Below are 72,089 nucleotides of genomic sequence, written 5' to 3'. Positions count from 1 at the left end.
GACGAGCGGGACAACCTTGTGGACCATACCTCTACCTTTCAACCCTTTTTCTTCTTTCTCTTTCCTTTTCTCCACCTTACGATTAAAGCTCATTATCAGAATTTATTTGACCTATATACACTCTACTTGTAAACAATATGTATAGTAGGTATAAATCATTTAAATACCTACAAAAGTAACTAAGGAAATGATATATATCTTTAATTTAGGTTTACGTGAACCCAATGTTTAATATTTGAAATTTCATGATATTTACCTATATAAACCCTACTGTAAAACAATGAGCTTACTTTATAGATCCTTGTAAACTTACTTTATGTATCTTTATAACATTGTATACTCAATAAACTTCTTTTGACAAGGAAAACACATCTGATCTCAATGGGGAAATGTATCATGCTGGATATCTATATGATATGGACTGTGTAATGTTTTAGGAACGAAAGGATGCCACATCTTTTGATGAAAATGAAAATTATCAACCCACAGAGGGCTGAATTCAAAGACACCCTAAAAATCAAAGTGAAAAAAATGATAGAGCAGGCTAGTCCATTTTGCTGAAATTTCATTGCAGCAACTCAAAGTGTTACTCAGTAGTTTGTATGACCCCCACATGCTTGTATGCATGCCTGACAACATCGGGGCATGCTCCTGATAAACAAAAAGATGGTATTCTGGGGTATTTCCTCTCAGATCTGGACTAGGGCATCACTGAGCTCCTGCACAGACTGAGGTGCAACCTGGCGGCGTCAGATGGACCGAAACATAATGTCCCAGAGGTGTTCTATTGGATTTAGGTCAGGCGAGCGTGGGGGGGGGGGGCATTCAATGGTATCAATTCCTTCATCCTCCAGAAACTGGCTGCATGCTCTTGCTACATGAGGCCGGGCATTTTCGTGCACCGGAAGGAACCCAGGACCACTGCACTAGCGTAGGGTCTGACAGTGGGTCCAAGAATTTCATCCTGATACTTAATGGCAATCAGGGTGTCATTGTCTAGCCTGTAGAGGTCTGTGTGTCCCTCCATGGATATGCCTCCCCAGACCATCACTGACCCACCACCAAACCGATCATGCTGAACGATGTTACAGGCAACATAACATTTTCCACAGCTTCTCCAGACCCTTTCACGTCTGTCAAATGCTCAGGGTGAACCTGCTTTCATCTGTGAAAAGCACAGGGCACCAGTGGTAGACCTGCCAATTCTGGTGTTCAATAGCAAATGCCAATCGAGCTCCATGGTGCTGGGCAGTGAGCACAGGGCCCACTAGAGGACGTCGGACCCACCCTCATGAAGTCGGTTTTCTGATTGTTTCGTCAGAGACATTCACACCAGTGGCCTGCTGGAGGTCATTTTTTAGGGCTCAGGCAGTGCTCACCCTGTTCCTCCTTGCACAAAGAAGCAGATACCGGTCCTGCTGATGGGTTAAGGACCTTCTACGGCCCTGTCCAGCTCTCCTAGAGTAACTGCCTGTCTACTGGAATCTCCTCCATGCCATTGACACTGTGCTGGGAGACGCAGCAAACCTTATGGCAATGACACGTATTGATTTGCCATCCTGGAGGAGTTGGACTTCCTGTGCAAATCGGTTCAGGTATTGCCTCATGCTACCAGTAGTGGCACTGACCCTAACCAAATGCAAAACTAGTGAAAAACAGTGAGAAAAGATGAGGTATTTTCAGGGGTGCCTTTGAATTCAGCTCACTATAGGTTGTTCATTTCCATCAAACGATGTGGCAAATTCTATCGTTCCTAACACATTACACAGTCCATATCAGTATAGATATCCAGCATGATATTTTTCCCCAGAGATCTGATGTGTTTTCAAAGTGTTCCTTTCATTTTTTTGAGCAGCGTATACATATATATTAGTCCAAAAGAGAGAGTCTTAACAGATGAACGCACAGTTAAGATTTTTTTTAAACGAGGTACAAGTTTTTCTTGCTCAATACATCCCGAGAAAGACAAGCTTGTACCTCTGCAAAACGTCAAAATAAAATCTTCACATGTCCGTTCACCTCTCATGACCCATGAGCGCCACTCTCTCTTTTGAACTCTATGTACTACAGGCTTTGCTGTGCAACCAGGCCCATTTTTTCTCTGATATGTGTCCAGTGACAACTAATGGATTATATACAGTGCCTTGAAAAAGTATTCATACCCCTTGAAATTTTCCACATTGTCATCTTACAACCAAAAACTTTCAAACTGTTGGTCTACAAGTGAATCCGCCTATACCTAATATCCCACCACTGCGCTCCAGGAAATAAAAAAAGACAATTCTATAGCTGCCACTTAAAAAAGGAAACGTACACTGAATTCAAACCTCTAATAAGTATAAGAATGAATAGTGGCGCTAATGTGCAAATGATAAGTGATGAGTGAAACAAATATATATGGAAATATTGCTGGTAATGTGACACTTGGCATCAACACCACAATGAATAAAAGCAAAGAATAAAAAACTGTCTAAATACATACAGAATGTAAAGAACATGACTGAGCAAATGATTAACACCCTGTGACAAGTGTGAAATGGATGTGTCACTTCTCAAAAAAATATTATAAAAATATATATATTAATTGTTAGAGTGCATGAAAACAGTCCATATTAAATATGAACAAAAGTCCAAAGAGTGATAAGATCTCCGGTATGAGAAACAGTGTGATTCTTGTAATCATCCACCACACCTCAGTGACGTGATTCCACTCCCCTCTAAAAAAAAAAAAAAAAAAAAAAAAAAAAAAAAAAAAAAAAACGCACTCACCAGCTGCTATAGCCTCACACTCTCGTGTTTGGCCAGAATCGCCTCAACCCACTCACATGGGGGTAAAAATCAGACCTCCAATATCCAACGGTAGTATGTCAAGCACTCTCCCTGAAGTAGTGGCTGTTGCGATGGCAAGACGGATAAAGGCCAAGGAAGAATGTGTGCAAAACTGCAAATATGTGAAAAGGGATGTCAAATAAGGCAATCCCAGTGTAGAATCAATAGCTTGCAGCAGTAGCGAGAACTGTCCCTTGTGAAGTGAGAGAGAAAAAAGAAAAAAAACAAAAAGTTTTATTTCTCTCTCACTTCACAAGAGACAGTTCTCGCTACTGCTGCAAGCTATTGATTCTACACAGGGATTACCGTATTTGACATCCCCACATGATGCTGCCACCACCATGTTTCACGGTGGGGATGGTGTGTTCAGGGTGATGTGCAGTGTTTGTTTTCTGCCACACATAGCGTTTTTCTTTTAGGCCAAAAAGTTCAATTTTGGTCTCATTTGACCAGAGCACCGTCTTCCACATGTTTGCTGTGTCCGCCACATGGCTTCTCGCAAACTGCAAATGGGACTTCTTATGGCTTTCTTTTAACAATGGCTCTCTTCTTGCCACTCTTCCATAAAGGCCAGATTTGTGGAATGCACGACTAATAGTTAGGGATGCACCGAAATTTCGCCCGAAACATATCGGCAGAAAATGGCCTTTTCGGCAATTTGCTGAAAGAGAAAAAAGGCTGATAATGGAGCTGAAAATGGGGCGGGTGGGGGAGGTGCTCTGTCCCCCGTGCCTGGTGCCGCCCATTACGGGGGTGTCGTATAGCGCAGAAGAGGACAGCCACTGCCACCTGGTTGATTAGAGCAGTGGTCATCAACCCTGTCCTCAGGGCCCACTAACAGGCCAGGTTTGCAAGATAACTGAAATACATCACAGGTGATATAATTTGCTGCTCAGTGATTGCAGAATTCTAGTCTGCATCTCCACAAGGTAATACATAAAACCTGGCCTGTTAGTGGGCCCTGAGGACAGGGTTGATGACCAATGGATTAGAGCGCCAGGAACATCACAGCTTTCATTTCAATAGCTGTGTGTTCCCCGCCGCACGCCGTCACATACAGCCCCTACCCAATCCTGGGATGGGTGATCTGTCTATCAAAGTTCCCCGTACAAGGGGAAGGGGCTGTATGTGACGGCACGCGGCGGGGAACACACAGCTATTGAAATGAAAGCTGTGATGTTCCCAGCACTCTAATCAACATGGCTCTCCTCTCTTCCCCTGCACAGGTAGGCTGCACTGGGGACACGCAGGCAAGGCTGCACTGGGGACACGCAGGCAAGGCTGCACTGAGGAAACACAGGCAAGGCTGCACTGAGGAAACACAGGCAAGGCTGCACTGAGGAAACACAGGCAAGGCTGCACTGAGGAAACACAGGCAAGGCTGCACTGAGGAAACACAGGCAAGGCTGCACTGAGGAAACACAGGCAAGGCTGCACTGAGGAAACACAGGCAAGGCTGCACTGAGGAAACACAGGCAAGGCTGCACTGAGGACACACAGGCAAGGCTGCACTGAGGACACACAGGCAAGGCTGCACTGAGGACACACAGGCAAGGCTGCACTGAGGACACACAGGCAAGGCTGCACTGAGGACACACAGGCAAGGCTGCACTGAGGACACACAGGCAAGGCTGCACTGAGGAAACACAGGCAAGGCTGCACTGAGGAAACACAGGCAAGGCTGCACTGAGGAAACACAGGCAAGGCTGCACTGAGGAAACACAGGCAAGGCTGCACTGAGGACACACAGGCAAGGCTGCACTGAGGACACACAGGCAAGGCTGCACTGAGGACACACAGGCAAGGCTGCACTGAGGACACACAGGCAAGGCTGCATCTGACGGGCACTGGTGAGGCTGCATTGATCTCTTATATCATGTCTGCAGTCTCTGACCTTCTCCTGTGCCATGTCAGCAGTCTGACCATCTCCTGTACCATGTCCCCAGTCTCTGACCATCTCCTGTATCATGTCCCAGTCTGACCATCTCCTGTACCATGTCCCCAGTCTGACCATCTCCTGTACCATGTCCCCAGTCTCTGACCATCTCCTGTACCATGTCCCCAGTCTCTGACCATCTCCTGTACCATGTCCCCAGTCTGACCATCTCCTGTACCATGTCCCCAGTCTCTGACCATCTCCTGTACCATGTCCCCAGTCTCTGACCATCTCCTGTACCATGTCCCCAGTCTCTGACCATCTCCTGTACCATGTCCCCAGTCTCTGACCATCTCCTGTACCATGTCCCCAGTCTCTGACCATCTCCTGTACTATGTCTGCAGTCTCTGACCATCTCCTGTACCATGTCCCCAGTCTCTGACCATCTCCTGTACTATGTCTGCAGTCTCTGACCATCTCCTGTACTATGTCTGCAGTCTCTGACCATCTCCTGTACCATGTCTGCAGTCTCTGACCATCTCCTGTACCATGTCCCAAGCCTCTGACCATCTCCTGTACCATGTCTGCAGTCCCTGACCATCTTCTGTACCATTTCTGCAGTCTGACCATCTCCTGTACCATGTCCCCAGTCTCTGACCATCTCCTGTACCATGTCCCCAGTCTCTGACCATCTCCTGTACCATGTCCCCAGTCTCTGACCATCTCCTGTACCATGTCCCCAGTCTCTGACCATCTCCTGTACCATGTCCCCAGTCTCTGACCATCTCCTGTACCATGTCCCCAGTCTCTGACCATCTCCTGTACCATGTCCCCAGTCTCTGACCATCTCCTGTACTATGTCTGCAGTCTCTGATCATCTCTTATATCATGTCTGCAGTCTCTGACCATCTCCTGTACCATGTCTGCAGTCTCTGACCATCTCCTGTACCATGTCCCAAGCCTCTGACCATCTTCTGTACCATGTCTGCAGTCCCTGACCATCTCCTGTACCATTTCTGCAGTCTGACCATCTCCTGTACCGTGTCCCCAGTTTCTGACCATCTCCTGTATAAAAATATTTTTTAAAAACAGTCATTTTCGGTATCGGTCATTTTTGGGTATCGGTTTTGGTTTTTGGTCTAGTGTATTTTTCATTGTCATTGTCGGTATCGTTTCGGCACCAAAAAACCAATTCGGTGCACCCGTACTAATAGTTGTCCTGTGGACAGATTCTCCCACCTGAGCTGTGGATCTCTGCAGCTCCTCCAGAGTTACCATGGGCCTCTTGACTGCTTCTCTGAATAATGCTCTCCTTACCCGTCCTGTCAGTTTAGGAGGACGGCCATGTCTTGGTAGGTTTGCAGTTGTGCCATACTCTTTCCATTTTTTGGATGATGGATTGAACAGTGCTCCGTGAGATGTTCAAAGCTTGGGATTTTTTTTTTTTTTTATAACCTAACCCTGCTTTAAACTTTTCCACAACTTTATCCCTGACTTGTCTGATGTGTTCCTTGGCCTTCAGTGATGCAGTTTGTTCACTAAGGTTCTCTAACAAACCTCTGAGGGCTTCACAGAACAGCTGTATTTATACTGAGATTAAATAAACACACAGGTGGACTCCAAGTGTAAAAAATTTGGAAAACCATTTATCATTTTTGCTTCCACTTCACAATTATGTGCCACCTTGTGTTGGTCTATCACATAAAATCCCAATAAAATACATTAACATTTTTGGATGTAATATGACAAAATATATAAAAATTTCAAGGGGTGTGAATACTTTTTCAAGGAGAAAAAAAAAAAAAAATATATATATATATATATATATATATATATATATATATACACACACACACACACACACACACACACACATACAGTTGTGCTGTTTTGTGTTGGCGCCAAACAGAGAGAGCAGCGTGGTGTGCCCCCCTCACTGAGACAGACAGAGAGGCTGCGGGCACGGAGAGCAGGGACAGACGCGGGTGTCGGGACCGAGGAGCGGGAGTGACTGAGGACCTTGCCACTCCAGTATCTCCAACAGAGGAGGTGGACCGGGAGACCGAGGGAAGCAGGAGAGGCAGCAGCGTGTACGGGACCTGAGGGGGAGGGCGTCAGGTAAACCTGGGAAGCGGAGGCAGTAATGACAGGCAGGCTGACCAATGGAGACTGAATGCTGACAGATTGTAGGGGAGGCTAAGCAGGAACAGAGATGACACAAAGCGGCAAAGCTAATAGAAGACTGGCTGACTGTGTGTGTGACTAACTGTGTGTAGGGGGACGCTGTCTGAGGAGGGTGTAGTGTGAGGAACTAAGTATCGCTGAATATTGTGGGTAACTATATGTGGTATCATTGAGAAACTGAGTATTGTGGTATAACTGAGTAGTGAGCACTGTTGGTTAACTGAGTATTGTGAGTGTTGGGAGTACCTGAGTGTGTAAGTACGTGTGTTGTGAGTACCTGAGTGTTGTGTGTATCTGAGTAGTGTGTGTGTGTATTGTTAGTGCCTGAGTATTGTGTGTAACTGTATATTGTGAGCACACATGGGCAGTGAGTACACAAGTGCTGCGAGGGCATGTGGACTGTATGTCACGTGGGCTGCGAGTACACATGGACTGTGAGTACCCATGTATTGTATTGTTGAGTACCTGTGTTTTGTTGAGTATTAGTGTTAGGAAGCTAGTTGTTAGTTAATTTGGACAGGGTATAATCCCCAATCCTCATTAAATTAGTAGGTACAATGCCTGGCGGAGGTGGAGATGTGACTCGGTGTAAATCTTGTGACATGTATGCGTTCCTTGATCATCCGATCGAGGACAAATACTGCTGTGCAAAAAAGTAAGCACATTCCTTTCTCAGGAAGCCCTGGTTCTGAATTTAGGAAAGCAACTGTCAGCACTGAGAAGACCCTCCATACTGAAGGAGAGCTGGGAACGTATCCGGCAGGGGAAAGCACAGAGGCAGGTGGAGACAAAGAGGTGCAGGCACTAGAAAAGAGTAGATGGGTGACAGTCAGGAAGGGTAGAGGGGAAAGTGCCAGGGAGGCCAATCCTGGGCTAGAACATCCCAATAAGTACGCCCTGTTGAGTGACATTGGCGAAACCAGTCAGGGATAGACATGTGCATTCGTTTTCGTCCGAATGCATTTTCATCCGAATTTTGGGTATATTCGTTATCATTTTAACAAACGATAACGAACGTGCAGAGTCCGAAAACCAAAAGATCCGACATAAACAAATGCTTTATTTTAGTTTTCAATGTGACAACAGTTTGATGTAGATAGGAGATTCGACATGATGCTGACAATAGCGATCTGTGTCCATCTAACCTGTGGTTGAATGTGCCTAACCTTAGCTCTATTAGTTCAAGATTATTCCACATAGAGAGAAAAGATTTGACTATAGAGACAATAACAAAAAAGGTCGAATGTGCCTAACCTAACTATTAGTCCAAGATTATTCGACATAGAGAAAAGATTTGACATGAAGATTCGACGAAGCAGTCGCCGCGAACTGACATTTATGGTCAAATGCTCCGCCCATAGGCTATAGAATAATTCTAATGTTGGTTGATTAGTAATAATAATTAATAAATATAATTATTACTAGTGTCTTACAACATTAGAATTCTACTATAGCTTGTAGGCGGAACATGTCTGATTGCGGCGTCGTACAGTTTAGCTGCTCCGTCAAATCTTAGAACATTCGACAGACACCATCAGCCTTTAATGACAGATTCGACCTCAATTATTTAGGATTTTTGGACGACTGCATTTTTTAACGAAACAAAATAAATGAAAACGAATTTCGGGAGGAACTAGATAAATTTATTTTTCGGACAAAAACGACATTCTGAAACAAAATATTTCAGTGTGCACATGTCTAGTCAGGAACCAGAACTGCTGGAGCTGAGCGACTCCCCTAGCTGCCAGGGGAAGAACTCCTCCAGTGAGAGTGGGGGAGTAGCGAAGGGAAAGGAAAGACAGATTCTGGTGGTAGGGGGCTCAATTCTTAGAAGGACAGAGAGGGCAATCTGTGACAAAGTCGGGTTCGGCACATCACAGATCTGGTGGACAGATTACTGGGATGGGCTGGGGAAGACCCGGCTGTCATTGTGCATGTTGGCACCAATGGCAAAGTCAAAGGAAGATGGAGTGTCCTAAAGAACGATTTTAGGGGCTTAGGAGCTAAATTGAGCAAAAGGACCTCCAATGTAGTATTCCCAGAAATACTACCAGTACCTCGAGCCACACCAGAAAAGCAGAGGGAAATTAGAGAAGTAAACAAGTGGCTGAGGAGCTGGTGTAGAAAGGAGGGGTTTGGGTTCCTGGAGAACTGGGCCGACTTTTCAGTCGGTCACCAGTTCTATAGAAGGGATGGACTGCACCTAAATGAGGAGGTGCAGCTCTGCTAGGAGTGAAGATGGCCAAAAACTTAGAGGGGCTTTTAAACTAAGCGACGGGGGGGGCGAGAGGTAGAGATAGTCAGCACGGAACATATTCCAGACGGTAGTATTGGGGCATTAGTGGTAGGTTGACTAAAGCACATAAACCCGAGGTAAGTATTGTAACAAGCTCTATTTGCAACCTCAGAACACCCAATTAGAAGACAGTATGCGACCGGTCTAAACTACGTGGCATGTTCACCAATGTCAGGAGCCTGGCGGACAAGATGGGAGAACTAAAAGGTACTGTTGTACATGGAGGATTTAGATTTTGTGGGAATTTCAGAGACTTGGTTCAACAGCTCTCATGATTGGCTGGCAACCATTCAAGGGTATTCCCTTTATCGGAGGGATAGAGAGGGTAAAAAAAGGGGGAGGGGTGTGCCTGTATATCAAGAATAATGTACAAGTGAATGTGAGAGATGACATCACTAAGGGAGCTAGGGAGGAGCTGGAATCCTTATGGGTAGAGCTCCAAAGGGATGAAATTAATACTGGGAGTATGTTATAGGCCCCCTAACCTGGGGGAGGAGGGGAAGATGGACCTCCTATCACAATTTGGATTAGCAGCAAGGATGGGAAGTGTCATCACAATGGGGGATTTATATTATCCAGACATAGACTGGGCGGAAGGAACCGCACATTCGTCTAAGGCTCACCAGTTCCTAAATGTCTTGCAGGACAATTTCATGGGTCAGATGGTAGACGCGCCAACTAGAAACAAAGCGTTACTAGACCTACTGATTACCAACAATAGAGACCTGATCACGAATGTGGAATTATGGGGCAATTTAGGAAACAGCGATCACAGGTCAATTAGCTTCAGTATAAATCACACAAAATAGAAAACATAAGGGGAACACAAAGACACTGAATTTCAAAAGAGCCAACTTCCCTAAACTACGAACCTTGCTAGAACATATTAATTGGAATAAAATCTTAGGAACAAAGAACACAGAGGAGAGATGGGTTTGCTTTAAGGGCATATTAAATAAGGGCATTAGCCAGTGCATCCCATTGGGATATAAATTTAAAAGAGCGAACAAAAGTCCTGGATGGCTTAATTCCAACGTAAAAATGCATATATAAAAGCAAAGGAGAAGTCCTTCAAAAAAGGACAAGGCTGAGGGATCATCATCAGCATTCAAACTTTACAAAGAATGCAAAAAGAAATGTAAGGGTGCAATTAGGGCGGCTAAGATAGAACACGAAAGACATAGCGGAAAAATCCCAAGAAATTATTTAAAGCAGGGTTCCACCCAAATTTTGAACAATATCTGTATGTATTCTCTTCCTTGCCTAGATGCTGGCATGGCGTTTAAAAAAATTTAAATCGCCGTAATTACCTTTTATTTTTCTATTCTTCTTTGCACTTCCTGGTTCTCCTCCCGTGGGAGTAGGCGTGTTTCTAGCCTCTCCCAGACTCCTGGGAGCTAGTCTCAGGCTTCCCAGGATGCCATTGAGCATGTGCGGGAACGAGCGGTGAATGCTGGGAGCACAGCATTCACCACATCCAGGAAATAAATGCTTGTGGGCTTCAAATGCCCACAATGAAGATGGAAACCGCCTGCAGTTAATAATATAAGTTATTCTTTCCGACGAAATCTGACACAGGCGGACATATTACACACAATATGTGAGTATGTAATGCTGAGAAGAAAAGTTTGTGAATGAACTCAAAAAAAAAACCGATAGATAGGTGGACCCCTGCTTTAAGTATATAAACAGCAACAGAGGGAGGACAGACCATATTGGCCCCATGAAGAACGAGGTAGGGAATCTGGTTACAAAGGATAGTGAGATGGCGAAGGTATTGAATTTATTCTTCTCCTCAGTCTTCACAAGGGAATCGGGGGCTTCAGTAACTAAAACTGCAGTGTTTATCCCCATGACACATCATGAGAAGCACCATCATGGCTAACAGAAGACAGAATTAGGAATAGATTTGAAAAGCTTAACATTAATAAGTCACCAGGACCAGATAGCTTGCACCCGAGGGTCCTTAGGGAACTCAGTCAAGTAATTGCCAGACCATTGTTCCTAATTTTTACTGACAGTCTACTGACTGGAATTGTACCAGCTGATTGGAGAAAAGCCAATGTAGCACCAATTTTTAAAAAAGGGCCAAAATACATCCCTGGGAATTACAGACCAGTCAGCCTAACATCAATTGTATGCAAGCTCTTGGAGGGGATGATAAGGGACTATATACAAGGATTTAGTAATGAAAACGGTATCATTAGCAGTAGTAATCATGGATTCATGAAGAATTGTTCTTGCCAAACCAATCCATCTAGATAAAGGAAGGCCCATAGATGTGGTGTATCTGAATTTTGCAAAAGCATTTGACACAGTTCCCCATAAACGTTTACTGTACAAAGTAAGGTCCGTTGGCATGGACCGCAGGGTGAGTACATGGATTAAAAACTGGCTACAAGGGCGAGTTTAGAGGGTAGTGATAAATGGGGAGTACTCAGAATGGTCAGGGGTGGAAAGTGGGGTCCGCCAGGGTTCTGTCCTGGGACCAATCCTATTTAAATTGTCCATAAACAACCTGGAGGTGGCAAATGAGGTTTAATGTGGAAAAATGTAAAATAATGCATTTGGTTGGCAAAAATATGAATGCAATCTACTCACTGGGGGGGGGGGGGGGGGGGACGACCTCTGGGGAATCAAGGATGGAAAAGGACCTGGGTGTCCTAGTAGATGATAGGCTAAGCAATGGCATGCTATGCCAAGCTGCTGCTAACAAAGCGAAAAAAAAAAAAATTGGCATGCATTAAACAGGGGATTACCTCAAGAGATAAAGCGATAATTCTCCCACTCTACAAGACTCTGGTCTGGCCTCACCTGGAGTATACTATCCAGTTCTGGGCACCAGTTCTCAGGAAGGATGTGCTGGAAATAGAGCGAGTACAGAGAAGGGCAACAAACTTAATAAAGGGACTGGAGGACATTAGTTATGAGGAAAGGTTACAAGCACTGAACTTATTCTCTCTAGAGAAGACGCTTGAGAGGGGATATGATTTCAATTTACAAATACCATACTGGGGACCCCACAATAGGGATAAAACTTTCCCGCAAAAGGGAGTTTAATAAGACACGTGGCCACTCATTAAAATTAGAAGAAAAGAGGTTTTACCTTAAACTGCTTAGAGGGCTCTTTGCTGTAAGAGCGGCAAGGATGTAGAATTCCCTTCCACAGGCGGTGGTTTCAGTGGGGAGCATCGATAGTTTCAAAAAACTATTAGATAAGCACCTGAATGACCACAACATTCAGGGTTATACAATGTAATACTGACAGAAAAAAAAAATCACACACGAGTTGAAGATGGACTTTTTTCAACCTCACCTACTATGTAATTTATATTATATATACACACATACAGTATCTCACAAAAGTGAGTACACCCATCACATTTTTGTAAATATTTTATTATATCTTTTCATGTGAGAACACTGAAGAAATGACACTTTGCTACAATGTAAAGTAGTGAGTATACAGCTTGTATAACAGTGTAAATTTGCTGTCCCCTCAATATAACTCAGCACACAGCCATTAATGTCTAAACCTCTGGCAACATAAGTGAGTACACCCCTAAGTGAAAATGTCCAAACTGGGCCCAAAGTGTCAATATATTGTGTGGCCACCATTATTTTCCAGCACTGCATTAACCCTCTTGGGCATAGAGTTCACCAGAGCTTCACAGGTTGCCACTGGTGTCCTCTTCCACTCCTCTATGACGACATCACAGAGCTGGTGGATGTTGGAGATCTTGTGCTCCTCTACCTTCCATTTGAGGATTCCCCACAGATCAGGGCCGCTGATGGGGGGGGGGGGACCACCAGCCCTGATGTACAGGGCCCGATAACATAGGGTAGCCCTACACAGGGAGGGGGATTAGTGACAAACGACAATTGTGTTTCTTTTCCTCCAGTAGATGAAAGCTGCTCTCCTCCCCTTTCCCTGCTGCCAGTTTTTATCTGCTAAGAAAGAGACAGTCCTTCACTAATCCCCCTCCCTGTGTGGGCCCCCTCCTCTCAGCACTGGTTTTTAAGGTTATTTCTGCTCCTCAGTTTCTCTAACTTAGGCTCCATGCTCACTGATTTAAAATTCACTGCTTCTACAGGAGTTTTGTGTTCTGTCTGTAGAAGCAGCTCAATGTTATCCTATGTATCCATGCACATTAGGACGTTTACAGGTGTATTTTGAGCTCAGCGTTTGGAGGCAGGAAAAAAAAAAAACAAAAAAAAAAAAAACACCCTTCTGGTTTGCTTTTGGATTGGAGATTACTGGCAGAAAAAAAAAAAAAAAAAAAAAAAAAAAGTAAAAGTAAAAAAACTCGCCTAAACTTTGTACAAAAAAAGCTCTATGAGTATTTTTTTCTGCTAGGTGAATTTGAGTTTTTTTTTTAAGCCCAGTATGCATAGAGCCTAACTTTGTTTCCTGACAGGCTCCATGGCAGCATACGTGTGGGTTGACCCCGCCTCCATAACTACCCAATAGGACCCCTCCCTATAAATTTCAGCTGTGAGCTCTCAGCCGTGTTCCTTTTTTGTCCTCCTCCGTAGGACCTTATGTTTGGTTCTCCTACCTGAAGACAATGTCCTGCGATCGTATCGGCCGACCGATGTGATGTCTCATCCCTCCAATAAGCCTTGACTGTTAGCAGGGTATGGAGTGTATTGCAGAGTAAAGCGCTGAAGAGCTGGAGTCATTTTGAATGAAAAGCGCGCACAGGCCGATCACCTAGCAGTATGCAGGTGGCCATTATCTGCCAAAAAGCCCGGTGTGTGTATGGATGTTCCGGCCGAGACGATCGTAGGTGGTGGGGAGCATGTATCGCCTTCATGGCAGCAGTGTATATATTTGTTGTTGTTGTTTTTTCTCTCTGTGTGCCCTTTGTTAAAATTGCCTATGCAGCGGCTGGTTCCCTGTGCGTTCCAGCCGCCGCTCCCTCTACTTCCGGGTTCTGTCTGTGTTTTGTGCAGGCGCAGTCCCGGAACGAAAGCCTGGTTTCGCGCATGAGGACCGTGGGCCTGGCGCGGCCATGACGTCACGCGGCGCCAATTTTAAAAGCCTGGGGAGGCTTGCAGAGCTCGGGAATGATCGTGGGCATAGCGGCGACTTCCTTCCTGCAGAGCCTTCCCCAGGTAAGTGCAGTACAGATGAGTCTGTGCTTGCTGTTTTTTTTTTGCTTTCTGGATATCTGATTTGATCTGTGTTCACCTGCAGTGATTCCCAGCATCAGCCATGGACTCTTCACTGCCTCCTGGTGGCCAGTCCTCTCGCAGCAGGTAGGATTTGAAAGTATTTTCTTTACTTGCCTGCTGGGGGGAAGAGAGTGGAGTGTAGGGCATTATTCTGACTTTGTGCCTTTCTCTTTCTCTATTTCTGTCTTCCTTCTTTCCTTAGCCCTTCTAGGTCTGATCAAAGACAAAGTAGTTCCGCAGAAGGAGCGGGTCATCTAAATCACACCACCGGCATTCCTCCTCTGGCTCTAGACACCATGGTTCATCCTCTAAGTCTAAAGACCATAGTAGAGGCTCTCCTCACCCCCCCTCATCTCATAGGGGACCGGAGAAAATATGCTGGGGATGCAGGGCCCCAGTTCTTGCCAGCAAGTCTCTCTGTGACCGCTGTTTTTCTAAAGCAGCTAATGAGAGGGAAGGTGCAGACCAACACCTGGAAACAGTAATCAAGCGAGCCGTGAAAGAATCGCTGCAGGAGAGAGACGCTGCAAAGCCTCGTGATTCTCCTCAAGATCCACTGATTCCCCTGTCAGAGGAGGGTCCAGTCCATGAGACGTGGGAGTCTTCTCAACCTATTCACCAGTCAGCCCCCCCTTCAGATAGTGGGTCAGAAGCAGATGATCCTGGGATGGGCTTTGAATATGCCCTGGTTCCTTCTCTGGTGAAAGCTGTTAAAAAACGCTCTGGTTTGGGAAGACCCAGTTATTTCTCCCGCTAAACAGAGAAAGTTTTTCAAACAACTCAGCAAGGAGCGTCATTATTTTCCTTTCCTCACGGAAGTAGGAGCTATAATATTTGAAGAATGGGGCAAGATGGATAGAAAAAGCTCTATGCAATCTAAAGTCTCGAAACTATACCCTTTCAAGGAAGAAGAGGTTAAAACACCTTGAGCCAGCTCCCTTGGTAGATGCTGCATTAATGAGGCTTGTGAGGTATGTGACTCTGCCTCTTGAAAATACAGTCTCGTTTAAAGATCCGCTGGAGAGACGGATTGATGCCGACCTAAAAAGGATTTACCTGACAGCAGGCACAGTGTGCAAACCAGCGCTGGCCTTAGCAGCAGTCTCTAAAGCTTTAGAGGCATGGTCAGATAATGTGAATGATTCTCTTAGAGGTATCTCTGAAGAAGCGGCTAAGAGCTCCCCTATTCAAGAAATCAGGCTTGCCTCTGCCTTTCTGGGGGAGGTCTCTATTGACATTGTTCGCCTAGTGGCTCGGGTGATGTTGTCATCGGTCACCGCCCGTTGGGCCTTGTGGCTGCGACCTTGGTTGGCGGATCCAGCCTCTAAGCAGGCTTGGTGCCGTATTCCATTTGAGGGTTCATCCCTCTTCGGCAACAAACTTGATAGCGCCATTACCCGGGCTACGGGTGGTAAATCGGGGTTCCTCCCTCAAGACAGGCGTTTACAGAACCAAAAACGCACCTTTTCAAGATCGCAGAACACCAACCGTGCAAGGGAAGCACGTAGTTATAGGCCTGGCCGGGAATTTTCTAGATCCTGGAAATCCAGGCAGTCCTCTTTTAAAAAGCCCACGAAAGGGGCTTCTACTAGTAACCAGGACTCCACTAAGTCCTTTTGAAATTGGGCCCGCTCAAACATGTCAGGTGGGGGCTCGTCTGCTCCACTTCGGACATGTTTGGGCGGCCTCAATTCGGGATTTCTGGACGGTCAAAACAGTGTCCTCAGGCCACACCTGGGTCTTCAACAGCACTCCCAGACTAAGATTCATACCAACAAATCTTCCAAGTTCAGAGAAGAAACAAGTTCTTTTAGCTTACATAAGCTCTTTATTAGCTCAAAACGCAGCCATTCCTGTTCCAGATGGCGAACGAGGAGAAGGCATGTATTCCCCTCTGTTTCTGGTACAGAAGAAGAACGGCACATGGAGGCCTGTTATAGACCTGACTCATCTCAACCGGTTTATCCGAAAGGAAAAATTCAAGATGGAGTCACTATTAACGATTCAACAATCGGTTCACCTAGGAGACTGGTTGGTGTCAGTAGACTTGAAAGACGCCTACTTTCATGTCCCAGTGGTGGCAGACTTCCAAAAGTTTCTTCGCTTTGCTGTAGGCGATCAACACTTACAGTTTACCTGCCTTCCATTTGGTCTCACAACATCACCTCGGGTGTTTTCCAAGGTTCTGTTGGCTGTTGTTGCTCTGCTCCGAGTCAAAGGAGTTCGCCTTCACCACTATCTAGACGACCTCCTCCTTCTAGCCCAGGACAAGGGTCAGCTTCTAGAGCACAGGAGTCTAGTAATTGCCACTCTCCAAGAATTTGGGTGGCTCCTGAATTTGGAGAAAAGTCACCTGATTCCATCTCAGTCTCTCATATTTCTAGGTGCCCATTTCAACACACTAGAAGGCACCATCTCGCTACCCGAGGAGAAGATTGTGGTGATCCGGGACAGGATCCGTTCAACTCTTGCTTCATCTCACCTATCTGCTCTTCAATGTCTGAAGGTGATTGGCACAATGGCAGCCACCATTCCCATGGTGAAGTGGGCTCAATGGCACACTCGCCCATTCCAGAAAGGGTTTCTCCAACAGTGGGATTCTCCCAGCAAGAATCAGCGCATCCTCCTCACTCCATCCATGAGAGAGTCTCTCCTTTGGTGGCTCCAAGGGAAAAATCTCTACAATTGCCATTCGATTCTCCCCATCACATGGGTCCCAGTGACCTCAGATGCCAGCAATCGGGGCTGGGGGGCTCATTGCCTGTCAGAAGTGGCTCAGGGCAGATGGAACTCGCCATCTCAGAAGACTGTATCCAACATTCTGGAACTGCGAGCGGCCTTTCAGGCGCTCAGATCCTTCTACCATCTGATAAAGAACTCCTCAGTGATGCTCCGGTTGGACAATACAACCGCTGTGGCCTATATAAGGAAACAAGGTGGGACTCGCAGCTGGTCCCTCCTATGGGAAGTGGAGCCAATCATGAACTGGGCTCAGAAGAATCTGTCCAACATTTCGGCAGTCTACATTCCGGGGGTCCAGAATGTTCAGGCGGACTTTCTGTCCCGTGTTCATATGGACAACAACGAGTGGTCCCTGCACAAAGAGGTGTTCAAGTGGCTCCTGACACTGGGAGTGTTCCCAGAAGTGGACCTGTTTGCATCCCCATGCAATTACAAACTCACCAAGTATTACTCGAGGTTCCGGGATCCCCAAGCATATGGGATAGATGCCCTCACGGATCGGTGGAGGTTCAACAAGGCGTATGCCTTCCCTCCGTTACCTGTGATACTCCAGTTTCTCCGCAGGCTCAGAACAGAGGAAGTGGAAGTCATGGCAGTGATACCGTTTTGGCCCAACAGGCCATGGTTTCCCCTCTTAACTCTCCTCAGTTATCAGGAGTCAATCCCTCTGCCTCTCAGGGCGGATCTTCTGTCCCAAGGTTCTATCCTGCATCCATGCCCTGCTCATCTACATCACAGGGTTTGGTTTTTGAGAGGGGAAGGCTTGAAGCCTTAGGTTGTCCAGAAGAAGCCATCCCGACGCTTCTGAATGCCAGACGGAAGAGCACTAATAGAGTGTATGAACGTATCTGTTCCAAGTTCACAGAGCACATGGCCTCTAGACCTAATCCTTGTGGTTCTCCAAAAGTCCAGGATATCCTCAGCTTTCTGCAAACAGGGTTGGATTTGCCTCTAGCAGTAAGTTCCCTTCGTGTGCAAATATCAGCCATCTCGGCATTCACAGGAATTTCATGGGCTAACCACGCCCTGGTTCGCCAATTCTTCAAGGGTGCTATAAGGCTAAGACCTCAAAGGAAACAGAGATTCCCTAAATGGGATCTTCCTCTTGTTCTAGATTTTCTTTCCACGCTTGGAACAGATCCTGAAAATCCTCTATCAGTTAAAGACCTCACACTCAAGACCGTCTTCCTGGTGGCAGTAACTTCAGCCAAAAGAGTGTCTGAAATCAGGAACTTAGGTTCCAAAGAGCCTTTCCTGACCTTTTTTCCGGATAGAGCAGTATTAATTCCCATGTTGGGCTCAAACCCTAAAGTGACATCTATTTTTCACAAAAATCAGGAAATTGTGTTGCCTACCTTTAACACAACAGAAGGTCAAGAAGTCCATCCCCTTGATGTGGGACATACTTTGAGTCAATACTTGGAAGCTACGGAATCGTTTAGACAGACGGATTTCCTTTTCATTCTTCTACAGGGAAAAAATAGAGGAAAACGGGCCTCAATCAGATCCATCTCTGCTTGGATAGTACAGACCATTCAAAGGGCTTATAAAGCGAAGGGCTTGGCTCCTCCAGAGGCAGTGACTGCACACTCAACTCGGAGTATTTCAACCTCGAGGGCGGCTTCTCTTCATGTCGCACCCGAAGTTATGTAGAGCGGCTTCTTGGTCATCTATCAATACGTTTGTTTCCCACTATTGTGTTGAACCTGCCGCTTTGTCATCCATTAATTTTGGTTTGAAAGTGCTGTCAGTGGACAGTGTTAAATAAATTTATTTTCTTGCTCAGCATTGTGCCCCCCCGGGTGTGTTTTGGCGAGTTATTTCCCACACGTATGCTGCCATGGAGCCTGTCAGGAAAACGGAAAATTTATATCAAATACTTACCGTAATTTTCCTTTCCTGATAGGCTCCATGGCAGCAGGAGTCCCTCCCAATGCTTGGAGTAGGCTAGTTACGAAACACGGCTGAGAGCCCACAGCTGAAATTTATAGGGAGGGGTCCTATTGGGTAGTTATGGAGGCAGGGTCAACCCACACGTATGCTGCCATGGAGCCTATCAGGAAAGGGAAATTACGGTAAGTATTTGATATAAATTTTCCGTTTTCTCTCCCTCTGATCCCTCAGCCTGTATATTTTTTTCATCTCGCCTTCATTTTTAATTATTAACCCAGTTTTATCTTTTAGATTTAGCAGGAATTCTATGAGTTATGCTGTATTTGTGTCTGCTAATAGTTTTATTGTATTTTTAGCGAATTATAGCTTTAATATTTTCTTGGGGGCCCTGTCAGGTAGTCTGTACGGGGCCCCGCAATTTCTATCAGCAGCCCTGCCACAGATGCTCAATAGGGTTTAGGTCTGGAGACATGCTTGGCTAGTCCATCACCTTTACCCTCAGCTTCTTTAGCAAGGCAGTGGTGGTCCTGGAGGTGTGTTTGGGGTCGTTATGTTGGAATACTGCACTGCGGCCCAGTCTCCGAAGGGAGGGGATCATGCTCTGCTTCAGTATGTCACAGTACATGTTGGCATTCATGGCTCCCTCAATGAACTGTAGCTCCCCAGTGCCAGCAGCACTCATGCAGCCCCAGACCATGACACCATCTGAACCAAATCAGTTTATCTTGGTCTCATCAGACCACAGGACATGGTTCCAACAATCCATGTCCTTAGTTTGCTTGTCTTCAGCAAACTGTTTGCAGGCTTTATTGTGCACCATCTTTAGAAGAGGCTTCCTTCTGGAATGACAGCCATGCAGACCAATTTGATGCAGTGTGCGGCATATGGTCTGAGCACTGACAGGATGACCCCCCACCCCTTCAGCCTCTGCAGCAATGCTGGAAGCACTCATAACTCTATTTCCCAAAGACAACCTCTGGTTATGACACTGAGCATGTGCACTCAACTTCCTTGGTCTACCATGGCAAGGCCTGTTCTGAGTGGAGCCTGTCCTGTTAAACCGCTGTATGGTCTTGGCCATCGCGCTGAACCTCAGTTTCAGGGTCTTGGCGATCTTCTTATAGCCTAGGCCATCTTTATGTAGAGCAACAATTCTTTTTTCAGATCCTCAGAGAGTTCTTTGCCATGAGGTGCCATGTTGATCTTCCAGTGACTAGTATCAGAGTGATAACACCAAATTTAATACACCTGCTCCCCATTCACACCTGAGACCTTGTAACACTAACGTGTCACATGACACCGGGGAGGGAAAATGGCTAATTGAGCCCAACTTTTCACTTAGGGGTGTACTCACTTATGTTGCCAGAGGTTTAGACATTAATGGCTGTGTGTTGAGTTATTTTGAGGGGACAGCAAATGTACACTTTTATACAAGCTGTACACTTATTACTTTACATTGTAGCAAAGTGTAATTTCTTCAGTGTTGTCACATGAAAAGATATAATAAAATATTTACAAAAATGTGAGGGGTGTACTCACTTTGGTGAGATACTATATATATATTTTAACATACCATCACCAGTGTCCCTAATCACAGCCGCATTATATTATCTTTAATCACTACCACACCAATTACAGTGTTCCTGATCACCATCACACCCGTCATTTTGTCTCTAATCACCACCACACCAGTCTTATAGTCCCTAATCACCACCACACCAGTTAAAATGTACCTGGTCAGTGCCAAACCAGTCCCAGTGTGGCTGCTTACAGCCACACCAGTTACAGTGTCCCTAATTTTAGTATACCTGTGAAGGATTTCTTTCCATGTGCGATGCTCTCTGAGGAGCCATCCATGTTCGGATCACTCTTTAGTGAGCATTTGACAGGCAGCGAGGAGGCATTGTATCACCTCCTCACCACCTTCTTTAACCCCTTGGACCCTGCACAAGCAACCCTATTCACTTGATTGGGTCACAATTGGGGGGCATACAGGAGTTATAATTCCTTCCACAGCTGTGAGGCAATGCGTCACAGCCATGCCAAGTGTACACCCACTGCCTCTGCAGCTGAAAGGGGTAGCGGTTGAGGGGTGGAAAAACCACGTCTCAACTACAAGTTTTACTGACCCCCAACTTTATGTGTGAGTAAACCCCTATAATGCAGCCAGTTACATTTCTCCGATCACCACCACACCAGCCACAGTGTCATCAGACCAGTGTAGCTAGAATCAGAATTTGCCTGTATATTCACCATGTTTCAGCCTGTTGCCTGGACTGATCCTTTGCCCTTATGCTGATCATGTCTCTACCTGTGCCATAACTGACCCATCTGCACCAACCATGTTCCTGCAAGACACCAGTCCCATCCATCCCCTGTGGACAACTGCACCCCTGGAACCACAGGAACTCTTTTGTTCTTCCTTTATTAGCCCCCTGCACTTCCTGGCCAGGGAACATGGCTTCCTTGGGGGCAGCCACATGGCAGTAAACACTAGGCTTGCTTGGCTTATAGGAATTGGGACTGCTATAGGTAACGCTATATTCCCTGACCACTCATATAGGGGCAACCATTGCAGTACATTGCTTTTGATACAATTTGTTGATTTGTGTTATACTCAAGATACAATGTCTGGTACATAATCAGTCCAGGCATATGGTATTGCCATACTCAGAAGGAATAGCAGAATGTGATTTGGGTTGTAAATATGCTCATGCTGTATATGAGAAATATCCTATTAAATTGACAACTTTAAAAAAAAAAAAATAATTTTCATTCTATATTTTCCAAAAATTTGTGACAAAAAAAAAAAAAAAAAAAAGAAGTCTTCAAAAGACTCACCATGCCTCTTAGAAAATACCTTGCTTTCCAAAATGTGTTAGTTTTATGGGTGTTTCTACTGTCCTGTTGCTCCAGGGCCTACAAAAATGTGATAGGTAGTCAGGAAATTAGATGCATGATTTATGCCCCCCAGAAAGCTTGAAGACACTCTTTGGATTTGGGCCCCTCTATGTGGGTAGGCTGTAAAAAAAGTCTTCCACATGTGGTATCCTTATAGTTAGGAGGAATAGCAGAATGGGTTTTGTAGTGTTATTCTAAGTATGCCTATGATATTTGTTAAAAATATCTTATTGACAACTTTGAGTCAAAAAAATACATTTTCATTTTCTTTCCTGCATTTTCCAAAAACTTGTGGCAAAAAAAAAAAAAAAAAACCAAAAAAAACACGACAATTTTCAATAGACTCATTATGCCTCTTAGAAAATACTTGCTTTCCAAAATGTAATTTAATGGTGACGCTGATGCTCAAGGGCCTCCAAAAATGTGATAGGTAGTCAGGAAATTAGATACGTAATTTAAGTGTAATTTATTCTCCTTGAAAGCCCAGGGGTAAAGGAATTTTGGGCTTCTCTATGCATCTAGGCTGTGAAACAGTCTCACACATGTGATATACTTGGAAGGCATAGCAGAATGTGTTTTGGAGTTTAATTATAAGTAAGCCTATGCTGTGTGTGAGAACTAACTTGTTTAACCTCCCTGGCGGTATGATTATTTCAGATTTTAGGTGCTGAAAGCGGTACCATTATTTTGCACAGAAATTTGGCGTTTTATATTGTAGGCCTGTAATTCTTAGGAATAGTTCACTTAAATCTGTCCAAACAAGAGTCTAGTAGACATCCCGGGTATGATAAAGTTTGAAAAACGAAATAAAAAATTATAATATAATAAATAACTATAAATAATTAAAACACATAATAATATAATAGTAATAAAAATTATATAATAATGTAATCAAATCAAAAACACTGAAATTTGCTCAGTTGCAGAATTTTAGCTTTTATTACTTTTAGTGTTTGATGACGGATCTCCCCACAAATCACTATCGCTCAATTCTGCAAGTGATTATAATTTATTATCGCTTTTTTCTAGCTGGTCTAAAACCACTTTTGATGTAAAGAGACAGTTTTGGTTGCTATGGACAATCTCCAGTTTCCTGGCAGAAAGAACAGTTTTATATATATAAAACTGCATGCAAGACACTGGGCAGACCACTAGGGACAAAGGGGATGTGTAGTTATTTGATACAGTACTGTAATCTGTAAGATTACAGTATGCTGTATCTATACTGTGTGTTTCACTTTTGAATTTACCGCCGAACTCCGTCCCCGTGCGTCGCAACGCTCGCAGGGAACGGAGCTCGGCACTGTGAATCGAGCGAGACACAGCGGCTCGCCGATCACAGCGGGGAGACATCGCAGGAACCAGGGGACAAGGCAAGTAAACTCTTCCTGGATCCTGCGATGCAAGCCCGAGTCTGGCTCGGGGATACCGCTTTTGGTATGTAAAATCCACCCTGAGCCAGACTCGGGAATACCGCCAGGGGGGTTAAAATGACAACTTTGTGGGGAAAAAAAAAAATAATTTTATTTAATTTCTTCATGTTTCCAAAAATTGTGACAAAAAAATTACGAATTCACAAAACCTCTTGCCTCTTGCTAAATATCCTGCGCTGTCTACTTTCCAAAAAAGGTCATTTGTACTGTCCTATCATTTTAGGGCCTCGTGAGATGAGACAGGCAGTCAGAACATCAGGACTGATCAATTTTCAAATATATAACCCATAGTTTGTAGACTCGCTAACTTTCACACAGACTAAATAATATACACTTATTTGGGTTATTTTTAACAAACAAATGTAACATAATACATTTTTGTCCTAAATGAATAGAGAGATTTTTTATTTGCAAAATTGTATAACAAAGTAAGAAAAAAAAAAAAAAAAAAAAGTGATTAACTACCGCCAAAAGAAAGTTCTGTCTCACAAAAGAAAAAAAAAAAAAAAAAAAAAAAATTTAATTTGGGTACTTTGTTGCATGATAAAATCCCACCAATACTTATTTCCAATAGATATTGTTCTAGAGCCCTAAAGGGAGATCTAACTTTACAGCTTTCACTTTCCTTTTATAACATCAGAATTGTAATAGCAATATAAACAAACAATGTTTTTTTTTGATTGTCCAATATAAACCAGCCATCTCTCAACAACTTCCTGAATTCCCTGCATGCTTTCAGGTGCCTTCGCAGCTGTGTCGTGTAGTTTACTTTTGTTTTCTTTTTCAAATTCTTTATAGAAATAAAGAATCTGACAAAGCAGTGCAGCACAAAACCGTATGTCTCACCAAAGGTAAAAGACATGCAAGTAGCATGAAAAAAAATGTCAAATGAATAACAGCTATATACTGTACATGTAAGTAAAAGAGGTCTTGTTAAATGTAAAGAGGCCCAACTAATGTTGATAGTATGCTATCAGTATGGAGTATAAGGTATGGAGATTTTACAAAAAAAAAAAAAAAAAAAAAACACACACACGGTTAAAAGCTGCATAGGCCAAAGGGAATGGAAAAATCTTTTGAAGGTCAAAGAGACAACTTGAGACGAAATGACAGGCCACAGTACTTACCTTGTCGGATACTCAAATTTTTTTGAAACGGGGAGCAGAGGGGGGTATGGAAAGCACAAGAAAGGTGGGTGTGGGGTGGGGTAGGTAAAGATGCTCCGCTGATGTGCTCGTGTTAGTTTGAAGGTCAGAAAGACGTCAATCCCCAGAACAGCAGGGCCTTGCCTTTTTCAGAGTAGACAAAGATGTTCCAATATGACCATGTTTATGTGTATTGTTCATGCCTGTTTTGGGCGGTTAGTACTAAATTCTCTAGCACGTTGATGCTCTCAACCTTTTTGCACCACATCGAGATGGAAGGAAGGTTTGGATCCTTCCAATTTAAAGTGATACAGGCCTTGGCAGCATCAACAATGTGACGGAGGTCTGATTCCTTTTAGATCTTGACAGAGATTTGTGAACATTGTAGCAGGAAGAAGGCAGGATCATCCAGGAGGGGAAAGTCAGTGAATTGCTGAGTGAGTCTTTGTACCTCTATCCAGTAATGATCTAATTTCAGGCAAGACTAAAAAATGTGCAGTAGCGTCTTTCTTTCCTCTCTGCATCTACAGCACCGATCCAAGGTCCCAGGAAAGTATTTAGGCAGAATTCTCGGGGTGCAATACCAGCGAGTGAGCAACTTGTAGTTAGTTTCCTGAATACGAGTACATATGGAGGATGTTAGTGCAAAAAGTATATCATATTCTGTTGCTGGTCGGGTGTAAAGGTCCGATTAAGGTCTAGTTCCCATTTATTGAGGCCGGGCAGAATAATGTTTTCCGAAGGGGGATTAGTAGCGAGTACATCTTAGAGAGGGTATAAGAAAGGGGATCACTGCCCATGCAGTAAGATTTGAACATAGTCAACGAACGTCGAAACCTCAGGGGAGGTCCTAAGGTACAAAGAGAACGATGGAGCTGTAGCGCCTGCCAAAAATCTAACATGTAACGTCCGTTTGGCTGCATCAATGTGGAGATCGAAGGCCAATCATCTGAGGCCAGAAAATAGGAAGCAACCGCTCTATACAAGCCCTCGAAACAGGCCTGCCTCCAGGCCCAGGGGAAAGTCTGGGTTTCCCAAGATGGGAAATAATGAAGATTGGCTAGAGGAAATTGTCATATTTTGGCCAGCCAGGGAGCAAATCTCCATGTCTGCACCAGTCGATCACCCTTCCCATATGGGCGGCCTGGAAATATTTAAGTGCGTCTGGTGCTGCTACCCCGCCATGTTGTAAAGTTGATGTTAGTAGGCGTCTACAAAGCCTGGATCGTTTATGAGCCTAAATAAACTTGGTAAACAGGGCGTTAATTTGGCGCAAAAAAGAAGAGGGGATGTGGATAGGTAGAGTCTGAAAGAGATACAAACCACAAGTGTAAACCTTGGAGCCACTTATCTAAGAGAGCCCTAACCCTACTGAGTAGGGGTGGAAAATTTACGCAAATGTGTCAGACAGATCCAGGGGAATGTAAGTCCAAATATCGCAAGACTGCGAACATAAAATCCCAATTCACCCTGTCAAAGGCTTTTTCAGCGTCAGTGCCCAGGAAAAAACAGGGGGTCCCAGTGCGATTAGCTAGATGGACCAAATTTAGGACTTTGATGGCATTATCTCTCACCTTGGAATGAATCCTACTTAATCCAGGTGGACCAACTTAGGTAAATGAGATTGAAGGCAGGAGGCCAGGAGCTTAGTAAAAAGTTTCTGATCAACATTAAGTAATGAGATTGGCTGATAGCTGCTACAGGAAGAGGAGTCCCTTCCCTCCTTAGGAATTACTGAAATGTGAGCCAATAGGGTCACCGGATGGAAGGAGGATGACTGTCCCAGTGCGTTAAACGTCTTGGTCATATGAGCACCTAACAACGGCAGCAGGGTCTTAAAATACTGAATGATGAAGCCATCTGGGCCCGACGATTTTCCCAGTTTGATGGCACTAACTGCTGCTTGCAATTCCGCCATCATTATAGGCGCTTCTAAATCTCGTCGTAGCAAAAAGGCAAGTCGACAAAGGCGTGCTGAGGAGAGATAGTCAGCAATGGATGAAGGGGACAGGGGGGTGGTTGAGAGATTGTATAAAGAAGAGTAGCATTCCCCAAATGCTAGAGCTTCGTCTTTTTTAGGTAAGGAAAGCTTGCGTCCATCCGCACTGGTAACATGGGGAATGTAAGATGCCATGCATTGTTCCTTTAAGGTCTTGGCCAGTAACCCGGACAAATTTATCGCCAGATTCGTAGTAGAGTTTTCTGAAGCACCGCCTTGGCTTTGTAGCATAGAAGATCTGATACTTGTCGACGGAAATGGGCTAGGTTAATCCCCAGTTTACTGTTGTTTCCTAACAAAATATCCCATGTGATATTGCTGCCTGAAAGCAAAAATTATGTCACGTTTGGGGCATTTCCTGTACTGACTGTGCCTCCCAAAACTCCTTTTCTTCAGCACTACTGGAGTATAGTTGTAATGCAGAAGGCATGCTCTGTGAAATGGTGACACAGCAATGCATACTCACAAGGAATATTGAATATGTTTCTGCATTAAAAGAAATAAAACCTGTAGTTTTATTCAAAAAGTGAGCTTACAGTTTTCATTCTGATTAATAGGAGTAGGTTAGAGCTAACTGAAATTCAATGTTAAAATTAAAATGTAATAAAAAGGGACATATAAGGGACACGGCTGCGAACCCTAATGTTTTGGTAAAACAAATATAAAATTAAATTGCTACACTACATTAAGAAAGAGGGTCGGGACTTTAAATGAGGTGTGTATATTGTAGCTAATCGAAGGAGTCAAAGTGAAAACATGAACAAGTATTTGTTTGCCATGATTGAGTAGGAACATAGAAGACAATACATGCAATAGTGGCACATAATATTACAAATCATGTATCCAAGTCATTTACATGTTAAAAGCATGAATAGAATATACAATAATATTGTCCTCAATAATAAAAAATCACTATAATATAACAGTTATAAGCCACAGTATTGCCTGGATCCAAAGACCATGTAAGTATGTGTGCGTTGCATCTAGGTTAAGCTCAACGAGTTTCATGGGATTTATCCAATCATCAGGGGCGGATGCATGACACATCTATAAGGAGAGGTAAGTATATCAAATTCAACCATTCATGGACAAAAATTGGAAAAAAAAAAAAGAATATATATACAGAGAGGATAAAGTAATCATCCCTGTAAGACTCACATATCTGCTTAGTGTGAAGCAAACACACCGCCAGGGTGCTAGGGCCGCAATGAATACCTGGTCTGGAAGCTGTGGTAATAGGGTCCAACAGGAACACAGGGAGCATGAATGTAGATGTAACCCAGAGTATCTGGAACAATAGGACAAATTGGCTCCATTCTGTGGATCAATAAAAATATGAAATACCAAATGGTACTTAAAATATAAAAATGTAAACTAATCAAAAAGAGAAACCCAAATAAAATGAGTATAAAGTAGATATCAAAACAGCACAAATCCCCAGAAATTGGTAAAGTCCTGGGATTAAAAAACCCACATATGAAATGAATGTCATAATGATAGTGGTAGTTACCTGGTGTTGCTGATATAGGAGTAAGGACCAGCGATGTCTGGTGCAGACTGCACAAGATGTGTATCAGTCAGAGAACTGACTGTGAATGAAAGAAGTGTGTTTAAATGCTCCCTATGTAATGAGCAGACCCTGCCCAGTGGGAGTAAACACCAGTAGTGACAGGTGCAGACTACACAAATTATGTGTCAGTGTAGGAACTGGCTGTAAATGAAAGAAATGACTGTTTAAATGCTCCCTGTGTAGCGAGCGGACCCTACCCAGTGTCACACAAGGCATGACATTTAGGATGGGCGCCAGAGTCAGGACGGAGGTCGCTCACTGAACCCCAGACGTCCATCCCACCGTCAGCCAAGATGGTGACACCTGCTTGGGTCAGCAGAAGGTGCCAAGGCATCGACTGCACAAGCGGCAGCGTGGTGCCGATGCCAAGGCAGAACAGCCCCGCCCACGTCCCCGCACCCAATGTGAATCGGGTAGGGGGGACAGGGGAGGGGCGCCAAGAAGGCATCGCAGCTTCCGGAGGGAATGAGGCAAAAACATTGGTCCAACACCCCAGCAGTGCGCATGTAGACACAGGCCACAGAGTGTTAGAAAAGAAAATGTGTTTTATGCATTTGTCTTAGAATGGTATATGGAAAAAGGACTGAAACATGATAGATAAACAAAAGAAAAATTATATCCAGTTGCGCTACTAAAAAAATAATAAAAGCAACAGCAGCCAGCATCAACAGTCTAGTAAACCGTGCAATAAAATACAAATAAATATAAATGCAGCGCTGAGTGTTATAGAGGACAGGGTGGTAAACTATCACCCTGTATATATTAAAAAACTACCCGTGGCAGTGATTATAAATCAAAACAGATAAGGTGAGGGAACAATCTCCAATAACTGGAGGAGGTGTCCATAATAAAATAAAAGTTCATCAATAAGTAAAGCGTGGTATTACTCGTGAAGAGAAAGGGAAACATATGTGGTGATGCTCTTAGATCAATAAGTGGTCTTCATGTATTCAGGGTCCATAGATAAGTAGAAGGGGTGAATACGCTTACCAGAGGGAGTGGACACACTCACCATACGGCGGTGTGTCATTCAGGCTTGTGGATCAATCGATCCTGGGGATGCTTGCTAGGAGGCACTGGTGGTGGATTCCAATGGTCCCATCTGGAACAGCCTTGAAATGGATGGTGGTGCTCAGATCCCAGGAGGATAGATGAATTCACCTTCACAGGGAGCAGACAGCTGGAGCATGCAAATTCCACCGCACAGAATATCAGATCATATGGAAAAAGAAAAAAGTCTCCACATAGTGCATGAATCCGGTATAAAAGGTTTATTAAAAAACGCCAGGAAGAAAAAATTTGTTACAAGCACCAAATATGGTGAATAATAGTAGTGATCACAAATAAATATAAAAATCGCGTGGTAACAGGGCACAAATGGCTCAGCAACCTGACATGTTTCAGACGATAGTCCTTCAACTGGGGCATACCTTGTGCCTGGCACCACGCTTACATACAGACACATTAAGATTACAAAACAGCAATCAGCTGTGTGTACCGCCGCTGGGCGGACACAATAGCCAATCAGGAATCATCAGTGTGCTTACAACCAGCATCACTGAGACATGTGATGCCAACATCCAATCCAAACTTCTAAAACAGAGTCACATGTTAGCATCATTGCGGATGATGTCATCGCGCACCGGCATATGCGCTCCAAGCCTCATTCTCGTTCCAGGAAGAGGCCAGTAAGGTTATACGACCAGGGGTGAGATAACCCCACCCACTCGCCATAGGTAAACGTCATTGCACGCCGAAACAATGCGCTCGTATCCTGGCAACTTCCTGTGTCTACGGAAGTGTATATAAGACGCTGTTAGAGCAATGGTAAAAGGAACCACAAAAAACTAAACCAAAAATATAGGGTTGCTGAGCCATTTGTGCCCTGTTACCACGCGATTTTTATATTTATTTGTGATCACTACTATTATTCACCATATTTGGTGCTTGTAATGTTTTCTTCCTGGCGTTTTTTAATAAACCTTTTATACCGGATTCATGCACTATGTGGAGACTTTTTTCTTTCTCCATATGATCTGATATTCTGTGCGGTGGAATTTGCATGCTCCAGCTGTCTGCTCCCTGTGAAGGTGAATTCATCTATCCACCTGGGATCTGAGCACCACCATCCATTTCAAGGCTGCTCCAGATGGGACCATTGGAATCCACCACCAATGCCTCCTAGCAAGCATCCCCAGGATCGACTGATCCACAAGCCTGAATGACACCCCGCCGTATGGCGAGTGTGTCCACCCCCTCTGGTAAGCGTATTCACCCCTTCTACTTATCTATGGACCCTGAATACATGAAGACCACTTATTGATCTAAGAGCATCACCCACATATGTTTCCCTTTCTCTTCACGAGTAATACCACGCTTTACTTATTGATGAACTTTTATTTTATTATGGACACCTCCTCCAGTTATTGGAGATTGTTCCTTCACCTTATCTGTTTTGATTTATAATCACTGCCACGGGTAATTTTTTAATATATACAGGGTGATAGTTTACCACCCTGTCCTCTATAACACTCAGCGCTGCATTTATATTTATTTGTATGATAGAAAAATGAACTGCCCATAAGGGAGATCGGTTATGATTAATAGGACATTGAGGGTCATGATCCAACGAAAAAAACTACACACTACACCTCCATCCCTAATCTGTTGCAATAGAGGGGATTTTTGAGACTTTGAATGAGAAGCATGATAACATGCATCTTCATCCCTAATCAGGTACATGAAGAAAAAGGGTCGGGACTTTAAATGAGGTGTGTATATTGTAGCTAATCGAAGGAGTCAAAGTGAAAACATGAACAAGTATTTATTTGTTTGCCATGATTGACTAAGTACACAGCAGACAATACATGCAATAGTGGCACATAATATAACAAATCATGTATCCAAGTCATTTACATGTTAAAAGCATTAATAGAATATACAATAATATTGTCCTCAATAACAAAAAATCACTATAATATAATAGTTATAATCCACAGTATTGCCTGGATCCAAAGACCATGTAAGTATGTGTGCGTTGCATCTAGGTTAAGCCCGACGTGTTTCATGGGATCTATCCCATCATCAGGGGCGGATGCATGACACATCTATAAGGAGAGGTAAGTATATCAATATCAACCATTCATGGACAAAAATTGGAAAAAAAAAGAATATACATACAGGGAGGATAAAATAGTCATCCCTGTAGGACTCACATATCTGCTTAGTGTGAAGCAAACACACCGCCAGGGTGCTAGGGCTGCAACGAATGCCTGGTCCATAAGCTGCGGTAATAGGGTCCAACAGGAACACAGGGAGTATGAATGTAGGTGTAACCCAGAGTATCTGGAACAACAGGACAAATGGGCTCCATTCTGTGGATCAATGAAAATATGAAATACCAAATGGTACTGAAAATATAAAAATGTAAACTAATCAAAGAGAGGAGCACAAATAAAATGAGTATAAACTGATATCAAAACAGCACAAGTCCCCAGAAATTGGTAAAGTCCTGGGATTAAAAACCCACATATGAAATGAATGTCATAATGATAGTGGTAGTTACCTGGTGTTGCTGATATAGGAGTAAGGAGTTGCTGGTGCGGACTGCACAAGATGTGTTGCTACACTAAATTGCTACAGTAGAGGCAGCACTAAATCCAAAAAAAATAGTGATTTACACATACAGTATATCATGAAAAAACATAGCAGTTAATATATAAATGAAAAACAATCACACAGAATAGTAACACACATAAGATGTGCATGTGCCCTTAAATTAACACACTTGTGTATGTGCAAGTGCCCCCCCCCCTTTTTTTTTCTTCAGTGCAAAAAAAGTCCCAAGACTTCAATGCAATAGTGTTATCTAAAAATGGTGAAAACCCCCATGTTGCAGTATACACTCCTCCATCATTAAATTTTCCACCATTCCACCGGGCTCAAATAAGAGTAAACTCTTACCAAAACACCACGACCCTCCAAAAATGAGTGGTCATGGTCAGCATGTGCATACACCCCACAGCTCTTCTCCTCCTCTATAACCAGAGTTTCAATCAGCTCCGCTCCAAAGTGTTGGCAGGATGCATAGATACAAAAGACAAATATGCCCACAATAGTGTAAAAGCATTAAAACTGTGTTTATTAAAACTTGCAAATGCTCTCACATGTTAAAAGGATAATAATGCTGTGGAAATATCTTTGCCATATCCAGCATCAATCAAAATAATCCACTGTGAGGGTGCTCTATATGTACTTACATAGCATCAGAGAAAAAGGTGGGTCTATGCGATCCATTTAAAGGGGTTGTAAACCCTCGTGTTTTTTTACCTTAATGCATTAAGGTGAAAAGCCCTCTGTAGTGCAGCAGCCCCCCAGAGTCCCCATTTTACTTACCCAAACCTGATCTTTCCAGTGACAGGGACGAGCAGCTCCAGCCTCTGTCTCAGATCCTCGTTGGACAGATTGATAGCAGCAGGAACCATCAACTACCGCTGCTGTCAATCAAATCCAGTGACACAGGGGCAGGGGGCGGGGACGAGTCCTACTGTCTGTCAATGAACGCAGCAGCAGGACTCAGGAGCGCGCCTGCACGAGTGCCCCCTTGAAAAGGGGGTCTCCGAGGGGTCGCTTGATGCGGGGAGGAGCCAGGAGCAACGCTGGGGGACACCAGAAGAGGAGGATCGGGGCCACTCTGTGCAAAACCCTTGCACAGAGGAGGTAAGTATACCATGTTTGTTATAAACAATAAAAAAAAAGAACCTTTACAACCCCTTTAAAACCACTTACGGACCGCCTGCCTTCATATGGCAGTACTTTGAAGTGTTATACTGTTATTATGGCAGCAGCTAGCTGCCATAATCCCAGTATCCACTTCTTCAGTGGGCGGTTTGCTTTCAGATAAAAGTGGTCTCTGTGGCAGATTCGCCGCATGATCACTTTCACCGGTGGCAGGAGAGGGCCCCTCTCCCACCGCTCTCCAGCGCCCTCTGCCGCTTACCAGAGCCGCTGGCAGCGGTGGAGGCGATCGCGTCCTCTTCCGTGTTAGGTATGGAGCTGAGTGAGGGGAAGATGGACCCCGCTCGTTTCCATACAATTGCAGGGAAGAAGCGACGTCAAAACATCACTTCTGCCCATAGCTCTTAAAGGGACATTTTTTTTTTTTCCAAACAACTTTTTTTTTTTTAATTGCATTTTAGTGTAAATAATGGATCTGAGGTCTTTTTGACCCCAGATCTCATATTTAAGAGGTCCTATCATGTTTTTTTACTATTACAAGGGATGTTTACATCCCTTGTAATAGGAATAAAAGTGACACTTTTTTTTAAAAAGAACAGTGTAAAAATAAAAAGTAAAATAAATAAGAATTTTTTTTTTTTTTTTAACGCGCCCCGTCCTGCCGAGCTTGCGTGCAGAAGCGAACACATACATATGCGCCCACATATGAAAATGTTGTTCAAACCACACATGTGAGGTATCACCGCGATTGTTAGAGCAAGAGCAATAATTCTATCCCTAGACCTCCCTCTGTAACTCAAAACATGCAATCTGTAGAATTTTTTTAAACGTTGCATATGGAGATTTTTAAGGATAAATGTTTGTCGCCATTCCACGAACGGGTGCAATTTTGAAGCGTGACAACATGTTGGGTATCAATTTACTTGGCGTAACATCATCCTTCACAATATAAAAAAAAATTGGGCTAACTTTACTGTTGTCTTATTTTTTAATTAAAAAAAGTATATTTTTTCTAAAAAAAAAATGCGCTTGTAAGACTGCTGCACAAATACGGTGTGACAGAAAGTATTGCAACGATTGACATTTTATTCTCTAGGGTGTTAGAAAAAAATATATAATGTTTTGGGGTTCTGAGTAATTTTCTAGCAAAAAAAAAAAAAGATTTTAACAAGTCTGAAAAATAGGCCCAGTCTTAAAGTGGTTAACTGCAGGCACATCAAACAACCAGACTTAATAAAAACATGGTTACTACTAAATAGAGCCATCTTGTGGGAAAAAAGGATATTACACCAAAGCAAATTCATGTGTTATTTCAAAGCCCACAGTTCAATACATAAAGTGCAGAATGGGAACTGTTTTTTTTCTGAAAATATGCAGATAAACACAAAATCATAAAAATGATGCCACCCAACTGCTCCTATAAAATGACAATCATCATTTTGCAAATAAACATTAACCTATGGGGTGTGTCCAAGATGGCAACCTGAGAGGATGCAAAATCCAGAGCTCTGCTGGTTACACGGAATTTATCCTTACTCCTGACTGATCTTCTGCTACAAAAAATACCCTGATTTGCTCCAGATGTCCTACAGAACAAGGCACAGGGGGAAAAAGCTTTGTTTCCCGCTGAGTGCGTAGGATACAGCCCCGCGAGCGCCTTCAAACGTGGCAGACTCCCTGAGGCGAGCTAACAATATGACTTCGCAGACCGAGATGGAGGACCAGACGGCTGAGACTCGGCTTGGATTTTAGGAGGTAATGGCGGCAATTGCGTCCTGACAGGCAGCCCTGACCAACTAAATAGAGGCTGTGCAGCTGGATGTCGGTCTCATCCGGCAAGATCTCGACAAGCTCTGCTCGAGAGTGTCGGAGGTGGAGCAGCGCGTCGGGCAGACTGAGGACACCCTTGTGGAGCACACAACTTCTATCCACACCCTCCAGATCAAGGTCCGAGCCCTGGAATACAAGGTGGACGACGCCGAGAATAGGAACAGGAGGAACAGCCTCCGGATCGTGGGCATGCCTGAAGGAGTGGAGGGGAAGAACCCGACGGTGTTAGTGGAAGAGCTCCTGAGAGCCTTGCTACTGGCCACTCAGTTCTCTCCATATTTTACAGTAGAGCGCACCCACCAGATTCCTCCTGTCCCTGGACTGCCAGGCTCTAACCCCCGCACCTTGATCTTTCGGATGCTCAACTTCAGAGACCGTGACGAGATCCTCAGAGCAGCTCGCAGGGTGGGTGAGTTGAAATACCAGAATGCCAACCTGCTATTCTTTCCTGATTACTCCCTAGAGACACAAAAACTCTGCAGATCTTTTGATCAGGTTAAAGTGGGGCTGCGGGCACGGAACATCAAGTATAGCGTTCTTTTTCCCGCCAAGCTGAGGGTCCAGGACGGGGAGTTTTTTTACCTCGCCTCGGGACGCTGCTGCATGGCTGGAGTCGCTGCCTCCCCTCCGCTAACTGTCGGCTACCCATTTATCTCCAGTTCCTCTGTTCTTTCTGTCCTAGTTTAACTGTGGAACACTGTCTGGTGCACCATCCCATAACAGCCGGATCTAATTTTAAGCATCTCATGCATTATCTCAAGCTTACTTTGGAGTCCTTTTCTTTTTTGTTTTATCCAATCACAGCTGCTGCAATATACTGGTGTTTGGCTCTTCCCTGTATGTGATGTCAGGGTCCGTATAGTAACGGTCTCTATGGTTACCTACTGCCCCTTAACTCTATTAATGTCAACGGGGTCATGTTATTCATACTTTGCCACTGGGTCTGGCTATTCCGCATATGTTTGTGGTCTTCGCTGTGTAGAACTCCACAAATAGACTGTGACTCTGATTAAAACACCCATTGCTGCCCATGACCTTATTGCTTATTTTTATTTTTCTTCACCCATATTTACATGGTACCCCTTGCCTCTCACGTGTCATCAGAGTATGTCTGTTATGCTCCCAAGTCCTGGCTCATGACTTGCTGAGGGCAACCAAGTCTGCAAGGATATCGGAATGCCAGGCTGGGAGCCACTCTGAACCCACTTGATGCCAAAGGGCACTTTTTCAGGTCTATGACTCCCTCGTTACCAACCTGACTACTAGAAACATACTTCTACAGCACAGGAATGGGGTTGCTTTTGTTCCTGGATCCACAGAAGTGTGCAGGTTCTGCAGCAGGTTCACATGCTTGAGGCGCAAGGGAATGTTATACAGTTTATTTTTTATTTTTTTTATTATTCTTTATTTTATCAAAATGTATTATACACAAGAAGGTAAAAACATTTTCCCTACTCAATAGGGATATACATTAACAAATTTTGTTTCCATACCTTTATCTACCCTTACCCTCCCCCCCCCCACCTTCCACCCCATTCTCAGACCCTTCTTTCTCCTCTTCTCTAGGTAATATTAATCTCACTGTATTTATTTGTTAATTTAAACTTTTTCCACTTTTCCCATCTCTTAATGAATCCATCTCTAGTATCCTCATGCCTCTGTTATACAAATTCCATGTTATATATCTCTTCATTTTATCAAACCACTCTCTAAATTTTGGACTCTCTACTTCCTTCCATTTCCTCGGTATGAAGCTTTTTGCAGCGTTCATCATATGTACAATCATTGAGTTTCTATATTCTTTTGTCGCAAAATCTACCCCATGAAATAGACATGTCCATGGTTTCTCAGGTATATCTATGTTAATAATTTCCTTAATATAACTCAGTATTTCCTTCCAGTACGTTCTAATTTTAGGACACCCCCACCATATATGGGCCATGGTTCCCGTTTGTTTACAGCCCTGCCAACACTCCGTTTGTCCTATTTGATATTTCCCTAGTATTTCTGGGGTTCTATACCACCGGGTTACGCATTTATAATTAATTTCCACCATCGCATTATTTACTGATGATCCATGTACCAGTTTCAGAATTTTTCCTACTTCTTGATTCCTTCCTCGTTTCCAAAATTCCCTCTCCCATTTTTTTAGAAATGTTGGATATCCCAGATCTTCCCCTTCTATCAAGGATTTATATATCCTAGATATATTCCCACTTGTTTTTTCGATGGTACATAATCGCTCTATCACTGTAAGTGCTCCTCCTTCTCTTATTGGGTGAGGAAGTGCAGCTATGATGTGTTTGAGCTGAAAATACCTCCATTCATATACTGGAGATTATCCAGTATATCTTTTTTTATTTTTAATTCTTGTAAAGTGCAAATTTTCCCCCTTGTATTATATCACGTAGTTGTGCCTTTTCTTTTTTAATCCAGTTCCCCCCTATCAAACTTTTCCCCAGTGCAAATAAATTATTTTCCTTTAGTGTCATCAATGGTGAGTTATATTTCCATTTATTTTTCTTGTGTAGTGCATCCCAAATTTTTAATACCATACGTGTCAATATGTGTGTATTTTCTCCAAATGTCCTATTATGTGGTGGGATCCATATATCCCTTCCAAAATGCATATTAGCCATTATGTGTTCTATATTAACCCACCTTTTCTCATTGTTTGATTTAGCCCATTCCACCACACGTGTTAACAGAATCGCCTCGTAATATTTTTGAAAGTCAGGTACATTTAATCCCCCTTGGCTTTTTACTTTCTTCAAAATTGTCAGAGAAATTCTAGGTTTCTTTTAGTGCCATATTAATTTAGTGATTAAAATTCCTAAAGTTCTAAAATATGCTGGGGTATATATATGGGGAGCATCTGAAACTTGTACATGATCTTCGGCGTTAATCCGGCCCATCCATGATAGGGGGCGTGCTGCTATGCTTTTTATTTCTATTTTTATCTCCTGTAATATATTTCCTCTGACGATGCCGTTAGTTTGATCCCAAGATATTTTATTTCCGTCCTCCTCCAAGGGAATGGAAACTCTTGTTGTAAACTTTGTTCCGCTTTCAGTTTCATATTTATATTTAATATTTCAGATTTCAGGTTGATCTTAAAATTAGATAGATCTCCGTATTCCTTTAGTGCTTTCATAAGATTGGGCATTGTAATTCGGGGGTTTAATATATAGAATAATATATTGTCTGCGAATGCAGCTAATTTATGCTCCTCTTCTCCGACTTTGAAGCCCCCTATGTCTGCATCCCCCCGCACTGTCACCAGGAAAGGTTCCAGTGCCAGCACAAACAGTAGCGGAGACAGGGGGCATCCCTTTCTCATCCCGTTATTTATTCTAAAGGGGGGGTGACAATGTTCCATTTACTTTCACCATTGCTGTAGGACCTTTATATAATGCTTATATCCACTGCATCATCCTTGGGCCTATCCCCATGCTCTCTAGGGTGCTCTGCATTAATCCCTAGTCTACCCTGTCGAATGCTTTTTCGGCATCTATCGACAGGAGTAGACCGGGGACTCTCCCTTCTTTTATTTTTTGGAGTAACAGAAGTGTTCTTATCCCGTTGTCCCTCTCCTCTCTCCCTAGTACAAAGCCCACTTGATCGGGATGGACCAGCTCCGTCATTAAATCTTTCATCTTTGTTGCTAATATTTTCACGAACAATTTTGTGTCTGCGTTTAACAATGATATAGGTCTATAGTTTGAACACTTAGTACTATCTTTGCCTTCTTTTGCTATAATGGTAATTGATGACAATAAGGCCTCTTTACTCATCTCGTACCTGCTTCCCAATCCATTCATATATGTGCAAAGTTTTGGGGTCAGCATTTCTTTAAACCTTTTTAAGTATAACGTCGTATACCCATCTGGCCCTGGACTTTTTCCTGGTGCTGATTCTTTTAATGCCCGATTAATCTCCTCTACCGTTATTGGTATTTCTAAGGATATTGCTCTTTCCTGTTATATGGGGAATCCTAGCTTTTTTTTAGATATTCTTTTATACTTTCTTTTTTCCCCTCATCCCCCCCATTGTCCTTCCTGGTTTACTGAGTATTGTAATAGTTTTTCATAAAAGTCTCGGAATACCATCGCTATGTCCTTTGCATTATAGATCATTTCCCCTTTTTTATTTTGTATTTTTTCTATGAAGTTCATTGATTTTTTTTTCTTAACATCCTTGCTAGAGACTTACTATTTTATTCTCCCATTTATATCTTTCCTTTGAGATTTTATTGAAGGTTTTCCTTATTTCCTGCTGTAATAGTTCTTTTAATTCGTCTCTTTTTATTAATAGTTCTTGTGACAGTTCCTGATCTTGCCCTCTCCCTTTTTTGTGTCTTTGCTCCAATAGGTATATTTCTTCTATCAACTTTGCCCTCTTTTTTATTCTTTCCTTCTTTCTCCTAGTTCCCATTGAGATCAGGATTCCCCTTATGTAGGATTTATGAGCCTCCCACAGGGTATCGTCCGCAATATCACTGGTTCCGTTTAAGCTAAAATATTGCTCTAATTCTTTTTTTATTATCTCCTCCCCTTGTTTATCTAGAAGATCTTCATTTAGCCTCCACGAATACGCTTGTATCTGAGTTTCTGGTATCTTTATTTTTATGGTCATTGGCGCATGGTCAGATAGTGTAGTTATTTCTATATTGGTGGAGACTACCAAGTCTAGCATTCTATGTTCTATCAGCCAATAATCAATCCTAGTGAATGTCCTGTGTACAGGGGAGTAGAACGTATAATCTTGTGTCCTTGGATGTTGTATTCTCCATATATCTACTAACTGGTGTTGGTGTAATTTCTGTTACATACTATCTTGTTTTGGATCCATACAAAACTTCAGGTCCCCCGCCATGAACACTTTCCCTTTTTTAAATTCCGATAAATTTTTCCAGGGCTCCCCCCAATTATACAGTTGGGCCTTTATTAGGGCAATTAATTATAGCCAATGTGCATTCTATTCCCAACAGCTACCCCCTTAAGAAGAGAAATCTTTCCTCCAGGTCAGTTAATCTGTCCTCCAAGGAGAATCTAATTCCTTTACCTATTCCGATTGCAACCCCTTTTGCCTTTTTTGTCATTGAGTCGCCATGGTACCAAGTTGGGAGCTGATGGGAATACAACCTCACATTAATTTCATGGGACAGGTGTGTCTCCTGTAAGAAGACCACCCTGGCCCCATGATGCTCGATCTCTTTCAAGATTTTATGCCTTTTTGTTGGTGTATTCAACCCTCGCACATTGTAGGTCGAAAAATGAACTGTAGTCATGGTATAGTTATTTGCGACCTGTTTTCATAGAGATGGGTTATTTGCATCCTATTTTCATGTAGATGTAATCTATTTCTAAATTTACAATTATTCTTTAAGTTTTGCCCCCCCGCCTCTCTCCGGCACCTGACTCGCGCAAATGGAGTCCCTCTGCATTTCCCTCCTACGAGTCTCCAACCCTCGGCGTGTTACTCCAACCGTGTTACTCCAACCGTGGCGGCTGTTTTCCCGGGGGGGGGCAGCCCGCTCTTCCCCCGGGGAGCTCCAGGCTTCCCAACTGCTCAGGCCCCTTCTCCACTCCCATCTCCCCCCATCCCCCTCCTCCCCAAACCCCTCCCCCCCAGAATCCACTTGAATAGTCTATTCTTTTTTTTTTCCTTTCCTTTTTTCTCTGTTTTTTTAGTGCTTCTTGCTTTCTACAATTTCTGCTAATATCTTTTCCCTCCTCTTTCATGACTTCATCCTTCTGTCCATCCCGGTATATCCAACTTTGGAACACCTATTTCCTTACAGAAATCTTTTAATGCCCTGTACACACGACCGATTTTGCCGTCGGAATAAACTCTGAAGGTTTTTCCGACGGAATTCCGCTCAAGCTGTCTTGCATACACATGGTTACACCGTGTCCGACCGTCAAGAACGCGGTGACGTACAACACGTACGATGGGACTAGAAAAAGGAAGTTCAATAGCCAGTGCGCCACCCTTCGGGCTCCTTCTGCTAATCTTGTGTTTATCTCGTGTTAGTAGAAGTTTGGTGAGAGACAATTCGTGCAATTTGTGCTTTTCAGTCCGTTACTGCTCTTCAGTTTATGCTTGTGGGTTTGTATCTACTTTTAAGTGCGTGTAGTCAGTTTGCATCTGTTTTTCAGTGTGTTCTTGTCCGCTCGTTTCTGATTTTCAGCTCACTCTTCGCAGGCCTTGCTGTTCTTCAGTGCATTCTGTTAGTATGTTCTGACCAGCTGACCGTTTTGAAGCCATGTTGTGGGTATGTACTCGTCGTAGAGTTCGTACTCTGTGGGGGCTTGGTGTTGGGGTTTATACTTAGACCCAAGCCCAGTCCATGAACAGGGTGGGGAGGAGTTCATGGACCAAGAATTGGTTACTCCAGCGTGACCAATTCTCTCATATGCCTTTGCTTCGTGAGATCCAGGAGAATAATCCTGATGATTTCAGGAACTTTCTCAGGATGACGCACCCCGTTTTTCACCGTCTGTTGGCTTTGCTGACCCCTTATATTAGCAGGCAGGACACCTGCATGTGGCAAGCCATCACTCTGGAGCAGAGGCTAGTCGCCACTTTGCAGTACTTGGCGACTGGGAGAAGTCTGCAGGACCTCAAGTTCTCAACAGGCATCTCCCCCCAGGCTCTGGGGATTATTATCCCAGAGACCTGTTCTGCCATTATTCAGGTCCTGCAGAAGGACTATATTAAGGTAAGATTTCTCCTTTAACATCACATTATATGTGTTTAATGTTTGCTAATGTTATGTATTTCTTTCATCATTCCCTAATTACCATGATTGTAATATGCTGTGAATGCCCCCCTTATCCTCATGCATGCTGGAAGTTTTTAATGCTCCTTTTTTGGCCTACATGCATATTTGCCTTCACTAACCTCCCCAGCATGCTATCCTGGGCCCATATACACCTAGCCTAGATACTGGCCGTCCTGGCCGTCCTGGCACCCCAAAGCGCCCGTGAAGTTCAGCAGAAATATGTAAATTATTTTACAGGTGGGGGGACATTGCTATACCAGACAATGTCTAAATAAGTTTTTAATAAAAAAAATTATTTGATAAAATCTTGAAATTTCTTTATTGCTTGTGTTTCTTTTTAGCTGTCTCCTAGGTTTTGCTAGTGCACTTGTAGTGCCAAATGTATTTTCCTTTAGTAAATAAGCCCCATTTTCACTGTAAACACAAAATTACTTACAAAACTTGTATTGAGCATTGAAAGAAGAAGCCACACATTGTTGATTATCAAACTTTTTACTCTGTGCACATTCACATGTGCTTTATAAAAATTTTTGGGAAAATAATTTTATTTTTTTTCTCAAGTTTTTTACAATTTTTTGTTTTTTTGGTATAAACAGGCATGTTTCAAAACATAACATACACAACTCTGGAACTTACAAAGTTCAATGTAGAAAAAATGAAGGCAATATCAGACATTATAGTATGCCAAAATGTGTTGATTTTGCCTTCATCAGATGGGGTGATGTCACCCCTGTAAAAGCCAAATTTTGAAGATGCACACAATTTGGGAGCCAAAATTTGTATTTCCCTCCTGATCCCATGCCTAATGTCAACATGTGCTATCTCCCATCATGAGGGATCAATGGACGTGTTTTGGGGGTGCAACCCCTTCCTCTCACCTACTAGAGTTACGAGGAAGGGGTTGCACCCACAAAACGCGTACATTGATATCCCCTGATGGCAGATAGCACATGTTGTTACACCGTGTGCATCTTCAAAATTTTGCTTTTAAAATGTAAAACATTTTTTGTTTAGTACAACAAATGGTAAAATGGTGGCAGTTGGAAGATATTTAGATTCTCCCCAACACATCAATCATGTTCTTCATTTGTTGTTCCATAACATTGAGTTTATTCCTTATGATGTCAATTTCACGATTCCACACCATGATGTCCTAGATTAGCCTTTGTGCACTGTCACTTGTGAAATGTTCAGCTTGCTCTTCCACAACCAGCACATCACCTAGAAATTTGAGTAAAAACATGTATTATAAATATGCAGGCAAACATATATTACCTGAAGCTGGGGTATCAGACACCTGTTGTGGTGACAAGTTTGCCAACTTCCTCCACCTCTCCTTCCTCCAGATCCTCGGGGTGTGGTCTTGTGCTGAGTTCCCCTTCTTTCTGAGGTGTGGGGTTCCTGGTGTCCTCTGAGTGGTGTCCTCTGAGTTTTTTCTCCCCTATGAGAATGAAACAAAAGGTATACTTAGCACACAGATATTTAAGTCCAGAAATAGGAACATGAAACATTGCTGGGAAGTGGGGTACGATTGTCTGTTTTGGGCAGAGTTCCAAGCTGAAGACATGATTTTTTTACCTTACCAAAGCTGGAATACTTACCTTTTTGTGACAATTTTCACACATGGAGACACCCCAAGTATACACTGGAGCACCTGTGTGGGACACCTTAAACGGTTTGTTCTTGTGTCCCACACTAGTGCTCCTGAGTCCAGATGTGTAAACAGCTGCTGAGTGTCCTCTCCTTAGATTACACTGAATCAAGCTTGCATTTCATTCTAGTTACAAACACATCTAGACAGCAATGTACAAAACTTATTTTTTATACAAATAGGCATGACCAAATATATTTAACCTGTATCTACCCATAACATCTTATTTAATGAGCGAACGATGTTTCCTAGGACCGATTACTGTGCCCACGAACATGAATGTCGCCATTTTAAACTGTACAACAGTAAAGAAAAGCACATGGAGCAGCATGCAAGTATAATAATAATAATAATAGGAACACACTACAAGTACTTACTTTGTAGAAGCACTTTTGATTCTTCTATACTGATCCTGCTCCCTCAGTTTCAGGTGTGACCAGCGTTTCCTCAATTGCTCCTTGGATCGTGGTACCCCAAAATTTCTGTACAGACTCTTTACAACTTTATTCATGATCTTGGCCTTTCTCACATTTGGGTTTAGGTACGGTCCATGCTTCCCATCATAGTCGTTCCTCCTCAAGATGTCCACCATCTCCACCATCTCGGGCGGAGTTTCATGCATGCGCAGTGTATATCAAGCTAAAACGCATGTGTCATGGCAAGCGTCCTAAACGAAGGTAAAATTTTAACTTGGGCCATCAGTGGCCTATACTGCTTCAAGATTGAGGCCTATATTAGGATAAGATTAGGAGAGTTTTTAGGTTGACATTAGTGTTTTTGTCTGGTGTATTGTCTTACAGCAAATATGAATCACTTTAAGGACCCAGAATTCATGGCCAGTTTCATAGACAGGTACAGGGAGATGAGGAATTTGTGGGAGGTGAAACACAGCTTATATTATAATAAACAAGCTAGGAGGTCAACACAGGAAAAATTTCTGGAATTTGTGAAGACTTGGGTCCCAGATGCAACCATCATGTTCTTAGAAAATAAAATTGGGATCTTGAGGAACATGTATAAGAAGGAGCATAATAAGATCCAGAAATCACTCAGATCAAGAGCAGCAGCAGAGCAAGTGTATGTACCCAGGCTGTGGTACTTCAATAAACTGCGGTTTCTGGATGACCAGACTGAAGCCAGGGAATCACTTTCTACCTTTCCCTGCAGCCTTCCCTCCACCCTTCCCTCAACCCCAGCAGAGGCTGACGAAGAACAACCTTGGCCTTCCATCCTGGAAGAAGTGGATGCACCCAGCTGGAGTTGGGTATATTATTTTTATACATATTTATTGTCCTAATATTAATGATGTTAACTAGATGTTATAATTGCTAACAAATTAATGATTTAAAAAAAACAGATTTACATATCAATTGACAGTAGTGGCCAAAAATGTTTGGAACAAGAATGAAAAATGCTGGTCTCAGAATGATAGTCTTTTCTATTTATTAACATTCAATTTGCAAGTCATTAGCTGAACATTGTGTGTGATTGATGAACCAAAAACTAAAACTATGTCCCTTTTTTAGGACATACATGTCATCTGCTGCTGGTCCTGCACCAGATTGGGCTCCAAATTATATGGACTCCTCAAGCTAACAATTTTATTTTCCACAGACTTGATGTCTGCCCTGGGGGCCAAAAGGCTTTGCAAATTCCAAAAGTTTCTCCAGAGTTGCCTTCCTCCCTTTTGTTACCCAAAATGAATGGATATTTTTTTTTCACAACTACTTGGCTATGTGTTTTTCTACAAAAAGGACAGTTTGTTTGTGAGTAGGCAGGTACATTTCAAAAATACAATGTCAAATTAACAAGGGACAATAACTAACCTCCTTGAGGTTAAAAAATACAAGATAATAATGGTGTTGTGCTAACTTGACACACACAAAAAAAATATTATGGAGATCACTAGAAAATCATTTTTCAATAATCTGAAAAAAGGAGATCTGGATGAAATTAAAACAAAAAAAAGGTGACTTTAAAAAATAATTCTCTACAATATTCTGGAGATCTGGCTTTAGAAAAATAAAAGATTATTCGTTAGATCACGAGAAATAATAAAGAAATAAGTTTGTGAGAACTCTGTGTGAATATCAGCAAAACAACTTCATTCTTCTAGCATTATAAAGCACAAAACAATGCGCTGCAGAATTTGCAGCGTGAGGAATGTGCTATCTCCATTACGAACGCTAGTTTCCCCCCTTCTCCATCCCCCCTTTCACCCCTCCCTCTAATCAACCCCCCCCCCCCCCCCGCCTCTTACCTAGGCCTAACTCCTACATATAGTACTTTCTCACTGCACATATTTTTGTACTGCCTCACTGTTCCTACTGTTGATTGAACAATGAATATACAATGTATGATGTATCGAATCCACTGTAATATACCATGTCAGTTCAATAAGATGACTGCATACTTTATTGTAATGTAAATTCTTCTTCAATAAAGCATTCCTGATTGTTAAAAAAAAATTATTAACCTATAGACATTTTCAATTACAGACACATTTAATTAATTACTATCAGTATCAGCTATTAATAAACAAGTAAATATCCCACTCAATGGTGAGCCCATGAGGGGAATAAACCATAAAATAAAACTTCACCTCCAATGAGGGTCATATTTATCATTGCCTAAAAATATTGTGCAGAGGGGTTTTTACTATGGCACAACGCTCAGTGCTTCGATAAACTATGCCCTCTGCATCCTCTTCTGAGGTTACCTCTGTGCTTGTTTAGTCTTACCTGCAGTGCCCTTGTGGTCCACCTCACATATTGGAAACCATAAGGGCACTTATGTAATTAGTGTAATAAATGACTTGATGTTATAAGACATTCCAGTAGTGTTATGCCCTGTACACACGGTCGGATTTTCCGATGGACAATGTCCGATCGGAGCGTGTTGTCGGAAATTCCGACCGTGTGTGGGCGCCATCGGACATTTTCCATCGGATTTTCCGACACACAAAGTTGGAGAGCAGGAGATAAAATTTTCCGACAACAAAATCCGATCGCGTCAATTCCGACCGTGTGTGGCCTGTTCCGACGCACAAAGTGCCACGCATGCTCAGAAGAAATTCCGACACGGGACAGCTCGTTCTGGTAAACTTAGCGTTCGCAATGGATACAGCACTTTCGTCACGCTGCAATGTTAAAAATGGTTTAATACAGCGCACTCTCTTCTTCTTTATAATGTGACAAGAATGAAGTAGTTTTGCTGCTCATATTCACACACACTTCTCACAAACTTTTATTTGTGTTTTTTTAGTGGGATTCCCTGAATATATTGTTATTAGTTGTCACATCTGACAGTTTTATATTTTTTAATTTTTTTTTTTTTGGATTTTAAGCCTTTTTTTTTCTTTAATGTTTGGATTTTTTCCAAGGCTGATCTTTGTTCAATGTTATTTTTATTTTTACTCCCGAATATTTTTGTGTGTGTTTTGTGTGTCAAGTTACCCTAACACCATTGATATCTTTTATTATTTAATCTCAAGGAGATTGTTTGTTGTTGGTGTCCGTTGTTCATTTCACATTGTATATTTGAAATGTACCTGAATCCTCACAAACCAACTGTCATTTTTGAAGTAAAACACATAGGAGAGTATAATTCAAAACAAAAATCCTTTATTAAGGGATCAGAACCAAACAAAGAGGAAGGCAACACTGGATCAACAAGAGAAATTAGCGAAGCCTGGGACCCCCACGGCAGACATCAATTCTTCAACATCAAAATTGGTGGCCTGAGGAGTGCATATGTAAGGGAGGGCAGTCTGGTCCGGGATTCACAGAGACTCGGATAGCAGCAGATGACATCAGTGTCCCCAGGCTGTGGTACCACAAGAGGCTGCATCTTTTGGCCAACCAGACTGAACCCAGGGCAATCACTGTCTGGTCTTCCTTCCACGCTTCCTTCCGGGCTGTGGCTGTGCAGTTGGAGATGTGGCAGGAGGAGGAGTAGGACCTGGAGGAGGAGGAGGACTGGGGAGACCTGGAGGAGGACTGGGGGGACCTGGAGGAGAGGGAGGAGGAGGAGGAGGAGGACCTGCAGGAAGAGGAGGAGGACCATCCCAAAGATGTGTGTGAGGTGTAATTTGGCCCCTCATACCTTTCTCCAGAGCCTCCGATATGAGGGCCTCACACATGACTTTTTGGCCCTCCTCCATCCTCTGCATTTTATAGGCTATGAAGGCAGCAATGTTCTCCTGCATGGTGTGGGGTGCTCCCAGGACCTCTGTAGCCCTCCAAAAGAATGCTATAGCAGCCTCCTCTAGGGCACTCCTCCTACTGCCACTTTCTGTTTTCAGGGGGTGTGGAGGGACCTTGATATCAGCCGGCCGGCTCGGCCCGGCCACCTCCTGGCTGAGACTTCCCTGTGTATGAAAAAAGGGACATGGTTGTAATGTTTTGCTTCATCAATCACAATCCTAAATTAGTACTCCCAACTAACATCTAGTTAACATCATTGATTGGACAAGCAGAAATATTTAGAGGAATGCTATACCTGGCTCAATCTGGGCTCCTCCACATGCGGCCTGGAAGGCCCAGGTTGGGCGTCAGAAGCCTCAGCCAGGGGGGAAGGAAGCGTGGAAGGAAGACTGGAGAGGGATGACCTGGGTTCAGTCTGGCCTGCCAGAAAGTGCAGCCTGTCGTAGTACAACATCCTGGGGACATAGATGTCATCTGCTGCTCCGGATCTCTGTGAATCCAGGACCTTCTTGCGCTCCCTTAGATATGTGCTCCTCAGGCCACCAATGAAAATCTTTAAATAAGTGATGTCTGCCGTGGGGATTACCTGCTTCACAATTTCACACAATTGCTCCAGTGCTGCCTTCCTCTTTGCTTGGTTCTTGAAATGGGGGTGGGTAATCTCCCACAGACATGGCAGCTCACTTAGCATCTCTACGAATACTGACATTTCATTCATTGTCTTTCATTAAGATATCCATGTTCACTGCAAGACACAACACAAGACAAAGCCTAATGTCACACAAAACTCTCCTAATCTTGTTACAATATAGGCCTCAATCTAGAAGCAGTATAGGCACAAGTTTTTCTCTTACCTTCGTTCTTACGATCGGCGCGTCCAATGCTCCTTCCTCCGCTCACAGATCGTACGTAATACGCACGCGTGTTACGCTTTATACACACTGCGCATGCGTGTAACTCCGCCCGCCCCTGACGTTCTTTCTAGTCTATTCCCCACCCCTTTTCGTTCGGTGCAGTGGGTGAAGAGCATGATGGCGGAGTTACAGCAGGTGCGTTCTAATTCTAGCAACGAGGAGGAGGAGGAGGAAAGCCCGGATCCAGGCACGTCCCGATTCAGAAGGAGACGTTTTAAGGCCACAAATAAGTCGTTTGGGGAGATGTTGGAGATGGTCAACATCATGAGGAAGTCCGACTATGACGGAAAATATGGGCCTTACCCCAACATCAGAAAGGCCAAAATCATGGCGAAAGTGGTCAGGAGTCTTGAGAGGAATTTCGGGGTACGAAGATCTAAAGATCAGCTCAGGAAGCGGTGGTCGGACCTGAAGTTGAGAGAGCCAGAGCAGTACCGAAAGATCCGGAGAGTGCTGCAAAAAAGTAAGTAGTTGTGCTGTGTTCCAAATTTTTTTGTCTTTATTACGTTCGTTCTGCTCCATATGCTTTTATTAATTGTAACGTTTAAAAAGGGCAACTTTAATGTTCATGGGCCCATTATTCATTCGTATCAAACATTTTTCTTTCGGCCTCTAGAACACCATTGTTTAGGCCATATGCATTTTCACACATTTTTTGGGGCCTACTTGGATGCCAAATATTTGTTTGTGTAGATGGGTTTGTTACTAGAATGAAATGCAAACTAGATTGTGTGTAAGGAGAGGACACTGAGCAGCTGTTTTCACATCTGGAAACTGGAGCACTAGTGTGTGACCCCAGAACACCATTTTTATTAGGGGGCCACACAGGTGCTCCAGTGTATACTATAGTGGGGGCTACATCTGTGAAGCTTGTACAAAACAGGTAAAGTATTGCAGCTTGACAAAGGGCAATAAAAAATATACATCTTGGAACTCGGCTAAAATAGACAATTGTACCCCACTTCCAAGCAATGTTTCCTATTTCTAGTTCGGCCATCAAATATCTGTGTGCTAATTATACCATTTTTGTTTTACATAGGGGAGAAAAGACTCGGAGGACACCCCTCATCCCAGGAGACCAGAGACCCCCCACCTCTGGAAGAAGGGGAAATACCAACCCAAGAAGAAGAGCAGGAGGAAGAAGAAGATGTGGTGGAGATTGGCACCACAACAGGTGAGTGTCTGCGACCACAGGCTCAGGTAAAAGAGATGGATGGTGGCAGATTTTTGAGACCTTTTTTTTGTTCTTTATCTCTTTTTAGGTGATCGTGATGTGAGGGAGAGAGAACGCTTTACATCTGAAAGTGCCCAGATACTGATCGGGGAGATCATGGGGTGTAATCTCCAATTGCAAAACATCCAGCAACAAATCAGTGATGTTAAAAAAAATAATAATAACATCATTGATGTTTTTGGGCGAATTTAAACCCCACAAAATCACCTGTTTTATCGTGGTCCAATCTTACAAAAATTTTTTCAATGTTTAGAAAAGCCAGATTTGGAGGATGCACACAGTGTGCCAACATGTGCTATCTGCCATCACGGGAGATCAATGGACGCGTTTTGGGGGTGCAACCCCTTCCTCAATTATAAAGTCGTGTTGAGGAAGGGCTTGCTCCCCCAAAACACGTCCCTTGATCCCCCCTGATGGCAGATAGCACATGTTGACATTCGTAAATTGGTGTGCATCTTCCAAATTTGGCTTTTCCAGGGGTGATTTACCCCCATCTGAACGCTATATCAAACCCAGTTCCTAAATACTGATGTCTGATATAGCCTTCAGGTTTTACCTAATGTGAACTTTGTAAGTTCAAGTTTTTTGGCTTTCTTGTTGGTTTTACACAGGCCTGTTTTATCTGAAATGGATATTTCGATTTTTGATAATGCTACTGCAAACATTGTTATACAACAAACATGTTGGTTTGTTTTAAAAACCTTTGGTAAATGCACATGTGATTGTGCAGGTATAAAAAAGTGCCTTACTCAAGAATGTGTGGATTATTGTCTCAACACTACAACACTTTTGGGGTGATGTAATTGCTGTTTTATGCAAAAATGGGGGTTATTTCCTAAGGGCAAATACACTTTGCACTACAAGTGCAGGTTCAGTGCAGTTGCAAGTGCACTTGTAGTGAAATGTGTTTTTGCATTTAGGAAGTACCAGCCAACACTGTTTTTTATAAGGTTACCCAATCACGACATTTTCTGCACTCAACACATTTCTGTCAGGGTCAGCTAAAACAAACACAAGCAGTAAATGTCCACCAAGAATTTCTTTTGGTTGTTTTTTATTTGAAAAAGGTGTCACAGATTGTCTGGCATATTGATAGCCCCCCTACCCGCAAAGAACTCCAGGTATGGTAACCGGACATCACGGGCATTCAGGGAGGGCAAGCCAGGACGGCCACTTTCAAGCGCCGTCAGTGTTGATGGATTTGGGATTCCGGCCTCAGGCCCAACTGAGCCAGCATAGTTGGCTGAATTTTTTCTTAAAAAATTATGGAGAACACAGCAGGCAAGTATTATATGGTTCAGTTTATACTCCGCCATATGGATGGGTGTCAGAAATAATCGGAACCGGCTGGCCAGGATTCCAAATGTGTTCTCCACCACTCTTTGGGCTCTGGCCAGCCGGTAATTAAAAACCCTCTGTTCCGGGGTGAGGGTCCTTATCGGGAATGGCCGCATCAGGTGGTCCCCCAGCGTAAACGCTTCATCAGCAACGAACACAAATGGGAGACCTTCAACATTGTCCTCTGGAGGTGGCAAGTCCAAACTGCCATTCTGGAGACGCCTGTAGAACTCCGTCTGGGCGATCACTCCACCATCGGACATCCGGCCATTCTTCCCCACGTCCACATACAAGAACTCGTTAATAGCCGACACCACCGCCAACATCACTATACTATTAAACCCCTTGTAATTATAATAGTACGACCCCGAGTTGGGTGGTGGGACGATGTGGACGTGTTTCCCATCAATTGCCCCTCCGCAGTTAGGAAAGTCCCACCGCTGGGCAAAGTGGGAGGCCACAGTCTGCCATTTCTGTGGCGTGGAAGGAAACTGTTGAGGAAAAAACAATAAACATTACTATTTTTTCACAGATACATGGCAAGCAGATTATACACAAACATTCTGGGGCAACCTCCAGATAGCATTTACTAAGGGGAATTTAACAACAACAAAGTATAAGGTACACCTATCATATTCCCCCTCCCCCCTCTCATGGGCCATTTCTAACATTATAGGGGGGGAACTCTTGGACAGGTAACCCTCTTCACTTCATTTAGAGATGAATGCCTAAATACAGGGTATTACTTGGAACAGCCCCTCCTTAGTTACACTATTGGCAGACCACTGGACAGGTAAGAAGTGTCTGAATACAAAGATATAAATACACACTGTACACATTTGAGCACATTTGAACATTCTGCTATTACCTATCAAGATAATAATAGGATACAAAAACTTTAAACAGTACCATTGGAAAGTATACAGGCAGGCCCTTGCACTACATGCTTTGGGGAATTCATCCATAAATCTGAGCACTAAAGAGGTGGGTGTAGTGTGTATGGGTTAGGCAAAGTCAGCAGATAGATGATTGAGGATAGAGAATTGGGTTTAGTTGACTTAGCAGTTGGGGGAGGGAGGGTTACAAAAAATTTGGGGACACCACAAAAAAAAGCCTCTGGCACTCTGCCTGAATTTAAATCAAAAATAACATTTCCAAACATTTTAGGGGGTGTTTGGGGTAAAGCACTACTATGGAGCAGATAAAATACATTGTTAAGTGACTACATGAGGAGAATATAGGGGCAGGAGACACCATGCTGGAGAGGTTATTGAAGGGCAAATATGTATGAAGGACATAAAATAATAATTACATAAAAATCCAGCATGCATGAGGACAAAGGGGACATTCACAGCATATTACAATCATGGTAATTAGGGAATGAGGAAAGAAATACAATATATTATCAAACATTCAATACAATAAAATGTGATATAAAAGGATAAAAATCTTACCTTCATATACTCCTTCTGCAGGACCTGGATGATGGCAGAACAGGTCTCTGGGATGATGATACCCAGTGCCTGGGGGGAGATGCCTGTCGAGAACTTTAAGTCCTGCAGACTTCTCCCTGTGGCCAAATACCGCAAGGTAGCGACCAACCTCTGCTCCGGAGTGATGGCTTGCCTCATGCAGGTATCCTGCCTGCTAATATAGGGGGTCAGCGAAGCCAACAAACGGTGAAACACGGGGTCCGTCATCCTGAGAAAGTTCCTGAAATCATCAGGATTATTCTCACGGATCTCACGGAGCAAAGGCATATGACAGAACTGGTCACGCTGAAGCAACCAATTCTTGGTCCATGAACTCCTCCCCACCCTGTTCATGGACTGGACTTGTGTCAAGGTCAGGACCCCAACACCAAGCCCCCGCACAGCACAAACTCTACGAGGAGTACGCATACGAAACATGGCTAGAAAACAGTCGGCTGCTCAGAACGAAGTAACAGAACGCACTGAAGAACAGCAAGGCCTGTGAAGTGCGACCTGAAAACCAGTAACGAACGGACAAGAATACAATGACTACTTAAAGTCACGCGGAACTTGCTTGCACGCACTGAAGAGCAGATACAAACCCACAAGCACAAACTGAACGGCAGAAAACGATCTGAAAGCCACGAGTTTGAAAAAGCGCGAATCGTCTCTCACCAAACTTTTACTAACACGAGATTAGCAAAAGGAGCCCAAAGGGTGCCGCGCTTGGTTCTGAACCGGCCTTTTCTAGTCTCGTCGTACGTGGTGTACGTGACCGCGTGGTTGTCGATCGGAAATTCCGACAACTTTGTGCGACCGTGTGTAGGCAAAACAAGTTTGAGCCAACATCCGTCAGAAAAAATCCTAGGATTTTGTTGTCGGAATGTCCGAACAAAGTCCGACTGTGTGTACGGGGCATTAGACTGAAAAGCCAAAATGTTCTTATTCCTATACAAATTTATTGACATACATTACACTTTCCACACAGGAAGAAACCCAGTAAATTATGAAAGAAAATGGGTTTGGTTCATGGTTCTATACCATTTGGTGAATTATGATATCTAATGGGGGGCACCCCCCTAAAAATTGCCCAGGATCTTATCGTTTTTAAGTATTGGCCAGTATTTTCTCAAGATATTCTTAAAGTGTTTGTAAAGTCTCCTTTTAAAAAAGATAACAAACATGTTATACATACCTACTCTGTGCAATTGGTTTTGCCTGGATCCTCCTCTTCTTGGGTCCCTCTTTGCTGCTCCTGGCCCTTCCCTGCTGTTGAGTGCTCCCACAATCAGCAGCTTCCTATGGGGGCACTTGAGCCGAGTTACAGCTCCCTGTGTCCATTCAGACATGGAGCCCCGACCTGGCCCCGCCTCCTCTCTTCCCTGATTGGCTGACTGACTTTGATTGACAGCTGCGGAAGCCAAAAGCACCGCTGCTGTGTCTCAGTCAATCAGGGGGAGTGTCCCGGACGGCTTAGACATTCGTGGACATCGCTGGAGACAGATGGGGTTTAGGTAAGTAATTAGAGGGTGCTGGGCTGTCTGCTACACACAAAAGGTTTTTTATCTTAATGCAAAGAATGCATTAAGATAAAAACCTTCTGCCTTTACAATCCCTTTAATATCAAAATACTGCGAGGAAAAAGTAGTGACCATTGACCATGCAAATTTTTCCACCTTCCCCCTGACCTTAGGCATATTCAATAAACATATGTCTCTATCAATGGTGCGCACCAAGGAGATAGTTCCATTAAGAGCCTCTGAGCAATAGCCCTTTTCAAGGAAACCTCTTCCTCAGTACCTCCGCCTGAGCATCAGAGATGGTGACTTGAGAGCATCTCCTCTAAAGAGCAGGAACTGGCTTTATGGGACAAAATTCAGCCAGGATGAGTGGTAGCAACTACCCAATGGTAAAAAATATATACCTCACCTAACCATTGGCCTTAAAATGTTACATAGTTGGTAAGGTTGAATAAAGACACCAGTCCATCTGGTTCAACCGGTAAAGGTGTGTGTATGTGTGTGCGTGTTTATGTCAATATTTCCCATATCCCTGCATACTGTGTTTGCTAAGATGCTCATCTAAGTAATACCCATACCAAGCAGCCCATTTGTAGTGGTTATGATATGGAGCCAAGGTGTTTTGTTTTGTTGTAAATGTGGTGTTTTTTCTTCTCCGTATTCCTCAGGGGTACTTTGAGATCTTCTGAAATTTTTGACAGATAAACCAGATATTCCTATTGTGGTCGTGGGGGATTTTAAATCCTGTACTTGATAGGTAGGTATATTCCCCTACTCCCTTTGCACATTTTCTTCAAGAAATAGGCTTAATTGAGATTTGGCGGCTGAGGAACCCAGAGGAGAAATGTTTCTCGTGTTTTTCTCAGACACATATGACTTAGCGCTGGGTAACACTTTAATTCTCCCTTTGATTGCTAATGTGGCCTATTCTCCTAGCAGTCTGTGAGATCATTCCCTGCTAGTTCCCACTTTATTTTTACAGTTTTCCGCCCCAATATATTATTGGAAAATTAACACTTATTGATTAACTATCTTAGACCCCCCAGTTAGTATTCACTGTGCTCTACAGGAATTTTTAACAATTAATAAGCCATCTGCACAATTTTTTGTAGTATGGGACTCATTGAAGGCATACCTAAGGAGTATTTTTATAGCTCAGATCTCTAAGATAAAAAAGTGATCAAAGATAAGGGAAACTAATATCAAGGCTGTCAATCAGGCAGAGGCTAGCTATATCACCCAGACATCCCAACCTGACAAAACTCATTTCAGGGAGGTGGTGCAGCACTTCACGCCGCCCCCACCCCCACCCCCAATTTAACACAACTAGAGGATGATTGAATGAAATAGAATAAGTATACACAGGTTTACTTCTTCTGAGAGATATTAAAGGAACACTCTAACCACCATGACCAATTCAGTGATTTGAAGTGGTCAAGGTGGTAGGAGCCAGTATGTGGGATGGCATGAATATACCGTGGTCTAATGATCAGCTTCTGTCTAACGGGGACTCACCAGAGACGAATGCAGTCTGTCATCCATCCTGTTATCCTGCCTTGGGGAGAGCTCTGGTGACTGGATTGTCCTGCTTGCTCTGTCCTCCCTTGGGGGGGCTCGGGTGTTGACAGGAACACAAGACAGGCAGAGATCGAGCTTCTCCTTTCTGAACATTCCTATGCAATCTGCTCACAAGCCGCTCCTCCTTATCCATGGACCCGAGGGGACAGGGTGTCTTATCTGAACAGTGGCATGTCCAGGCTTCTAGTGTGACACTCTCCTCCCTCGCTCAGCCCTGTGACAGCTCAGTGTCCAGTCCACACCAGTTGTCAGTGCTGTACTGACATTTCACATCCTCCCTCCAGCTCCTCTCCTCTCAAAATTCAGAGCTTCTACTCTGCCAATGAGAGAGGAGGGGTGTGGACTGAAGGCAGAGGAACCAACCAGGATCGGAACAGAGGGCCTGACACCGCCCCCACCCTGTACACTCGCTCAGGATCGGCCCTTCAGAGATATTGCAAGGCACTCGCGGGTGTCCGGGAGCCGCTCCTGAAATGCGGGAGTCTCCTGCACCTCACGGGAGACTTGAGATGTTTGTATCACCAGTCCTACTCATGACAATCAGGTGACATGGTTAGAACAACAGAATTTATATGCCTCTATAGCAATGAAAAAGGCAGAGCAAGGGGGCGTATGCGCGGCACCGACAGAGATGGACGTCTGAAGCTTTAGCTCCGCTCAACCTGGACCCTAACGGCTTTCAGAGGGCCTTACACACCTGCATCCTCAGCGATTCTGACACCCCTCAAGCCACTTAAACATGGTGCATGCCGTCGAGGAAGAAGAAATCCCGAGGCTCTGCTCAGAACACCCTGACACATTATCTTCTCCGCACGTGGGATCAATACAGCATGTCCCAAAATGGAGCGGCGGGGAGGAATACCCCTCTCCCTTCGGCTTCACCATCACAGCTGGTTCTTGCTTCCACATCAGACACTAACTGTGAGTACACTTCCGCTCTATCTAAAGCTGATCTCGAGGCCAGCTTTGAGGCTATGTACACTAGGCTGACCACCAAATTCCAGACGGAGCTGCATAAGACTTCACATACACTCTCACAGGAGATTGCGGCCTTGGGCTCATGGACTGAAAGACTAAAAATGAAGCACGATGAGCTGGCCCGTGACCTTAGCAGGGAACATGAATCCTTAGCATAGGTTTCACCCTGATACAGGGGCAGGTTGAAGACCTCGATAATAGAAACAAACGTAATAACCTGCACCTACGGGGAATCCCTGAGTCGGAGACAGACCTAATCCCCACGGTTATTCGACTGTTTAAATCTCTTCTCCCTGACTGTGATTCGGCAGCCTTCAAATGCGACCACATTCACAGGGCCCTCAGACCCAAACCTCCGGATGATAAGCCCCCAGGGATGTTGTGCTCTGCATGAAAGACTTCCTCACCAAGGAAGAGATTCAGAGGGCAGCCCGGAACAGAGATCACACCATACAAATCTATCCGGACATTTCCCCAGCTACCTTGGATATAAGAAGGGGAATGAAAGAGGTTACTACTGCTCTCCAATCAGCCCATATTCGCTACAGATAGGGTTTCCCATTTAAATTGGTTGTTCCCCACAACGGAACTGTATACTCAGCTCCATCTCTCCAGGAAGGCCAGGAAATCCTTGTGAAGCTGGGCCTCCTGGATGCTGAAGTTCGCCGACCATCGTCTACACCGAGACAAACGCCAATCTGGTGCAGCCCACCATCCAGGAGGGACAGAAGATCCGCTACGACATTGGGGACAAAAACGATGAGCATCCTCGCTGACTGCCTTTGCCTCTCGGCTTATGTCTAAGTTTGCGGCGTTGCATACCTAAGTTCACCTCCCACCTGCTCAGATGTTGGTCCCTTGGAGCCACTGCATGTTCTTCCCACCCAGCCTAATCGTTATTTACCTATTTTTGTTGTTTAAGTTTGGACGTCCTTTTCAGGTCAAAAGAAGAAGGGAAAGAATTTTTTTTTCGTTTGTTCTTTTTTCTTCCCTTTTTTCTTTGGGGGTTTTTCTCCTCTCAGTGCAAGCCCTGCTTATCTAATTTCCTGCACAAATATAGGGCGGTGCTGGCGATTCGGCTGGGTACGAGACCTAGTTGTCTCGCTGGATTGTTTTTCTCCTTTATCAGGTTAGTCCTGCTTACCTTATCCAGTTCTAGGTTCTGTCTTTATGACTTTCTCATCGCTACCAGACACTTTCTTTTTTGGTTGCTTTTTTTTTCCTTATTTTTAGGTCAGTTATTTTACAGGCGTAATGTTAAGCTACTTCATAGGCTCATTTGTGGTAACTGTATTTTATACTTATATAGCACTGTCTGCAGATTGAATGTGCTGTCCTTGTTAATTAGCTTATGCGGAGTTGTGGCGGCTTCCCTGATCGAAATGGAAATGATGAGATAAGTACCTCCTTGACACTTGCATTCGATCCCCAAATTTGTCTACTTTTCAGCAGATAATTTCAAACAACACACCTCATTGTGATTACTTATATATCTCATAATGTGAAAGGGTTTAACTCCCCCACTAAGAGACGTAAGGCCTTTGCTTTCATAAACAACTAGGGGCTAAGATTATCCTGATTCAGGAGATGCATTTTGCCCAGACCTCCCACCCCAAATTTTTCCACAGAAACTTCCCCCAATCGTTTTACACTCTTCACTCGTCAAAGAGCAGGGGAGCTGCCATACTCCTGCACAAATCCTTTCCTATGGAGGTGAAACAGATATATAAAGATAAGGAAAGCAGGTATGTCATTATTAAGGGTATCATTCACAATAGGGAACTAACAATTGCTAGCATCTATGCCCCTAATGATTCCCCTGTGTCTTTTTTTAAATCCTTCTTTGAACGTCTGGCTATATACCAATCATCCCATATGATCGTAGGCGGGGACTTTAATATGGTGGCTAATTCCACATTGGATAGATCCACCATGGCAGCTACTGCCAAGGCCTTTCCTAGATCCCTCTCCTATGGCCTACGTGAGCACCAACTGGTGGATACATGGAGGTCACATAATATCGGCGCCAAAGAATTCACCTTTTATTCCCATCCCCATAATAGTTATGCCAGGTTGGATTACATCTACACCTCCCCTATTATTCTAGCCAACTCCACACAAGTAGCAATCCAACCCTGTGTATGGTCAGATCATCATGTCACTTCCTTTACCATGAAATTTATCCGATTAGCCCCCACTCCTTTCATTTGGAGACTTAACGAGGCACTCCTCTCCGATTTAGCGGTGGAATCGGAGGTAGCACCAGCCATAGAAGAATACTTTACCCTTAATGCCCTGCCGGAAACCCCGCTGTCTACGATGTGGACAGCCCGTAAGGCCGCCTTGAGAGGCAAACTAATTGGTATAGCCCCGGCCCGTAACAAGATCAACAGACAAAAAATACTAGATCTCACAACTGAGTTAGATCGTCTATATAAAAACACAAACTTATTGAACTTAGAGTCCACTAGGCTCTCTAATTAGCCAGAAATGCTTAGAATTAGACTCCATCCTATCTGCTAAGGTAGAAAAAGCACTTAGATGGTCCAAAGCCAAATTTTTACTTCGCAGTAACACCTCTTCAACCCTATTTGCAAGAAAGTTGAATCAGTCTACTCGTCCCCCTCATGTCTATAAATTGGCTACTCGATCTGGCCTGACTACCTCTCATCCACAGGAGGTTCTCAGACTATTTGAGCAATTCTACTCGAACTTGTTGGTGCCTCTGCAGTCGAGACTTGCACCAGACATGGAAGCCTTGTTTCAGGCTATTCCTATACCAACTATTTCTCCTACACAGTTGGAAAAACTTAATGCTCCGATCACACTATCAGAAGTCTTGAACGTGATCAAATCCTTAAAGATAGGCTCTGCTCCAGGCCCCGACGGGTTCTCATCTATACTTTTACAAAAAATTTTCCGCCTCTTTATCCACAAGACTGGTTCAACTTTTCAACTGGGTGTTGCAGGGGGGGTAGCTTCCGAGAAGAGATGTTACTAGATAATATGTCCTTGATACCAAAACCATACACTTCCCCAAAATTACAGGCCCATATCTGTCATAAACAACTATTTAAAAATATTCAGTAGAATTTTGGCAGACAGATTGGCAGGAATAATCTCTTCCCTTATATCCCCTTACCAATCAGGCTTCATTCCCCACAGACTCATTACAGATAACATACGTCTAGCCACTGACATAATTCAAGACGCTAATTGATTTTCCCAAAACTGTTTATGCTTAGTCTAGATATACAGAAGGCGTTTGACAGTGTGTCATGGGGTTACGTATCCACCCTCCTACAACGTATGGGCTTTCAGGGTGAATTTCTACAAGCCTTTCAGGCCCTTTATCGAAACCCTAAAACACGTATTAAGATCCCAGGGTGCAGCTCGGAGTTCTTCAACTTGGGCAGGGGAACCAGACAGGTGTGCCCACTTTCCCCTCTTATTTTTGCTTTAGCACTGGAACCCTTGGCCATTGCAATTCTGAACAACCCTGACATCTCTGGGTATTCGAAAGGTTCTTTGACCTACAAATTTTGTATGTACTCCGATGACGTACTAATGTTCCTCACTCAGCCCTTGATCTCCTTGCCGAATTTGCTCCAGACCCTATCGAATTTTGCAGACATCTCCGGACTTTCAATAAACCTCTCAAAATCAGTAGCCCTTCCAGTGGGTTTTTCCCCCATAGAAATACACCACCTTAGACAATCCTATTCTTTAACATATACTGAGTCCTACCTCCTTTATTTGGGTATTAATCTAACCAGAGATTTCTCCAAACTCTTCAATGCCAACTATCCACTGATGATATCTAAATTGAAAATTACTCTTAAACTTTGGTCCCCTCTCCATATTTCATTCACTGCACTTAAAATGACTATCCTCCCCAAGTTACTCTACCTTTTCAGATCACTTCCAATTAGACTCTCTAAAGCTTATCTTCTTAACATCCAGGCCCACTTTAATAGCTTTATTTATAAAAATAAATAAAATAAACCCCCAAGATTTGCAAAAGATGTTTTATATCGCTCCTTTATAAGAGGGGGCCTTGGAGACCCCAGATATGGCTTTACTACTTAGCGAGTAGATATACGCAACAGGTCCAATGGAACATTAAAAACTCCAAGGTCCCCTTGGTCAGGTTTGAACATGACTCTATCACACCCTTATATCTCCCTTGACTTATGTGGTCCTCTAATCCTTCAAAGCCAGACCTGGGCTCCAGGAACCTTATAGTCGCAGCGGAAATACAGTTGTGGGATCAATATAAAGGGAAATATAACCTTATACCACAAACATCCCTAGGAGCCTCATTCTTTTGGAGACTCTAGATTCCCCCCAGCATATGATCACCCGGAAACTTTCCGAGCTTGGGTTGAACATGATTTATCTGTCAGGGAGACAGCTATAAAACTGGTGACACATTGGTATGACACTCCCCTGCACCTAAGCAAAATTTACCTACAAACCTCCCCCTCTTGCTTTAGGGGCTGTGCCCATCAGGGCTCCTTTCTGCGCCTATTCTGGTACAGTGAGAAATTACAACCTACCTGGAAGGAAGTCCTGAAATTGATTGACAAATTGGTGGGTGGATCCATGACCCTGTCCTATCAGCACTTTCTCTTATTTCAAAGCCTCCAAGACACTCCCAAACCCCTTATGAAATTGATACATTCAGTTTGTATTGCAATGCAGTGGGCCATTACATTGCATTGGAAGGCAGCCTGGGTCCCTTTCGCTCAGGTTATCGCACGTATAGATCACATAATGATAGCCAAAAAAATCTTTCATACCTTACACGACTCTATCCCTGTGGTTGATGCTAAGTGGAACCCTTGGTTCTTGTTTTAGACTCCAGTCTGACCAAATTAAATTTTGTTGTCTTTTTACTTTTGTAGTTTTGGTTTTGTTAATACCTTTTTCTATTATTATTTTCAGTCATCTTGAGGATTTATTGTAACGATCTCGAGGGTATTCTTGAGATCTGAATGTTTGACAAGATTATGAACCATTCGTCATTGGCTTGTTATTATACCCGTTGATTTGATGACTGTCACACACGCATTTGTATGGATATTCTTTTACTCTTAATAAAACAATTTTGAAAACAAAAAAAGAAAAAGGCAGAGCAAAAACGATTGTTTCTGCAACAACCTTATTTTGAGGAGGGAGAACATACGGGTCATCTTTTAGCGACAATTGCAAAAGCCCAAAGGCCTTTAAGCTATATAGGGGTAATGATAGATAATGTACAGTACCTCACAAAAGTGAGTACACCCCTCAGATTTTTGTAAATATTTTATTATATCTTTTCATTTGACAACACTGAGGAAATTACACTTTGCTACAATGTAAAGTAGTGAATGTACAGCTTGCATAACAGTGTAAATTTGCTGTCCCCTCAAAATAAATCAACACACAACAACAAAAGTGAGTACACCCCTAAGTGAAAATGTCCAAATTGGGCCCAAAGTGTCAATATTTTGTGTGGCCACCATTATTTTCCAGCACTGCCTTAACCCTCTTGGGCATGGAGTTCACCAGAGCTTCACATGTTGCCACTGGAGTCCTCTTCCACTCCTCCATGATGACATCACGGAGCAGTTGGATGTTAGAGACCTTGCGATCCTCCACCTTTCGTTTGAGGATGCTCAATAGAGTTTAGGTCTGAAGATATGCTTGGCCAGTCCATCACCTTTACCCTCAGCTTCTTTAGCAAGGCAGTGGTCATCTTGGAGCTATGTTTGGGGTCATTATCATTTTGGAATACTGCCCTGCAGCCCAGTCTCTGAAGGGAGGGGGTCATTCTCTGCTTCAGTATGTCACAGTACTTGTTGGAATTCATGGTTCCCTCAATGAACTGTAGCTCCCCAGTTCTGGCAGCACTCATGCAGCCCCAGACCACGACACCATCATGCTTGACTGTAGGCAAGACACACTTCTCTTTGTACTCCTCACCTGGTTGCCGCCACACACGCTTGACACCATCTCAACCAAATAAGTTTATCTTGGTCTCCTCAGACCATAGGACATGGTTCCAGTAATCCATGTTCTTAGTCTACTTGTCATCAGCAAACTGCTTGCGGGCTTTCTTGTGCATTACCTTTAGTAGAGGCTTCCTTCTGGGACAACAGCCATGCAGGCCAATTTGATCCAGTGTGCGGCATATGGTCTGAGCACTGAAAGGCTGACTCCCCACCCCTTCAACCTCTGCAGCAATGCTGGCAGCACTAATATGTCTATTTCCCAAAAACAATCTCTGGATATGATGCTAAGCACGTGCAGTCAACTTCTTTGGTCAGCCATGGCGAGCCCTGTTCTGAGTGGAACCTGTCCTATTAAACCGCTGTATAATCTTGACCACCGTTCTTGGCAATCTTCTTATAGCCTAGGCCATATTTATGTATAGCAACAAATCTTTTTTTCAGATCCTCAGAGAGTTCTTTGCCATGAGTTGCCATGTTAAACTTCCTGTGACCAGTATGAGAGAGTGAGAGCGATAACACCAAAATTAACACACCTGCTCCCCATTCACACCCCATTCACCCTGAGACCTTGTAACACAAACGAGTCACATGACACTGGGGAGGGAAAATGGCTAATTAGGCCCAAGTTGGACATTTTCACTTAGGGGTGTACTCACTTTTGTTGCCAGCGGTTTAGACATTAATGGCTGTTGTGTATTTTGAGGGGACAGCAAATTTACACTGTTCTACAAAGCTGTCCACTCACTACTTTACATTGTAGCAAAGTGTCATTTCTTCAGTGTTGTCACATGAAAAGATATAATAAAATATTTACAAAAAATGTGAGGGGTGTACCCACTTTTGTGATACTGTATATACTGTACGTTTTGGTGTTTTTACACAGATCTGTATAGTAGAAAGGTAGGGTACGAAATGTCTGAACTACAACAACTTTTAGATTCTATGACCTTACCCTTTTACCCTGGAGGAGCTGCAAAAAGTGGTCGGCAGTATTCCTAATAATAAGGCTCCAGGAGTCGATGGGCTGCCCATTGAGATATATAAAAATTCTGTTGCCTCAGCTTTTGGCTGTGTTCAATGAAGAATTTTGAAAAAGTTGGTTTACTACCACATTCTATAAGCCTTGATTGTTGTATTGTTAAAACCAGATAAAAATCCCTTAATGGCGGAATCATATCGTCCGATTTCATTACCAACGGCTAATGTGAAAATTCTAGCTACATTCATTAGCTAATCGATTGTCTACTCTTATTGGAAAGCTGATCCATCTGGATCAATGTGGTTTTATACCAAATAGACCCCTGGCTTCCGATATTTCGCTTGTTTCTTAACTTGCAAACTCTTGGTAACCATTTTTAAAAATGGGCTAAACTTTTATACGCATCCCCTATAGCTCATATACAGGTTAATGGGAGGCTGTCTGAACCATTTTCTCTTTTTTAGAGGTATTCGGCAGGGGTCCCCATTGTCCCCCTTGCTATTTGTCTTAGCCTTAGAGCCATTGGCTGCAGCAGTTCAATAGTCCTCACAAATAGTGGGCTTTCAGAGATCTATGGGGGAGGATAAGGGAGATAAGGTATGCAGATGATACTCTTCTTTTTCTGGGTGACACCACACACTCTCTTAGTACAGTAATGTTCCTAATTACTACTTATGGAAGATTCTCTGGGTTTTCCATTAACTGGGACAAGTCAGTGTTGACATCTTTAGATTCCATTAGGGAGCCCCTCCCAATTGCACCTTTTATTTAAATATTTATTTGGAAGTAGAGGTGTCCCATAATGTTGCAGAATATTTTAATTCAAATATCTTTTTCATTAGTGCATAAAATGCGTTAAGTCAGTGTTGTTTGGTGTAAATTACCGCTGTCAGTAGTGGGGACAGTCAACTTGATAAAAATGGTGTGGATGCTCCAACTCCTTTTATGCTACATAACTGTCCAGTTTGGATACCTCAATGCATATTTAGACAGACAGATAATTTATTTAGAGAACTTATATGGAAGCATGGGAAGGTTAGGATCCGTTTAAGTGCTCTACATCTTCCTAATGATGGTGGTGGGTTGGCGGTTCCCAGCGCTAGATTGTATTTTCTGGCATCTCAGATGCAACAGATGGCAGGATGGGCAGTAATTAACCTTCATGATCCAATCCGGAAAATAATTTTTTCATCTCTGTCTAAAGATCCCCTTGTTTCCTTGTTGGAGCAGGTCACTTTTGCAAGCACCGTTCCTCTCCAACCTTTTTGCTGATACATACGTTTTTGGAGGCTATGCATGTCACTCTGGGCCATTCAGGCTATACACAGTATATGCCCATCTGGAATCATTTTAATCTTCCATAAGTAAATAAGCTTATAGGTTTTGAGTGATGGAAACGATCTGGTCGTGTATAACTTCATCAACTGTATTATGGAGGTACTATGCTATCTTTTAACCTTACTGTAGAGCAATATAACTTGTCAAATAGAGTATTTTTCCAGTACTTACAGCTTCGCCACGCATTACAGTCTAATGTTCTGTACACACAGTTGGATTTTCCCGAGGGAAAATGTGCGATCGGAGCTTGTTGTCAGAAATTCCGACCGTGTGTGGGCTCCATCTGACTTTTTCTATCAGATTTTCCGACACACAAAGTTTGAGAGCAGGCTATAAAATTTTCCGACAACAAAATCCGATCGCGTCAATTCCGACTGTGTGTGGACAATTCCGATGCACAAAGTTCCACGCATGCTCAGAATAAATTCCGAGACGGAACTTATTATCTTGTATTATTTATTAATCTCAAGGAGATTGTTTGGTGTTGGTGTCTCTTGTTAATTTCACATTGTATTTTTGAAATGTACCTGCCTCTTCACAAACAAACTGTCCTTTTTGAATGAAAACACACATAGGCACGTATAATTGAAAAAAAAATTCTTTTATTAAGGGCTCATAACCAAACAAAGAGGGAGGCAACGCTGGATAAACTGCAGAAATTGGCGAAGCCTTTGGCCCCCAGGGCACACATCAATTATTTTACTGCAAAATTGGTGGCCTGAGGAGTCCATATATAAGGGAGTACAATCTGGTCCAGAAGTCCAAGAGATCATGAACAGCAGCAGATGACATGTATGTCCCCAGGCTGTGGTCATACAAGAGCCTGCATCTTTTGCCAGACCAGACTGAACACAGGCAATGCACTCTCTGGTCTTCCTTACACGCTTCCTTCCCGGCTGTGGCTCTGGTGTTGGAGGTGTGGCAGGAGGAGGAGTAGGACCTGGAGGAGGAGGAAGAGGACCTGGAGGAGGAGGAGGAGGACCATGGGTGAGCTCACAAATGTGGCTTTGGCATGTGAGTTGGCCCCTCAACCTCTTATTTAGTGCTTCTAAAATGAGAAACTCACATAAGAGGCATTGGCCCTCCACCATTTGCTGCATTTTGCATGCTGTTAGGTCAGCAAAATCCTCTTCAACACAGTGGAGTGTTCTGAGGGCCTCAGTAGCCTTCCAAAATAGGCCAATTGCAGCCTCCTCCAGGTTACTCCTCTTCCTGCCACTTTTTCTTTGAAGGCGGAGGGGAGGGACCTGGGTATCGGGCAGCCTACTTGGCCCAGCCACCTCCTGGCTGAGACTTTCCTGTGTATGAAAAAGGGACATCGTTTTAGTTTTTGGTTCATCAATCACAATGAAAAATTAGTACTCCAAACTAACATATATTTAACATAATTTGACAACCAGAAATAATTAGAAGAATGCTATACCTGGCTCAAGCTGGGCTCCTCCACATGTTGCTGCCTGGAAGGCCCAGGTTGGATGTCAGAAGCCTCAGCTGAGGGGGAAGGAAGCGTGGAAAGAAGAGTGGAGAGTGCTGGCCTGGGTTCAGTCTGACCTGCCAGAAAAAGCAGTGTGTCATAATACCACAGCCTGGGGAGATAAATGTCATCTGCTGCTCCTGATCTCAGGGAATCCTGGACCTTCTTGTGCTTCCTTAGATAAGTGCTCCTCATGTCACCAATTAGGGCCTTCAAATAGGTAATGTCTGCCGTGGGGATCACTGGCTTCACAAATTCCAGCAATTTATCCAGCGCTGCCTTCCTCTTTGTTTGATTCTTATAATGTGGGTGGTTTACCTGCCACAGACAGGGCAGCTCCCTGAACATATCAATGAATATGGTGATAAAGTCCTGATCCTTCAATATATCCATTTTCTCTGCAAGACACAACACAAGACAAACCCTAATGTCAGGCTAAACTCTCCTAATCTTGTCCCAATATAGGACTCAATCTCTAAGCAGTATAGGCCCAAGTTTAAATGTTACCTTTGTTATCACGATCGGCGCTTCCTATACTCCTTCCTCCGCTCACAGATCGTACGTACGACGCACGCGTGTTACGCTTTATATACACTGCGCATGCGTGAAACTCTGCCTGCCCCTGATGTTCTTTCTAGTCTATTCCCCAGCCCTTCTCTTTCGGCGCAGTGGCAAAGAGCACATGGTGGAGACACAAGAGGTGCATGCTAATTATAGCAACGAGGAGGAGGAGGAAAGCCCAGAGCCAGAAACGTCACGATCCCGGAGGAGACGATTTAAGGCCTCAAATATGTTCCCTATGATGGGAAGTATAGACCTTACCCCAACCCCAATGTCAGAAAGGCCAAGATCATGACTAAAGTTGCAAAGAGTCTGCACAGAAATTTTGGGGTACGACGATCCAAGGATCAACTGAGGAAGCGGTGGTCGGACCTCAAATTAAGGGGGCACGATCAGTATAGAAGGATCAGGAGAGTGCTGCAAAAAAGTAAGTAGTTCTCCTGTGTTCGTATTCTTTATTTTTATTACGTTTGTGCTGCTCCATGTGCTTTTCTTTACTGTTGTACAGTTTAAAATGGGAACTTTCAAGTTCATGGACACATCATTCGTCCGTAGGAAACATTGTTCGTTCGGCCTATAAAACACCATGTTTTGTCCAGATGCAGTTCAATACATTTTTTCTGGCCTACTTCTCTTAAAATAATTTTGGTGTCTAGATGGGTTTGTAACTAGAATGAAATGCAAACTAGATTCTGTGTAAGGAGAGGACACTCTGCAGCTGTTTACACATCTGGATGCTGTAGCACTAGTATGGGACAAAAGAACACCCTTTTTATTAGGGGGTCCCGCACAGGTGCTCCAGTGTATACTATAGGGGTGTCTCCATCTGTGAAGCTTGTACAAAACAGGTAAGTATTCAAACTTGACAAAGGAAAACAATATTTCTTCATCTTGAACTCTGCCAAAACAGACAATTGTACCCCATTTCCAAGCAATGTTTCATATTCCTATTTCTGCCATCAAATATCTGTGTGCTAAGTATACCTATTTTTTTTAACATAGGGGAGAAAAGACTCGGAGGACACCACTTATCAGAGGAGACAACAGACCCCCCACCTCAGGAAGAAGGGGAAATCCCCCAAACCCAAGCAGAGGAGGAGGAGGGAGACGTGGTGGAAATTGTCACCACAACAGGTGAGTGTCTGCGACCACAGGCTCAGGTAAGAGATGGATGCCTGCATATTTATAATACATGGTGTGTTTTTTTTAATATTTTTAGGTGATCGTGATGTTGTGGCAGAAGGTCATTTCACCAGTGAAAGTGCCCAGATCCTGATCAGGGAGATCATGGGGTGTAATAGGGACTTGGAAAACAAAAAGCAAAACATCAATGATGTTCAAAACAAAATGAAGAACATCATTGATGTTTTAGGGAGAATTTAAAACCCCTCGAAATCCCAAATTATTTCAGTTTTTTTGTCCTGAAAATTTTTTTTAACTTTTTTTGACATATTCTCGAAAAGCCAAATTTTGAAGATGCACACTGTGTGTCAACATGTGCTATCTGCCATCATGGGAGATCAATGTATGCGTTTTGGGGGTGCAACCCCTTCCTCAATAATAAAGTAGCTGAGAGGAAGGGGTTGCACCCACAAAACACATCCCTTGATCCCCCATGGTGGCAGCTAGCACATGTTGACATTCGGCAATTTGTGTGCATCTTCAAAATTTGGCTTTTTCCAGGGGTGACTTCACCCCATCTGCTGAACGCAATATCAAACACAGTTTGTAAATACTCATGTCTGATATTGCATTCAATTTCAAGTTGAACTTTGTAATTTCCAGATTTGTGCATTTCTTGTTGGTTTTAAACATGCCTGTTTTACCTAAAAAGGACATTTCTACTTTTATTAATGTGACCTAAAAATTTATAACATGTTGGTTTGTTTTAAAAACCTTTTATAAATGCACATGTGATTGTGCTTGTATTAAAAAGATTTATAATCAACAATGTGTGGCTTCTTCTTTCAATGCTCATAAACATTTTTTGTGGTAAAATTGGTGTTTTCAGTGCCAATGCGGGTTATTTCCTAAGGGCAAATCCACTTTGCACTACAAGTGCAGTTTCAGTGCAGTCTCAAGTGCACTTGTAGTGCAAAGTGTATTTTGCCTTTAGTAAATAACACCCAACAGTGCTTTATAATTTTACAGAATCATGCCATTTTCACGACTCCCCAAATTTCAGTCATGGTCAGCTAAAAGAAACACAAGTAGTAAATGTAAGCAAATATTTGTTCAGTTTAACCACCTCAATACAGGGCACTTAAACCCCCTTCCTGCCCAGACCAATTTTCAGCTTTTGGTGCTCTCACACTTTGAATGACTATTACTCAGTCATGCAACACTATACCCAAATGAAATTTGTGTCCTTTTTTTTCACACAAATAGAGCTTTCTTTTGGTGGTATTTAATCACTAATGGGTTTTTTATTTTTTGTGCTATAAATAAAAAAAGACCGTAAATTTTGTGAAAAATTGCCTTTTTCTTTGTTTTTGTCATAAAATTTAGCAAATTAGTAATTTTTCTTCATAAATTTTGGCCACAATTTATACTGCTATATATCTTTGGTAAAAATAACCCAAATTAGTGTATATTATTTGGTCTTTGTGAAAGTTATAGAGTCTACAAACTATGGTGTCAATCACTGAAAATTGAAAACATCTGATCAGGCCTTCAGTACATCAGGTGAATCTCATTTCTTGAGGTACTAACAAGTCAGAAAAGTACAAATACCCCCCAAATGACCCCTTTTTAGAAAGTAGACATTCCAAGGTATTAAGTAAGTAGCATGGTGAGTTTTTTTAAGGTGTAATTTTTTCCCACAATTCTTTGCAAAAGGAAGATTTTTTTTTTTTTCAAAATTTTCATATTAACTGGTTATTTCTCTCACAGAGCATATGCATACAACAAATTACACCCCAAAATACATTCTGCTACTCCTCCTGAGTATGGCGATACCACATGTGTGGGACTTTTACACAGCCTGGCCACATACAAAGGCCCAACATTGAAGTAGCACCATCAGGCGATCTACGAGCATAAATTGCACATCTCATTTCTCAACCACCTATTACACTTTTGAAGGCCCTGGAGCACCAGGACAAAGGAATTGCCCACAAAATGACCCCATTTTGGAAAGCAAACACCCCAATGTATAATCTATGAGGCATAATGAGTCTTTTGAACGGTTATTTTTTTACCAGATGTTTTTGGAAAATGTGGAAAAAAAATGAAAACGCATTTTTTTTTACACAAAGTTGTCCATTTATAAGATATTTCCAACACATAGCAAATACATAGCAAAAATGACACCCCAAAATACATTCTGCTACTCCTCCTGAGTAGGGATGAGCTTCGAGTTCGAGTCGAACTCATGTTCGACTCGAACATTGGCTGTTCGCAAGTTCGCCGAACAGCGAACAATTTGGGGTGTTCGCGGCAAATTCGAATGCCGCGGAACACCCTTTAAAAGTCTATGGGAGAAATCAAAAGTGCTAATTTTAAAGGCTAATATGCAAGTTATTGTCATAAAAAGTGTTTGGGGACCCAGGTCCTGCCCCAGGGGACATGGATCAATGCAAAAAAAAGTTTTAAAAACGGCCGTTTTTTCAGGAGCAGTGATTTTAATAATGCTTAAAGTCAAACAATAAAAGTGTAATATCCCTTTAAATTTCGTACCTGGGGGGTGTCTATAGTATGCCTGTAAAGGGGCGCATGTTTCCTGTGTTTAGAACAGTCTGACAGCAAAATGACATTTTGAAGGAAAAAACTCATTTAAAACTACCCGCGGCTATTGCATTGCCGACAATACACATAGAAGTTCATTGATAAAAACGGCATGGGAATTCCCCAAAGGGGAACCCCGAACCAAAATTAAAAAAAAAAAAATGACGTGGGAGTCCCCCTAAATTCCATACCAGGCCCTTCAGGTCTGGTATGGATATTAAGGGGAACCCCGGCCAAAATTTAAAAAAAAAAAAGACGTGGGGTTCCCCCTAAATTCCATACCAGACCCTTCAGGTCTGGTATGGATTTTAAGGGGAACCCCGCGCCAAAAAAAAAAAAAAAAAACGGCGTGGGGTCCCCCCAAAAATCCATACCAGACCCTTATCCGAGCACGCAACCTGGCAGGCCGCAGGAAAAGAGGGGGGGACGAGAGTGCGGCCCCCCCCCTCCTGAACCGTACCAGGCCACATGCCCTCAACATTGGGAGGGTGCTTTGGGGTAGCCCCCCAAAACACCTTGTCCCCATGTTGATGAGGACAAGGGCCTCATCCCCACAACCCTGGCCGGTGGTTGTGGGGGTCTGCAGGCGGGGGGCTTATCGGAATCTGGAAGCCCCCTTTAACAAGGGGACCCCCAGATCCCGCCCCCCCCTGTGTGAAATGGTAAGGGGGTACAAAAGTACCCCTACCATTTCACTAAAAAACTGTCAAAAATGTTAAAAATGACAAGAGACAGTTTTTGACAATTCCTTTATTTAAATACTTCTTTCTTCTATCTTCCTTCATCTTCTGGTTCTTCTGGCTCTTCTGGTTCTTCCTCCGGCGTTCTCGTCCAGCATCTCCTCCGCGGCGTCTTCTATCTTCTTCTCCTCGGGCCGCTCCGCACCCATGGTATGGGGGGTGGCTCCCGCTCTTCTCTTCTTCTTCATCTTCTTCTCTTCTTCTTTTCTTCTCTTCTTCATTTTCTTCTCCGGGCCGCTCCTCACACATGCTAGCATGGCGGGAGGCTCCCACTGTGTGACGGCGCTCCTCGTCTGACAGTTCTTAAATAACGGGGGGCGGGGCCACCCGGTGACCCCGCCCCCTCTGACGCACGGTGACTTGACGGGACTTCCCTGTGACGTCACGGGGAATGCCACAGGGAAGTCCCGTCATGTCCCGTGCGTCAGAGGGGGGCGGGGTCACCGGGTGGCCCCGCCCCCCGTTATTTAAGAACTGTCAGACGAGGAGCGCCGTCACACAGCGGGAGCCTCCCTTCATGCCAGCATGGATGCGGAGCGGCCCAAAGAAGAAAATGAAGAAGAGAAGAAGAGAAGAAGAGAAGAAGATGAAGAAGAAGAGAAGAGCTGGAGCCTCCCCCCCACTCCATGGGTGCGGAGCGGCCCGAGGAGAAGAAGATAGAAGACGCCGCGGAGGAGATTCTGGACGAGAACGCCGGAGGAAGAACCAGAAGAGCCAGAAGAACCAGAAGAACCAGAAGATGAAGGAAGATAGAAGAAAGAAGAAGTATTTAAATAAAGGAATTGTCAAAAACTGTCTCTTGTCATTTTTAACATTTTTGACAATTTTTTAGTGAAATGGTAGGGGTACATACCCCCTTACCATTTCACACAGGGGGGGGGGGGCTGGGATCTGGGGGTCCCCTTGTTAAAGGGGGCTTCCAGATTCCAATAAGCCCCCTGCCCGCAGACCCCCACAACCACCGGCCAGGGTTGTGGGGATGAGG

This window comes from Aquarana catesbeiana, linkage group LG02 (genome assembly GCF_042186555.1).
Source record: "Aquarana catesbeiana isolate 2022-GZ linkage group LG02, ASM4218655v1, whole genome shotgun sequence".
Lineage (NCBI taxonomy): Eukaryota > Metazoa > Chordata > Amphibia > Anura > Ranidae > Aquarana > Aquarana catesbeiana.
Note: the sequence above shows the minus strand (reverse complement) of the source record.